At 32.7% G+C, this 72,089-nt stretch overlaps 1 pseudogene across 1 annotated transcript; it reads right to left on the bottom strand.

Moving 5' to 3' along the window:
* Positions 1-13,886: 13,886 nt before the first annotated feature.
* On the bottom strand, positions 13,887-16,165 carry LOC149539353 (1-aminocyclopropane-1-carboxylate synthase 7-like; annotated as a pseudogene). The gene is made up of 4 exons (XR_016355893.1): positions 15,876-16,165; positions 15,312-15,443; positions 14,878-15,038; positions 13,887-14,764 (listed from the first exon to the last, which is right to left on the bottom strand). The product of XR_016355893.1 is annotated as a 1-aminocyclopropane-1-carboxylate synthase 7-like (transcript).
* Between the last annotated feature and the right edge of the window lie 55,924 nt (positions 16,166-72,089).

Raw genomic sequence — 72,089 nt, forward strand, 5'->3', positions numbered from 1 at the left:
ATACATTGTTTATGTTTTCTTATTGATTGTCAATGCTATTATGTATTTATGTGTATATAATTTTTTTGTTCTTATATGTATTAATTTTTATTAATTAAATGTTGTAACATGCATTCTTTAGGTCATACAGTTCTTTATATGTTCTCAAGTACATGTATATGTTATATTCTTACTTGTGCATTAATCTAGCATTCTTATAACATATTTAATTTAGGATCTCCCCTTAAGACATGTCATTAAATATAGTTAATTATACTTGAATTAAGGCATTAAAAATAGTAACATATACATAAACATGAATATTGAAAACATACATGTCTACATTTAACATGAACATATTTACATACATCTATAAAATAAAATATACATTCATTATGCTTGTATAAAATCTAAGTTATTTCTTATATGTATCAACTTTTATTAATTAAATGTTGTAACATTCATTCTTTAGGTCATAGTCTTTATGTGTTCTCATGTACATGTATATGTTATATTCTTACTTGTGCATTAATCTACATTCTTATAACATATTAAGTTTAGGATCTCCCCTTAAGACATGTCATTAAATATAGTTAATTACACTTAGATTAAGGCATTAAAAATAATAACATATACATAAACATGATTATGGAAAACATATGTGTCTACATTTAACATGAACATATTTACATACATCTATGAAATAAAATATATGTCGAGAATAATCTACCCATATCAAATGTATAAAAATATCATATATCAAATGTCTCCAAAATAACATGTGTATAAAATGAAAGGCCATGATCTAATCAGCTACATCCCCCTCCTAATCTTGGATGTCCCCAAAAGGGTCTATTAGCTACATTTGAACCCTATGTCAAATGATAGTGCCAAATTATATACAGAAAAATTATATCATACATATAAATCAAATATATATTTAAATTGTAACATACTTGAGACTCAGGACATGTAGTATCTACACACACACACACACACACACACACACACACACAAATTTAAACATATACACATATTTACCATAATTAAAATAAATTTAGACATATAGAGATATTTACCACAGTATCATGTAATGCTCTACTGATCCGACTGATATATGAACCATGCAATGATAAAATACTATCAGCATCCAAGTTGATAGTGCCCTGCTATGAAAGCATAAAGATAACTAGACCAAGTTGTCTAGAAATGAAATCCTAAGTTGGGGGGGGGGGGGGGTTGTTGTACGGTCTTGAATAGCTAGGGTTGGTGTTGTAGGGGCTTGTGTAGTAGCAGGAGAAGTAGAAGGTGCAGAAATGTCCTCCTACCTCTGTGAACCCTCTGATCCTACTATACATGACAAAATATGACTAATTTGAGAGATGATGTCATGAAATGGAATCCTTGTAACTATAGATAATGCTCAATATGAATCCAAAAGATCAGATGCTAAACATGATCCCAAATGCTATAATGCATCCACATCTGAGACTGCAAAAACCTCTAGTGGAGAAGGTATGTCTACTACTCCATATGCATCATCAACACATGCACTAGATGATGCAGCTGTGGGAAAAATACCTTGAGACTATAACATATATCTACCACACTGATTAGAAGAAATCTCATGCAACTGTGTGGCAATGGTGACGATGCTCAAATAAATTTGTGTCCTAATTGTGTCATCGGGAACACTTTGGCCTACAACAACTGTCCGTGGACCTCTCGGCATAATCAAAAGGTTTGGACCCACCATTTCCCATCTGTTAACGGGTGCAGGAGTGTCTATGGGTCTAGATCTATTGAAAAGTCTCCCCAAACCCTACCCAACATGACCTAGATAATCTATGTAATCAACATCATTGTGTAAATAGAATTCTACAAACAATTATTTTTAGAAATACAAAGGGAACTCATCCTTCTATGGCTATCTATGATGAGTAGCCAACTAGTGAGTATATATAAATGGTGCGATGAGATCATCAATACACTTCGTTGCAGAGTAGCCTCTAAATCTAGCTATATCTGTATAAAATGGAAACACAGTCTTCACCATGGTAGTGGAGACCTCAGTGTCAACTTGTCTATACTTCATAGTGCCAATGACAGTATGAGATAGAGAAGAATAAAATGTCTCAATGCTAATATCATCAAAAGGGTTCTATGATTAAAAGGTCTAAATCATACAAAATAACTCCTCTCACATTGCTATGATCCTCTCCCTATTAGGGAGGGTGGTAGAAGAGGAAAGTGAGGAGTCTAGAACCTCTATAGCATGTGATAATCTAGAAAGTGTATATCTAAATAACCACTCTCTATCCTCAATGGAGGATATTGATCTACATGTTGTGTTAGACTCAGGACTTTGACCCCCTCTATGGACACTAGCTTCCAATGAGGATGCAGGACCATGATCCCCAAAACTAGATGCCATAATGTATATATGTATGAGGATATGATTGTGAAGCTACAAGATTGACTACATTCTTGCTTATGTTTTAAATAATTTACTAACAAAATTTAAAAAGTAATTTAAATATATTAAAAATTTAATAAATCTAAATATTTTACTCATAGAATATGTAAAAAATAATTAATTTGACTACCATTAACATTTATTAATAAAAAAACACATTAAAAAAATTTAAAAATGGAGAAAAGCCACTAACCCATTATAGCTGAAACACCTAGACCGCTCTTCGAGAAGTTGGGAACTACGATAGTGAAAATGATAGCCATAAAGTGTTTTTTGATGCTTTTATAAAACTTGGGGGGTTTGGTTAGAACCCTTTTAGTCAAAACCCTTTCGATTGAAATAGTACATGACACGTAGGTAGCTGAATTTGCCACATAAGTATGACCAAAATTGGTACAATAAAAAATGGTACAACTGTAACCCTCTGTAATATCACAAAAGGGAGACACAGCTGTGTACTTTCACCCTGTTATCATCTATAATATTTCTCCTCTTGATGTATCTTTGGACATTTCTTCTAGATATATGTAGTACATTAGAAATTGCACATACCTATTTTCTATGTGTCAATTTTCTACTAGATATAGTAGTCATCAATGCTCTACATGCATTACTCAAGTCACCTCCTTGAGTTGTGTTGTCAATTTTTTTATAAGCATTTTGGAAGTTATCAACTATTGTTTTATTAATATTATGTGCATGGATTTTCCTATTATCAATACTTAACAACTCTAAAATAGGTCTCATATCTTTTCTCCTAAATAACATGACGAATAATTGTGCCTGTCCAAATATACTTTTATCTTTGAAATATTCATCCCACATGTTCTAACAATGCTTTCTAATAGTGTTATCATTTACCATATCTTTAGATGGAATTTTCTTAAAAAGTAGTTCCTCATCCAAATCCAGCAAATTTGTTATGCCATTTAATTTGCTTTTATCAATAGAACTACCAATTTCTTCCTCTTCATTACTTTCATTCTCTACATGAATCTCAACCTATTTAGGAATTTCAGTAGGTTGGTTTTGGTTATGTTTTGTATGACCTTTCATTTTGTCATCTCTTACGCTATCATATTTCCTTGATCTTTTCCTTTTGCCGCCCATTGAATACTTTAATCTAGAGAAACAAAAATAATAATTTAGATTTCACTAAATACTAGCTAATGTTTCAATATAGAATACATAAAAATATAAATAAGTAGATGGGAGAAAACACCTTAAAAATATTTGATCCTTTGCAATTTTGATTAAATCTATGAAATAGTAGCTAAAAATGGCTTCAAAATTCATTGTCTTCAAAAAATTCTCTTCTATTTTTCACTATTTTGTATATTTATTAAAAAAATGAAAAAAAATAAAAATTATTTTATATAGAACAATGACATTAACTACTGGTAGTTTGATAAGCTAATAGGGGTTTCAACCGAACATAGTTCGGATGAAAGGGTTACAACTGAAACTCTTTTGGCTGTAACTACCTATGTGGCATCCTAGGTAGTAGCCACACCAGAAAAAATAAGAACTTTTGTAACCATCTTGCTTTGAAGGCCAATTTGACCTACTAAATTGAAGTTTTTAAAAAAACTAAAAATATACTTTTGTAGGTCTCAGATTCAAGATAATGGTCATATAAATTTTTTTTTATTTTGATTATGGATAATATGTTACAATTTGAAAATATTACAAGTACGTATTTTAAGATTCAAGAAGTTGTCCATTCAAAAACAGGGGAAAATATAGTAAATCATTCTAAAAAAAATTTAATTTTTAATTTTGCACTAGAGGGGAGAGTCTTCTTCAAGAATATGTAATTTTTTCTAAAAAATATGTAGATTTGATGGAAAAAGTTTGATGGGAAAATAAAATTGTCAATTTCTGATAACTTTGACTTTGACTAGTTATAACTTGAAAAATATTAGCCAACTTTCAATTTTCATTTTTTTGTGCACTAGGTATACATGTCAACTCTAACATATTCCAAAATCAAGCCAAAATATGAGCATTTGCATATATTTGTTTGACAGGGAAAAAACTCTATATTTTCAGCAATTTTTAAAAATTAAAAAGTAGACTTAAAAAATTTTAAAATAAATAAAATTTTCTCTCTATTTAAAAAAAAAATTACAATCATAAACTTCATCCAATTTTACACATTTCATTAGTTTACATCATCTTCAAATTCTAAAGACAAATGCCAATTTTATGTCGTTAAATTTGAAGAGTTTAAATTTTGATATCACTTTTCCTTCATAAAAGGTGACACGAGTTTTTTCTTTTACCTATTTAGAAATTTTGATGGTTGTGTAGTTAGAGTTGGAGATAATTCTCGATATCCTATTAAGCAAAAGTGATCTATTATATAGTTGATGACAGTAACACTAAGGATGTATTTTATTTTTGAGTGTTGGACAACTTTTTTATGAGGTCTATCATCTACAATTCACTAAGAAGGAAGGAGAAAATAAAGGAGTAGCATGGAAATTTATTGGGTACTAGTGCAAAAAGTAGAGATAATATTTTTTAGTTGAATCCTGCTAAGATAATTTTCTTTGTTTCTAAAGTTGACGATAGTTTGTTATGGTAGAAAATATTGAACATGTATGTAAACTTTGATCATATTATGAAAGTCTAATGTTGTAAGAGTTTTGTTAGGAAAATTTTATCAATTTTTAAAAAACTAAAATATATAATCAATATCTACGTAATAACTAAAAGATAATATCCATGCAAAGTGATACAAGATATGTTAAGTAGCGAAACCCTTGATCAAAGGGAAAACTCTAGTGGAAATGATGCCCATAAGATAATGTACTAATATAGAAGGTTCCTTGTATAAGGGTATGACCTTGTTCTAGGAGTCAAATTCATATAATTAGTGCATGTGAGTCCTTGTTACAAGACTTTATATCTCTTTTATGAGAATCCAAGCCTATTAGGAGTTGTTCCAAATACATTAGGAGTTGATAAGAAGATAAATGAACCCACTTTTAAAAAACAATTAGAACTATTTAGGCCAACACACATTGTTGGCCTCACAACAAAGAAAAAATCTCTACACAAGATGGATCATTGCGGTTTTGGGGCTCCCCAAACCATAAATCATAATGAAAATGGCTGCTCGAGGCATCAAAAGAAACTGCGAGAGTCTTCTACCAAGTATGTGACAAGAGGAGTAATAGACTCCCACCGGTGAGTGGACAAAAATAACTGTCTACCTGAGCATGCCCTTGAAAATTATCAACACCTCTCAAGTCAAAAGGATAGAAATAACTATAACGAGCCTAGAACTTGGGGGGAGGGAATATGGACCCCATGTACTTTGGAAGCTATTTTTTCTTGGCCTTATCTTTTGGGGCTCCTATTTGTTTGACTGTGTTGAGCTACTAGACCTTTGTCTTTTTATTTGGTGACTATTATTTCCTTTGTTAGGGGTCTAGATCCTTTTTAAAATCTATGTGTATGGGGTTTCGGGTCTCTTCAAAACCTACCTTAACCATTAATCAAATACTTTATATTTAAAAAATTAGGTTATAATTTTATAATAATATTTTTTAGTTGCATTATTTAATTTCCATTAATTTAAAATATACAAGTAGACTAATAAATAGTCAACTCAAAGCTTTACAAATTTTAACCTAAATCATAATCCAATCTCACTAAAACAAATGTGCAACTTTAATAGCATATAAATATTTAATTAACAATTAATATTCTTAATACATTGTAATATGCAAAGTTATAATTTATATATATATTGAATAAATTTAGTACAATATGATATGCAACATGAATTTTAAAATTAATGCATATTATTTGTGCAAATTTAATTTGAGTTTTTAATTTAATAGTTAATTATCTCTTTTATTTCAGCAATTAGACTTTTAACTAAGTTTTTAAAAATTAAATAAAGGTATTTGATTAATTTATCACACTTAAATGCTCTAATATTTAATACTCCAAAATTTGTAAGATTTCATCATTCCTAAGTTATAGTTAATGTTGTTAAATTCATTTCACTAAGTAAATGTATGACAAAACTCACATGACTAAACCACATAAAAACAACTCAAAGGATTATCATGCTCAAGATTAGGTTCACCAATTTACATCACCTCAACAAATTTGGATTTGTAGCCAGTTAGATACTTGTCCATATTTCAGGGCAATGATGGGTGAGCTCAAGATTGAGTTGGTAAATTGTATCCCCTCTTACCATTCAATACTACGATAGGAAACACTCATCTTGGCAATTCAATGAAGTTGATGCCCAGTACTTATATACTTACATAAAAGACAAGCATATATGTATACTGTATATAAATATAAATAGAGAATATAGAGATCGATACATCATATAGATTTTGTTGAGCAAGTGACTATGACTTCGTCCCTCAACCACATCAAACACATCAATCAAAAGATAAAACATACACACCAACCATACACATGCATTTATGAGATAAGAAAAACCATAAACATAAATAACATCATAATTTATGCATTATCCATATGAAAATAACTAAAACACACACACATAGAGTGGTTAAAAAGATTTTAACATCAACACTTAAAAGTAAACTACTAGAGGATATCTCAGTCGTATCCACACTTCTCTGGGCCAAATTTCAATCTACTATTGAGAAGGAAAACTGGTGGAGAACAAAAGGTGACATAGAATTTATGTTTTTTTAAAATTAAGATAAGAATAAAGACTAAATGACAACTTACACAAAATCTTGAATTTTCTGTATTATATTTATTTTGATATATTTTGAAATATAAATTTAGAAAGAAAACTTTACATAATTGATTCAAACAATCTAATGGGCACCCTAACATTTTGTTGATATCTCTATCTATATATAAATAAATTAGGTCAAATGTCTACATAGACATCACCTTACCTCTTCCCTTCAGATGTCAAACAACACTAACGTGGAAGGCACCATAACGTTTATTTGACACGAACGCTTTGACCGTGATTTTTAGTCATCTATCGGAATTACGTGAAATGGAGAAGAATAAATGGCAGTGAAACCACGTTGCATTTGCCTAAGTTATTCTTGCATGGCACGTATTTTAGGTTGAGATCATTACGGTGGTGTTCCTTGTTCTTCAAGTCGCAATAACAATGTAGTGGAGTTGGGTAGGTGTTGCCAATTGTTAATGCATTTATTTAGTCTGCTGCATCAGGCAATTGGAACCTGTTTTTAATGGATGCTAATGACAATCTGGACCGTAGATTTTGTTCCTATTCGCTGTCTATTATATTTCAGCACTTTGTTCAGCAACTTCCCATTCAATTCGACCGTTTCTCGTGTCTCATATTGTCGGTTTCATAAAATTAACCATTCTAGTCTAAGCTTAGAAAAACATTTAATAAAATAAGCATGCAGACAGTTGAAAGACCAACGGATCTAAACAATACACAGTTAAAATTAATAGAAATTTAGTCAACAAGAAAACAAGAATTAATTAATGCTTTGTGGTTGTATACAATGGTCAAGATGATTAGGGTGATCATTTTATTTTATTTTAGGAAAAGGAATCTTTTCTATTATAATTTTGTTTAAATATAAAATAATCTAGTCAACAAGATGATTGATCTCATCTTGTTGATTAAATTATAATATGACTAAATCAACAATCACAACTGAAATCTAATTATTTTGTTAATACAATTCAAAACTAATTACACAAAACTTAGATCAACAACCACAAGTGAAATCTAAATATTTTATATTTAAACAAAATTATAATAAGAAAGATTACTTTTTCTAAAATAAAAAAAAAGATCACCCTAATCATCTTGACCATTTTATACAATCACCAAGCATTAATTAATTCTTGTTTTCTTGTTGAAGTATAATATGACTAAATCAACAATCACAATTGAAATCTAAATATTTTGTTAATACAATTCAAAACTCATTACACAAAACTTAGATCAACAACCACAACTAAAATCTAAATATTTTATATTTAAACAAAATTATAATAAGAAAGATTACTTTTTCTAAAATAAAAAAAATGATCACCCTAATCATCTTGATCATTTTATACAACCACCAAGCATTAATTAATTCTTGTTTTCTTGTTGAAGTATAATATGACTAAATCAACAATCACAACTGAAATCTAAATATTTTGTTAATACAATTCAAAACTCATTACACAAAACTTAGATCAACAACCACAACTGAAATCTAAATATTTTATATTTAAACAAAATTATAATAAGAAAGATTACTTTTTCTAAAATAAAAAAAATGATCACCCTAATCATCTTGACTATTTTATACAACCACCAAGCATTTTATACATCAACAAGAAAACAAGAATTAATTAATGCTTGGTGGTTGTATAAAATGGTCAAGATGATTAGGGTGATCATTTTTTTAATTTTAGAAAAACTAATCTTTCTTATTATAATTTTGTTTAAATATAAAATATTTAGATTTCAGTTGTGGTTGTTGATCTAAGTTTTGTGTAATGAGTTTTGAATTGTATTAACAAAATATTTAGATTTCAGTTGTGGTTGTTGATTTAAGTTTTATATAATGAGTTTTGAATTGTATTTCTTAAACTTGGTTATTTGTTTGAGTCTCAATCGAATTAGTCTATTTTGAATATTCTTTTCTTTTCTAAATAAAAAGTGGCTTAAAAAATATTCTTATATCTCACATTAAAATATAAATGTTTAATCAAAAAATGAGAAAACATAAAATTTATATTTTTCATATATAATAAATTAATTAATTCAAAAAAAAGATAAAATTGTATTTGAATACATAAAATAACTCTAAGTCATCATATATGTCATGCCCAAAAAGTAAGGGCAAAAACACACACAACAATTTTTTTTTGAAACTAATTAAGATGATAGGGTCGACAAATGTTCATATGATTAACTAAGATTAAATAAGATAACATGGTCGTAAAAGTTTTGAAGGTTTAACTATAATGGAACTAATCATGATCAATTGCTACAACCTTAAGGATGATCTAATTAACTAGGCCCTTACTACTAAATTAATAACTTGAACGTCATTACAACTTTAATCATTTGCTCTAGGCCTAATGTCATTAATTAACTTCTTTCAACTTCATTCTAATTATGTTTTAAAATTTTAATCCAAAATCCAACTAACCTTTAATGTACATACCATAGAGATAACAATAGTATCGATTATACTATCTACGTTTTAATTTTCAAATTTATTTCCTTCGTTCTCATATCGATCTAATTTATATTACTCTATTGTTCATGATTGAAATTGGAGGCTGGAATTATTTCAACTAAATCCATAAGTAAGACTAAACTTTATTTGAACTATAATAAATTTAAGTCCATGCTAATAATGCCAATATTAAAGTCCACCTAACTGATCTTTATTAAAACACAATGATGCTGACAAAAAATATACTTGAATCTTGAATATATACTAATTAGATTTGCTACTGAGTTAAACTAATTTATAGATAATGCAAATTTCGAATCTGACAACTTCTATCTAAAATTTATACTCCTTCAATTAAATTCTAACATAAACTATACAATACACCATTTTTTAATAATAAATACCAAGACCTACAATATTCTATCACATATTGGGTCCTAGCTCCCTTACTATTACACACTTAAACAATACTGAAATCTAACATTTATCTTAACTTTGAATATGCTAATTTCAATTCAAACTTTTACATTTGAACTATTAAAATCATCTAACAACTAGTTACCATTCTAAACTAACAACATTTAAAACATTAGATTTAAAGTTTAACTAACCAAACTTAAGTGTTTAGGTTTAAAACAATATTACTACTCTAATCAAATACATAAAAGCATTATACCACCTTCTAAAAATCTCACATATGTATAAAACTACTTATTAATATAAGATAAATTACAATCAAAACAAAAGATACTAACTAAATTTAAGCTACCTAAATTAGTGCCATCCTATCTTACACTAACTCCCTTCTAATGATACACATAACAATTAACTACTAGTCTAATTAACAATCTAATGCTAAACTCATTTAAAACTATTAATAAAATTATCTATTAAAACAACCAAATCCTATACTAACCTAACTAATTTACTAATTAAACTTACTAATCAAACATGCATAAAAAAAAAAAAGGAAATATAACCTACACTACCCAACTATACCTACCCCACCCTAGGCCTGCCCCACGCTATCTCAAGCCTGCGCATGGCAGGCCTGTCCATTGTCTTGCATGGGGAAGATGTCACGCAGGCGGAGACTTGTGTTTGGAGGAGGTCATGGGGGGGACGAGAGAGTATGTACGTCCCTCCTATTTAATTAAAACATTACTTGCCCCGCCCTAAAAGAAGCAAGGTCAGCATTAAGTGGGGAGAAGACATGACGGTTTAGTTAATAAAAAAAGAGAGTTTTAAACATTTTCCTGCCCTCCCTCATGATGGATCGACCCCTGTACTTGCTGACAGGTGGGTGGAAGTTTTATAAATATATATTTTTTTGAAATTCCTATATGATTCGACTTGTATCATAAGTCCTATGGAATTAAATGCCAAAAGTTTTATAGTTGGGGCATTGAATTTAAAAGCATTGTATATATATATTTAGATGTTATATATTCAAATTTATATAAGTCATTTTATTTAGTGAATTAACAATGATTTTTGATTTGCAATTCAAAGAGAATATTTCATGGAATATTCTCTATGACATGGGGAAATTTAAGACTTACCAATACATTTTCCAGAGAGGGTTTTTAGACTTGGAGATGCATAATTTGAAAACCAATTTCTTTTGCCAAATTCTAGCATGTTTTCTTGCTGAGTTCATTGTTATGCAAGATGAGTTTAGATATTTCTAGCGTAATAGAGCTCCTATGAAGAAGCACACTAATGCAAAAAGATGCAAAGGATTAAAATTCTCTTTCTACTATAGTCCATGTTAATTCAATCATCTAAAGGCAAGGTTGTATGTTTTATATATAGTCATCATAACAAGGTATGTGTTATTTCTTCTTTATTTAAATTCAAAGAAATTCAGAACCTCTTAATCAAATTGCTCTTGTTCTTAATGAATCTTATCAAGGAATTATGAACCTATATTCAGAATTCAAAAAGGTGATGAATAATTCTTATCAAATTTAATTGCATCACTAATGTAACTTAATAATGAAAGTGCTAGCTTGGTGATCACAATGTAGGATTATTATTACATGTTAATGTCCAAAACATTGAATTGAAACTTCAACACATCCATTGCCCTTCATTCTCATAATTGAAACTCAGAATTTCCCAATTCAAGACATTAACTATCATTCTAATTTCTCACATACATATGCCAAAGTTTGGAACCACATGAGAGCATTGCAAGGAGAATTTCATAATCTTTTCTTTCCTCTATTATCCATCCTAGTTCAAGGCTCCATCGGGAAAGAACTAGTAAGAAAACCCGATGTCTTTGCCACTACATCAAATTCAATTACAACTTACATAATATTACAATTCATTGAGTTTTCTTCAAGGTTTTCACAAGAGAACTTTTATCAAATGTCTTCATTGCATCAAGGGAAAACATGGAAGAGGCAAGAACCAACATGGAGATAAACAACACAAGAAGATAAGCAAATTAACATGCATTCCCACCCGGTTGCACAATAGGTCCAACAATGAACCAATATAGGAGAAAGGTGGATTTTCTCAATAGGCAAAGTCAATCACCATACCATCACATAGCCCTTTCGGGGCTAAAACTTCAAGAACTTCCATTCTTTCACAAGGCCCTTTCGAGGCTATATCCACAAGGATTTTCATTCTTTTCCACATTCAAGAATTCTCAATAACAACAAGGTATGGGATGACAAGTAGGGGCCCATACACAATACCCTTTCTCCCTTCAATCTTCAAGACTTCCTCCAAAACTAGAGGATTGGGTGACAAAACCAAAACTCCTCCCAAAATGCCTCTAAGTATGGTCCTTAACTCCACTAGGCTTCAAGTAACTCAAGATGGGGGTTTGGTTTCACTAACCCAAGAAAAGAACAACCCATTTTCGAAGTCAACCTAAAATAGGGTTTTTGAGTGACCTTAAGAGTCAACCTAGGAGGCTAAAGGGTTGGAAAGTACCCCCACCCATACCCTTACCCATAGGGGTACTTAAATTTAATTTTTCTAAGCATTTAAAGACTTATTAAGAACAATTAAAAGTTAGGAGAATAGTAAGATCAAATTACAACCTTTAAAGAATTACAATACAAGGTTAGCACAAAATTAACAAGTAATTTAGCTTCGTTTTTCCATTGAGTTGTCTCGGCTAATTTTTTTGCACACTCATTGCACACATCAGTAGGTCCAAAAACCACATGCATAATGTGAATTACATATTAGAGGAATTATATAAATTAAAGCATCCATTTCTTAATAAATAGTTGTTTATTTAATTCTACTCATATTTCTAACCCTTCGACTTGCATAACCAAAAGTGTTAGTGTTGCATACGTTTTCTTCATCATTATACATATTTATAAGCATTAAATGAAAAAATCAAGTAACTGAAGTAAAGCATCACACATCGTAAAATAGCATAAAAATGTTCAGTGTATCCAATAATGTTCTGACATAACAAAGCATGAGTATCAAAATAATAATGTATCATCGGTGCTAGGATGGGTCGGGGCGAGGCCTTACAATATATTCATAATTTGATTAAAAAAGATATGTATACTAGTATAAATTTAAGTGTATAGATGTACATACAATATCTTACCAAATTCAATTGAATAGATTGAAACTATATAATAATTGAAACTAGTAATCAAAACTCACAAAGGAAAATATACATAAAGACAACATAGTGATTGAAGAAAACTTAATATAACAATAAATATTTTTTATATTGAAGATCATTTACAAATCTTGTGTTCGTTGGAGCAACAAAATGAGGCTTACAAGCTTCTCCTTACCAAAAACTTGAAGAACAAGATTCATCACTTTGAATCCACATTTTACAATGAGATAAATACAATCAATGGAAGACCAAGAATCACAACTTAGAATTCCACAAAAATTTCCCTCTGAAGATTTGAACCAGGGTTTCCCTAAAGAGAACTCACTGCTTTAAACATTCCAAGTGAGGCACAGTTTAATTGTGGCAGGGTTTAAGAGAGCTGGCATTAAAGTCTTAGAAGGGAATGCAGGGCTTTTCTGTTGGGTAAACATGAGTCATATGCTTCCATCAAATGACATAGAGGGAGAGATAGAATTATGGAAGGGTATTTTGTACGAGGCCAAACTGAATATTTCTCAGTTTGGCCTTGTCAAAGAATTTTTTAACAAAATTTCCAAGAGAAAGAAAATTTCCAAGTGAAAGAAGAGGCCTAGGAGGAACACTTAATTTCAACTTTGAAATCCCTCTTTATTGAGATCACAGAATTACCTAAGGTTAATGCATGGCTTGGTATGTCTCGGCAAATTTTTGAAGTCTCTCCAAAGCAACTTCCATGATGGAAATATTCATTTCAGCAAAGTAGACTCTAAACCAGCCAGGTTCCATGCATTTGAATGAGGATCCTGGAGAAATATTCGGTTTGACCTCGTACAAAATACCCTTCCATAATTCTATCTCTCCCTCTTTGTCATTTGATGGAAGCAGATGACTCATATTTACCCAACAGAAAAGCCTGCATTCCCTTCTAAGACTTTAATGCTAGCTCTCTTAAACCCTGCCACAATTAAACTGTGCCTTTCTTGCAGCCTCTTCTTATTCTCAGCTACGTAATAATTAACGAAATCTGGATCAGAAAGCATAGAGGACAATAAATGCTGAGTCTGAGTAGAAATCATGGTGAAACTTGACATTCTTCTAGCTGTTGTAACCACACTATCATTATATTAATAAATTGTCCCAACTCTGAAGCCTGGAAGACCCACATCCTTTGATAAATTTTACACAATGTGCACATTATCTGGGGTATAATTTTCCTCTGCAACAATCTCTGCAATGCTGTGAAATTCTGAAGAATTGAAGACAGAGCCAGCATAAATCTCATCACAGACAAGATGTATTTTCTTCTTGTTTGCAAAAGCAAACAGCATCTTCAATGTCTCAACACTTGATATTGTCCCCAGTGGGTTGCATGGATTTGTTATGAGAATTTCTTTCACCTTCTTGTTGAGATCTTTGGCTCTCTTGTATGCTGATTCCACTTCAGATTTGGTGATTTGAAAGTTGTTTGAGCTGTGACAATGGATTGGCTCAATCTCTACTCCTGTGCGCCACCTCAGATCTCTATCAAAACTACAGTAAAAAGAATAACTTTAGATAACAACAGTATGCAACTATTCATCATTATTGTAACACTAAAAGCCAATATAAGATTAAAAACCATCATTTCAGTGAAGCCAACTTACGCAGGGTAATAAGGAGATGGTACTAAGAAGACATCTCCTGGATCAGCAAGGCAAAACATTAGCACCTCATTAGCTGCAGCTGATCCAGCAGCATTTACTATTCTGTCAGGATCAAATTTCGCTTTGCATCCCCTCAATGCTTCCATGAAATATGCCATAGCCTGTAATGACAATTCACAAAAACCATAAAAAAAAATGCCCTAAAGTTTGGTATATACAATAGGAAGGATTATTCTAATCTTTGGTGTTCCACAAAATATTTGTTTGGCAGATTTTCATGAAGATGGTTTTCTTTTAGATTTATTCTTTAATTTTCTATTTTATTTTGAATCTTAAAACTTTTTCAATATACCGACAATCACATTCTAAGTCAACCCATTCAAACTTCAAACATAGACAATAAAGCCCATCCAGCCTTTGAAGCTTATTATTACCTTTATGTATTCTGATAATCCATGGTAATCTTGATTGAGTGCCAAGTCCATGAATGAATCCGAACACTGTTCAGAAGTAATTGTTGCCTCTGGGTGCTTTATCAACCACTTTTCCATCACATCGAATGAAAGCTGCAAAGAAAATAAAATAGTGGAATTCAGAAATCTAAACCAAAATAATTGAAAGTACGTCATTTATTTTCTTCATTTTTAGCATCATTCTCAATCTTCCTCATAAGATAGAAACAAGCACATCCAAAACTATCCAAAAAAGGTCCACACAAATGCCATAGGCTGTCAAAGCTAACACTTTCTAACTTAATATGGAAATATTCTCAATGTGTGCACAAAAAATCCAATGTGAGTGTGCAGGTAAGAATTTTTTTCTTGGCGATTCTATTATCAGAAATATGAAATATTAATCATGGACTATGGTATAGTTCCAAAAATACTCTAAATCTCAATACTATGAACTATAAAATTCAACGTCCTTAAAAGGAGAATAAATACTTTTGAGTTCCTACAAAATAAACAAAAACATGTTGTTGGGCTATTTTGCCCTACCGTATTCTCTGCTAAGCCCATCCGGATAACCCCATGGGGATTGAGCTTTTCATCATATGGATCATTTCTATACTTCTCCCACCCAGCAAAGTAAGGTGAATCCTCCCCATGTAGACTACCAGTTGCCATTTTAGACAGACTTGTTTCACTCTCAACATTATCGAAACTTGCACTAAGGCAGTTCATGTTTTCTTCGCATAAGATGGTCCTCATTGTAACCCAAAAACAATTGAAACACACAATCAGAAACTCTAGTGAAATATATCTTTCTCAAACACACAAAGCTCTTTTTAAAATACTTTGGTTTGCCTTCGTCTGCAAGAAAGCTCAAATCCAAGTGATATAAAATTTGTCGCACAATCCCTCTTATATGCTTGAATTCGTTACAGTAAGTCAAAAGCGTGTGGGCGCAATGTCACCTTCCCTGAACTTGCCCTAAGGGGACACAAGTACCAGGTGGCGGTCCCTTACTGACCAAACAAATAAATGTGAACGTGAGAATGTATTATAATTCTATGTACAGACAATTGAGCTGTAGGCAAATACGGTCTTTAATAATCACAAAAGACAAAAAAAAAATTAATTATTGATCATTTATTTAGCAGTTGGATACAGCTATTATAGTTTTTGACTATCCCTTAGTTATTGATCAGCTATTTAGCAGTTGAATACAGCTATTATAATTTTGGGTCGTCCGTTTGGTTCGTGGAATTTAAAAAATCTCGATTTGTACAAATCTTGATTTAGCCAAATCAAGGTTTTGTATATCTTCATTCCAATTTTTGAGATTTTCTTGAAACCGTTTGTTTCACTTGGAAGATGCGTGTGAAGACAGATTTTTATGCGTAAGCTTGGAGTTGAAAGCAAATTTCAAAAAATAGTCCAATCTATTGTTTTTACACTCCTTAAAAATCAAAACCAGGTTTTGATTTTCAATTCCTACTTTTTTTAGGAAGTCGGAAAACCTGGTTTTGAGACAAAATTGGAAGTCTCGTATGCTAATTCCATTTTGCAAATTTTGAAACAAATGCACAAATTTTCAAATTCGGATTTTGAAAAAACCAATTCCTATCATCTTCCAGAACCAAACGAACCCTTAAAGTTTTATCTGGCGCAAAGAGCTACTGCTTTATGCCATTGCAAATAGTAATATTGAAATTAGGATAAGAGTATAAATTATAGCGAAATCCACGGTTATAAAAATGAAAATACATTTCTCATGTTTATTCACTCTTGTCTGCTGTTTAGTCGTTTCAAAGTCGAATACTTGGTGGAACTATTTTGAATATACGAATCAAAAGTCCTGAATGTTGTGGAACTATTTTATCCGTCAAAGACGTTTAAAATGTCAAGAGGGCGTGGGGTTTGTTGTCTGTGAAAAGTCGGATTTGTCAAGCCCTAAAAAGGGTCATATTAAAATTACTACGTTCGGGTAAATACAGTTCAGTCATGGTCCAACCTTGAACAGTCGTTTGTATTGATTTTTTTCCAAGTCGTACTGCAGACAAATTGAAATTGGCTCTTAAAACAGTTTGTGGGTGTCTTCCATAATCTAATCAGATTTCACGGAGGATATATTAGTCCAAATTAAATCGACTTAAAATGCATCAAATTATTCATTTGGACTATAGTCTACTCTAGAAATAATAGTATTTAAATGAAGAGTTTCTTTCCTAATCAAACACTTCTTGTGTCTGTTACTTCCTTAAAACTCCTACAGACTATGCCGAAGAACACGTAGAAATTGAGCATGTTTTTGTAATGGCTAATTGAAGATTGAAAGGAATAATTCGAGATCCTTGTTTATAGGCAAATATTTTGTTGCTTAGATGGTTAATGTCCATCAACAACAAGGGTATGGTGTAATACTCAACTCATAGAATTGTTGTGGTCACTAAGGTTCAGACATTAGTTAGATCATTAGGTTTGTAAGTCTATTTTGGTTAACATCTTCATAAGATGTGTGCTTTTATTTATATTAATACGTGTGCATCAACAAGGGTATAGTTTAATGATCAAGTCATAATGCTATTATTGTAGAGTCATTAAGGTTTAACCACTCATTAAATCATTAGGTTTACAAGTCATGTATCTTTATTCAGTTAACATGTTGGTAAGATGTATGGTTTTGTACTTTGAATGTATAGTTCTTAATTAGAATTTTGAATATATCATGATATGTTGTGTTCCTAAAACTTGTTTCAATTCTACTAAGAAATGTGTACAAATAAGCATGCATCATATTAAGAATAATAGAAAATAATACAAAGAGATCTTGTTAGTCTTCACTTCTAGGGAAATACATTGTTTAGATTGTCTAATTAGTTATTATTTATAAGTGCATATGGGCAACATAATGATCAAGTAGTAATATTGGTGTAGCAATCATTAAGTTCACATTTTTGTTGGAAAAACATACTTACATGATGTGTGTCTTTGTTGAGTTATTGCAGTCATAAGTTGTGGGCCTTTATTGGATCATTGAGATCATGGCATTGAAGAAATGTGGTAGTGTCTTAGGGGTAGAACTTCCCTATTAAGGGTCCTAATGATAAAACCATTACGAACATATTGTGCTACATGTGATCTCTAAGTTTATATTAGGATTAAAAACCCATTTAACATCAATAAAAATTATTAGTAAGTGTACCTGTTGCAAATCAAATGTTAAAGGATTTTCCCAAAATAAATAGTTATCTTTTATCCAATTAAGGTGCAAATGTTATAACTAAATTTATATGAAAAATAAATTGTGAGAAATTTGATTAACTAAAAATATTTACCTATAATCTTTATCAACTAATACTTTCTATTCCATCCTTCACATGGATTCACAAAACTATAAATTTTGTTTACGTTCATGCTATAAACTATATGCTTTATTCATAGAGAATAAAGCTAGTAGTAAAATAACACATGTAACATTTAGCAAACAACTAAACTAGGGACATAAGCTTACTACATATATTTACCTCTTTCATTTTAACCTACATAAACATAAACACATGTATTTATGTACATATGTGCACATATGTGTAAGGAGGGGGGTTTTCAACCCTCAAGATGACAACACCACAAGGAGAAAATAGTCCAATGCTACCTCAAGTACTAGCATTCTAGTGAGTTAGGATGAATAAAATGAAAGAGAATAACTAACTATATAGATAACTCTACACATGTTAACAAGCTATTGGAGAATCCTTAACAAGACAACTTAATTAAATATTTCTAAGGGTATAAAGGAAAGATGTTTTCCTTGATTGGGATATAATTGTAGGAACAACGAAGAGAAGTGATTGTGTTAGATGATTGTGGTGAGCTTCAACAGAAGTGTGCTAGATCTTTTTATTAGTCCTTGTTTATAGGAAAATATTTTTTTTCTTAGATGGTTAATGTCCATCAACAACAAGGGTATGGTGTAATAATCAACTTATAGAATTATTGTGGTCACTAAGGTTTAGATATTAGTTAGATCATTAGGTTTGTAAGTCTATTTTGGTTAACATCTTCATAAGATGTGTGATTTTATTTATATTAGTACGTGTGCATCAACAAGGGTATAGTTTAATGCTCAAGTCATAATATTATTATTGTAGAGTCATTAAGGTTTAACCACTCATTAAATCATTAGGTTTGAAAGTCATGTATCTTTATTCAATTAACATGTTGGTAAGATGTCTGGTTTTGTACTTTGAATGTATAGTTCTTAATTAGAATGTTGAACATCTTGATTTTAACAAATGTGTTAATATGGCAGAATTTCTACCATGATATGTTGCTTTCTTAAAACTTGTTTAAATTCTGCTAAGAAATGTGTACAAATAAGCATGTATTGTATTAAGAGTAATAGAAAATAATACAAAGAGATATTTTTAGTCTTTACTTCTAGGGAAATACATTGTTTAGATTGCATAATTAGTTATTATTTATAAGTGCATAGGGGCAACATAATGATCAAGTAATAATATCGATGTGGCAATCTTTAAGTTCACATTTTTGTTGGAAAAACATACTTACATGATGTGTGTCTTGTTGAGTTATTGTGGCCATAAGTTGTGGGCCTTTATTGGATCATTGAGATCATGGAAATTGTTAGAATTCTTTAGAATAACTGAGGGGGGGGGGGGGGGGGGGTGAATTAGTTATTCAAGGTCCAAATGCCCTATTAATACCTTTTTACTACTTCTAATGAATCCATACCCTTTTTATCTGTTCAAACTTAAATCAATCATATAAACAAGTTACAGTAAATCAACATGCAAAGATAAAACATTCCAGATCAACACATGACACAATGATTTACGTGGAAACCCAATTTGGGAAAAACCACCAGTAACATGCTACTTGATTCTCACTCTTCTAAACTGATGCCCTATTAAAAGGCTACCCTGTTAAAGGCTTACAAAACACTGTTACATGTGACCTTGTTAGAGGATTTCACCAAAATGTTAGGAATGGGCCTGGTTAAAGGTCTTTAGTACATTCACTTGGAATGTAACCCTGTTAAAGAATTTTTCTAATGGTTGTTAAACCAACCTAAGTCTATATGATTTAGATTTACAATTACAATTGCTAGAAAGTAACAATAATGGTCTTTTGATCTGATATAACTTACAACATACTTTGCAGATTTCAAATCACACTTTCAGTTCAATCCTTATGCTTGGCTTTAATCTGTTTAGTTCCCGCTACTTGTCTTCCTCTCAAGCTTCATCTCCTTGAGTCTTCTAACTCATTCTATCAATGCAATCACCTTTGTGGTCATCTAAACAAATAGAATTTCTGTGCTATCTTCTCCTAGGCACACTCTTCAGCATTTCATGCTTTTATGCTTGACCACTGTCTCTTTTTCCTTCTATCCCCTCTCGCTCTCTACTTCTCTTATTAACTTATGTCTTCTTATATAGAAGTCTGATTTGCCTTTACCGCTCAATTCTCCCTCTTCAATTTTAGGGTTTCAAAATTGATTAGGTAGGATACAATGTATCTACCCCATATCTTGTTTTCTTCTTGAAACTTCGCCAGTTGTATCTTAAAAATGTTTTACATGGTGTTCTGTGCCACCAACTCATCATTCCTATCTTCCTTTTAATTCATAGATTTCTAGATAACAACCTTGTCAGCTTAGATCTGGTGAATCTTTGATTTCCTAAATAATGTAGCAACTCAGCATTATTGAATTACTGGTGCTCGACACCTCTATGTTACTCGGCACCTATACCAGCTCGACACTTGAACTTGCTCGGCACTTGGACTTACTTGGCACTTGAACTTACTCAGCACTTGATTCTACTCGGCACTTGAACTTAGTCAGCACTTGAACTTACTCGGCACTTGAACTTACTCGGCACTTGGTTCTACTCGACACCACTCGGCATCTGAAGTTTACTTGGCATTAACTAGAACTTGCTCGGCAACTTAGTTTGAGCTTTACAAAAGACTTAGTTAAAACCTTAAATCTTTAATATGTTTCAGTGTGCCCATTCTTTGTAGTATGTCATCAAATACATTCTTTCATCAATGGCTTAGCTGATCCTTGTACTTCATTCCAACATCATAACTTCAACCTTTCTTTAGGTATTTTAGTTCCATCTTATTAATTGTCTCCACCTTGACAATCAACTAATTGATAGTATTTGGATCACTAAAGCAATTGTCATCCCTGCAAGTAGCAAGTTTGACATCAATCACAAAACAATGATTGAGAACATTCTTTACTAGTTCCATATTTTATTCCAACAATCTCCCTCGACTTAATTCTTATAATTATTTCAATCATTTCCAACAATCTCCCTCTTTGGCATTGATGGCAAACCAAACTGATCAAGTAATCAATTCAATTACCACCAAGGTTGTATATGTTGTCTTGCTGTATTTCACTACTAATCTCATATATCTCCCTCTTTCATATATATATATATCTCCCTCTTTCTTTGCATTGATCAGTTTCCCTACATATTTCTCCCTCTTTGACATAAATGCCAAAGATGTAGCATTTTTATCATGTAAAATATAAGCTTTGGCTTCTTGTTGATTTTCTTCCTCTGTCACCATGCTTGTGGCTGATTTGGAGTTTCTGTACCTATTGTTATCCTTTGCATCAACCTATCAATATTTCACTGATTTATTCTTATTGATGCAAGGTAGCTTCCTTGTTGCCTTAAACTGCTTGGGTTAGGGGTATGACCCCCAATTTGCCTCTAAGATATTCATAGGCATCCTTGGGCAATAGTTTGGTGAAGATATCTGCAGTTTGTTCCTTTGTGTGAATGTATTTAAACTTCACTTATTTGTCTTCTACCAATTCTTTGACATAATGATACTTGATTGCGATATGCTTGGTTTTTGCATGCATCACTAGATTTTTGGATATGTTTATAGCACTTGTATTATCACAATACAATATCACCAGTTTTGTTACTTCTTCTTTCATTCCATTCAATAGATGTGTGAGCCATACAATGTTTGTACAATTAACTGCAGCTGCCACATATTCTAATTCTGTAGTGGATTGGTATATACATATTTGTTTCTTGCTAGTCCAATTAACCAGCCTTTTACCTAGAAATAATGCACCTCCACTTGTGCTTTTTATGTCATCAATGTTTCCTCCCCAGTCTGCATCTATATATGCATTGAGTTCAAATTTCCATTCTTTTTGTAGTATAGACCAAAATCATTAGTCCCTTTGAAATATCTCATTATTATTTTTACTGCTATGAGATGATTTTCTTTAGGATTAGCAGAAAACCTAGCCACTATTCCAACTGCTAATGCTATGTCTGGTCTACTATGCACAACATATTGTAGTTTTCCAATCATGGATCTGTACATTGTTTGATTGACTTTAGTTGACTCATCATTTTTGGATAGCTTATTTCCTGTGGCCATTGGTGTGCTTACTGGTTTGGATTCCTCCAATCCAAATGTTTTAAGAATTTCTTTGATGTACTTTGATTGTGTAACAAATATTCCATGTTTAAGTTGGTGTACTTGCAATCCAACAAAAAAATTGATTTCTCCAAACATAGACATTTCAAATTCATGTTTCATTCTGTTAGCAAAGCCTTTGCAAAGTACTTCCTTACCACCAAATACTATGTCATCCACAAAAATTTCAGATACAATAATGTCTTTACCTTCTTTAGCTTTGATGTACATGTTGTTGTTATCATCAGTTCTTTCAAATCCAATTTGCACTAGATACTTGTGAAGTCTCTCATACCATGCTCTAGGTGCTTGCTTCAAACCATAGAGTGCTTTATGTAGCTTACACACCATATCCCTGTTGTTCTCATCAACAAATCCTTTTAGTTGTTCAATGTAGACTTCTTCTTCTAGTAGACCATTTAAGAAGGCAAATTTTACATCCATCTAATAGACTTTGAAATCTTTGTAGGTAGCATATACAAGTAAAGTTCTTACTCCTTCCATTCAAGCAACAAGAGCGAATATTTCTTCATAATCTATTCCTTCTTCTTGAGCATAACCCTTGCATACTAATCTGGCTTTATTTATGGTAATCTCACTATTCTCATCTAGTTTGTTTCTAAATACCCATTTGGTACAAATCACATTCTTGTCAGTTGGTCTGGGAACCAAACTCTAGATTTTGTTTTTCCTTATTTGATTAATTTCTTCTTCCATAGCTTTATACCAGTCATCATCCTGTAATGCACCATATACTGTCTTGGGTTCATATTTTTTGATCAGACATGATTCATGTCTTAGTCTATTCCTTGTCATTGGTCTTGCATTTTTATCACCAATTATCTATTCAGCAGGGTGATGTCTTTTTACATATTTGGATAATCTTGGCTCTGTCCTTATTTCCAAGTTTGATCTTTTGGATTTAGGATCACTATGCACTTCATTGTTAGGTTGTTCTTCATTATGAGTACTGTCTTCGGAATCAGATTGTGCATTTTCTTTATTTTGTAACTCGACTTCTAAATGCAACTCGACATTCACTGGTTGTCAATCAACTGAAACTGATACTTTTTGTTGATTTTCAATTTGATTGCCATCATCTTCATCAGCAGTCATTCCTTCATAAGAGTATACAAAGGTTCTGTATTCTTCCATTTTCTTTGGTTCTTCAGCCTGGACTTATGTGTGCTCATCAAAATTTACATTTGCACTTTCCACAATTTTGTTAGTGTTAACATTCAAACACTTATATGCCTTACTTCTAGTGGAGTAACCAAGAAATATACCTTCATCACTTTTTGCATCAAAATTTCCATTTCTAGTATCCTTCAAGTTAAAACATTTGCAACCAAACACTTTGAAATGTTTTACATTGGGTGAGTAACCATACCATAATTCAAAAGGTGTTGTATTTGTACCTTTCTTGACTTGTACTCAGTTCAGTGTATGAACAGCTACACTTACAGCTTCTCTCTAGTATTTTAGAGCAACATTATTTTCCATCATTAATGTTCTGGCACAGTCAATCACAGATCTATTTCTTCTCTCAGCAATTCCATTTTGTGGGGGAGTTCTAGGGGCAGACATTTGTCTTTTGATTCCATTGTCATTACAAAATATCTCAAATTCATTTGATGTAAATTCACCACCTCTATCTGATCTTAGGCATTTTAGGCCTTTTCCAATTTCCTTTTCAACTTTGGCCACATACCATTTAAAAATTTGAAAAGCATCAGATTTTTGTTTTAAGAACATAATAGTCATCAACAAATAGCATTATGTATTTATCTCCTCTATAGCTTTGTATTTCCATTGGGCCACATAAGTCATTGTGAACTAACTCAAGTATCTCTTTAGATGTATAGTTCTTGCTTTTGAAACATGATTTTGTCATCTTTCCTAGCTGACATTATTTGCACATGATATTATCAGGCTTTTTCAGTTTTGGTAGACCTCTGACTTTCTTTATTTTACTGATGTTGACTAGATTATCAAAATTGACATGACATAATCTTCTATGCCATAACCATTCATCATCAAATTTTGCAAATAGACAAGAAGCATCATCCATATCAAGGTAAAAAAAATTACTCTTTGTTTGATCTCCTTTTCCTATTAATTTACCATCAGTATCATAGATTTTTGCAGTTTTGTTTCCAAATTCCACTTTGCAACCTATATTGCCTAACTGTGAGACACTCAGTAAATTGTAGTTTAATACTTCAACATAGTATGCATTATCACATGAAATCTATTCTGTGAGCTTAATGGAACCTTTTCCTTTGATTTGACATGGAGCATCATTACCAAATCTAACACTATTTCCATTATACTGAGTAAAGTTGACAAACTTACTTTTGTCTCCTGTCATGTGATGTGAGCATCCACTGTCTATGATACATCTGTCATTCTTGTTTATACATGTCACCAGTGATGTGGCTTCTTCTTCATTAGATTGGTCCTTCATGGCTACATAAACAACTTCATCATCATTGTCATCAGAATTTTCTTCAACAATATAACACTTCTTACCTTTTTCTTTGTAATCTCTTTTGTCATCATCTCTTCTGTTCTTGTATTTATTTCTTTCCTTGGAATCCTTTTTCTATGGACATCTTGCAGCAATATGACCTACTTCATTGCAATTCAAATAGATGATAGGCATCTTACCTTTGAATTTTCCTTTGCACCTGTGAAATCTTCTAGTGCGTAATGCTTCCAATTGTTCCACATCTTCCTCATCAGTGCTACTGTCACTAGATACATACTTCATTTTTCTTCCTTTCTTTGATTTTACCTGTTCGGCTTCTTTTAGTGATAACTTTTCCTTAAAAGTAGATTCAACATTTTCAGGTTTGTAGTTATCAAAGTTAGATAACTCAAATGCTATGAGTCTACCTATTATACCTTCAAAGCTTAGATTATTTCCTGGTATGCATCTTAGTTCTTGTATTGCTGATACTCTAATATCATAGATAGGGAGCAAGGTTCTTAAGAACTTACTATTAACAGTATCCTCATCCAGTTGACCATTCAAGCATCTTATTGCACTTACCACTTCCTTTATTCTTGCACCATACTGAGCAGCATTCTCATTTTCCTCCATTTTCATGTCGTCAAACTTTCCTCTGAGACTTTCTCTTTTTGCTCTTTGTACATTCTGATCTCCTCCATAAATGTCTGATAGTGCTTTCCACATTTTGAATGCAGTGTCACATCCTTTGATATCATCAAATTCAGCATAGCTGAGTGCATATGCAATTTTCAGCATTGTCTGATTGTGTTCTTGTTTGTTTTTCATGTCTTCTGCAGTAGGAGCACCTGTTGGATCTACATGTTTAGTGACAATTGAATTTTGGGCATAATCTCCTATGGATCAAAGATGTAGCTTCATCAAACTTTGCCATGCAACAAAGTTGTCTTTGTTGAGCTTGGGAACTTCTCTTTTTGGCATTTTGATCTCTTCTGCTAGTAGTCCTTTAAACTAAATCAGTAGTCAGGCTCTGATACCAATTGTTAGAATTCTTTAGAATAACTAAGAGGGGGGGAGGGGGGTAAATTAGTTATTCAAGGTCCAAATGCCCTATTAATACCTTTTTACTAATTTTTAATGAATCCATACCCTTTTCATCTGTTGAAACTTAAATCAATCATATAAGAAAGTTATAGTAAATCAACATGCAAAGATAAAAGATTCACAATCAACACATGACACAATGATTTATGTGGAAACCCAATTTGGAAAAAACCACCAGTAACATGCTACTTGATTCTCACTCTTCTGAAGTGATGCCCTGTTAAAGGCTTACAACACACTGTTAAATGTGACGTTGTTAGAGGATTTCACCAAACTGTTAGGAGTGGGCCTGGTTAAAGGTCTTTAGAACATTCACTTGGAATGTCACCCTGCTAAAGGATTTTTCTAATGGCTGTTAAACCAACCTAAGTCCATATGATTTAGACTTACAGTTACAATTGCTAGAAAGTAACAATAATGGTCTTTTGATCAGATATAACTTACAACATACTTTGCAGATTTCATATCACACTTTCAGTTCAATACTTATGTTTGGCTTTAATCTCTTTAGCTCTGATTTCTTGTCTTCCTCTCAAGCTTCGTCTCCTTGAGTCTTCTAACTCATTCTGTCAATGCAATCACCTTTGTGGTCGTCTATACAAATAGAATTTCCGTGCTATCTTTTCCTAGGCACAATCTTCAGCATTTCATGCTTTTATGCTTGACCACTATCTCTTTTTCCTTCTATCCCCTCTTGCTCTCTACTTCTTTTATTAACTTATGTCTTCTTATATAGAAGTCTGATTTTCCTTTAGCACTCAATTCTCCCTCTTCAATTTTAGGGTTTCAAAATTGATTAGGTAGGATACAATGTATCTACCCCATATCTTGTTTTCTTCTTAAAACTTCACCAATTGTATCTTAAAAACATTTTAGATGGTGTTTAGTGCCACCAATTCATCATTCTTATCTTTCTTTTAATTCAAAAATTTCTAGATAACAACCTTATCGGCTTAGATCTGGCGAATCTTTGATTTCCTAAATAATGTAGTAACTCGGCATTATTGAATTACTGGTGCTCAGCACCTCTGTGTTACTTGGCACCTATACCAGCTCGACACTTGAACTTGCTCGGCACTTGAACTTACTCGGCACTAGAACTTACTTGGCACTTGATTCGACTTGGCACCACTCGGCATCTGAACTTTACTCGAAATTAACTAGAACTTGCTCGGCTCTTACTAGCTAATGAACTTAGTTTGAGCTTTACAAAAAAATTAGTTAAAACCTTAAATCTTTAATATGTTTCAGTGTGCCCATTCTTTGTAGTATGTCATCAAATACATTCTTTCATCAATGGCTTAGCTGATCCTTGTACTTCATTCCAACATCACAACTTCAACCTTTCTTTAGGTATTTTAGTTCCATCTTATTAATTGCCTCCACCTTGACAATCAACTAATTGATAGTATTTGGATCACTAAAGCAATTGTCATCCCTGCAAGTAGCAAGTTTGACATCAATGACAAAACAATGATTGAGGACATTCTTTACTAGTTCCATATTTTATTCCAACAATCTCCCTCAACTTTTCTTATAATTATTTCAATCATTTCCAATAGAAATGAAGAAATGTGCTAGTGTCTTAGGGGTAGAACTTTCCTATTAATGGTCCCAATGGTAAAACCATTATAAACATATTGTGTTACATGTGATCTCTAAGTTTATATCAGGATTAAAAACCCATTTAACATCAATAAAAATTATTACTAAGTGTAACTTTTGCAAATCAAATGTTAAAGGATTTTCCCAAAATAAATAGTTATCTTTTATCAAGTTAAGGTGCAAATGTTATAACTAAATTAACATGAAGAATAAATTGAGAGCAATTTGATTAACTAAAAATATTTATCTATAATCTTTATTGGCTAATACTTTCTATTCCATCCTTCACATGGATTCACAAAACTATAATTTTTGTTTACATTCATGCTATAAACTATATGCTTTATCCATAGAGATGAATATCTAGTAGTAAAGTAACAACACATGTAACATTTAGCAAACAACTAAACCAGGGACATAAGATTACTACATATATTAACCTCTTTCATTTTAACCTGCATGCACATAAACACATGTATATATGTACATATGTGTACATATGTGTAAGGAGGGGGGTTTTCGATCCTCAAGATGACAACACCATAAGGAGAAAATAGTCCAATATTACCTCAAGTACTAGCATTCTAGTGAGCTAGGATGAATAAAATGAAAGAGAATAACTAACTATATATATAACTTTACATGCCTTAACAAGCTATTGGAGAATAATTAATAAGATAGCCTAATTAATTATTTCTAAGGGTATAATGGAAAGATGTTTTCCTTGATTGGGATATAATTGTATGATCAAAGAAGAGAAGTGATTTTGTTAGATGATTGTGGTGAGCTTCAATGGAAGTGTGCTAGAAAGTAAGTTGTAGATAATCGGTTCATTGTTTTAGATATGTTATCTTGAAGGTTTATTCTTCACACATATTAGAGAATTTAGGCAATGATTCTATTAGTTTTCTATCATCCTTTAACAAGGTTAGAACCTTCTAACAAGGGTTCAAAGTCTCCTAATAGGGATTTATCCTTTAATAGGGACTATTGTACTAGATGAATTGAAATTGAATCCTGACAGGGTCATATCATCTAATAAGGAACTTATATTTTAGTCCATTATCTTTTGGGTGTCATCCCCATCGATTTTTCCCTTTTGATCAAGGATTTCCCTATGCAATGAAATCCTTGTGTTATGGTATATGGTTTCTTACTGGAGTGTGTCATTTCTTATTGGTAACCATCAACATAGCATAATTTTAGTAATAGAAAATAAAAGTTTTAACATGTAAACATGTCTAAAAATTAATGCAACACTTAACATATATATTTTGATCTTTTGACAATCCAACTTATGTGAAAAAAAAAAAGGGAATTAGTACCCACAAATTGTTCTCTCTTTTGAAGTGTGCCCTATTATGAGTTTACAAAGACATTGTTAATTACAATCTAATTAAGGGATTTACCTCTAGACATGTTAAGAGATTTACCATATAAAGAGTAGCCTTATTAGAATAATTAGAATAGTAATTAAAATGCCACCAAGTTTTGAAAGAAATTTACAATAAAGGACTTGTTAAGATCCACTTGGTTAAGGGATTTTACAATACTGCAACTATTAGGGAATAATAGGTAGAATGTTCTTCTAATTAGGACATCCTCTACTTGATCAGTTCTATTATAGCACACACAAAATCTTCACTTCGACAACCTATTGTCCAATCACACCTTTAAAGTTAAACCACACCACTGTTAACATAATAATTCTTTGCCTTCATTAATTATATAACATTTTTTAAAACCCTAAGTGCTCCACTACCTTAAAATTTTCATAACATATTTTCCTTTGATCTTCAATTGCATCAATCACACACCACACTTAAAAAAACACATTACAATACACAAAGTAAATTTCTAATACTGTTGCATCCCATAATTAATCTTATATTTGAATTCATAAAATGAAGTCAAACAAATTTTGAACAAATAACTCCTAGAATCTTCATGACACACATACATCCATCCTTGGAATGCCAGGTTATCATGCCCAATTATTTACACAAGCTACCACATCATGTTCACATCGACCAAATTTGCTAACTCATCCATGCCATCATCAAGCTTTAATCTAATGTTTACCACTCAAGAACACAAACAATTTATCCAAAAATTATGTTAATCTTTACAATACCTGCACACAGATCATCCAAATGAGTTGCACTCATGAACACATCATCTATAATCTATGTTTTTCTTACTCCCATGATTGATCAATTTAACTCTTCATATATTTAATGAAATAATCAAATTGTGTATTATTTACCACAAACTATTCTATTAGTTTTACTTTTTACCTTCAACCAATTGCAACTTTCTCAATATTACACATTAAGAGTAGTGGTCATACATTTGACTAGATGAGACTCCCCTAAGTCTCTCATGAGTATAAAAACCACTAACACTAACTCCAATACCTCATTCATATGTGGAAACCTACTAAGAACATGAGTTCAATACTTGACATCAATGACAACATAATAATTGATCATCGTGCAACCAAATCTATGGCATGATAGCTCCAATAATCTTCTACCATCAATGCATCATTTATGAAAACAATTATATCATCCACAAATACTTCAACAGTCAAGATATTATTACTATCAATCTTGAAGCACAAATTACTATCTATAGTTCCTTTACTAAAACCTAGTTTCATTAAATATTTATCTAACCTTCCTCATGGGGATTATTTTAATCTATACAAATATTTTTTCAACTAAAAATATATATCAATCTAGTCATATAAAGGAAAACCATCATGTTACTCAACATATACTTCCTCTTCTAGATCACTACTCAAGAATTTTGACTTGGAATCCATGTGATATACCTTAAAATATTTCTAAGTAGTATATGTAAGGAACAATCTAATTGGTTCAATTCTAGCACTATGCAAAAAGTTACCCTCAAAATACATACCTCCCATCCATGAACATCCTTTAAAGGCCAATATGACTTTTTTCCTTATCTCCATACCATCTTCATTCAATTTATTTTGAAAAATCCATTTAGGCCCAATTGAATTCTTATCTTTAGGTTTGGGAAACAAAATCCATGTCCTTATATTCTCAATTTTATCTAACTTCTCTTCTATGTCTAGTATGAAACTTCCTCTTTGTTTTCTTCACAAACATTACTAGGTTCAACCTAAGAAATTAAACAAAAATTATTCCTTCAAATCCTTCCTCTATTCATAAGTCCATCAAATTTTTATCGCTAGTAATCTATTTTTTTGCATGATTCAACTTTACATAAATTGGGATCTTCTAAATTTCCTTTGTAGAGAACTCTTGTGTATCAACCTTATTCTCATTAGCATATTCCTAAACATGTTCATCTAATCTTTAAAAATCTAGTTTAGATTTTGTACAACTATAATTTGATAATCACTTATTCATAATTGTAGGATATTTTGTGTATCTCATATCTTTCATCCATTTCAACATTATCACTTTCAATAAATTTCCTTGGAGAAACCTATTGTTGTAACATTTTTAAAGCATTTGTCTTGGTTTAATATCCAAAAAAAGATCTCTTCATCTTTTTTAATGTATAATTTACTTCCAAATATTCTATAATATTTCACAATAAACATGCGTTCATATCATAGCTCATAAGTGGAATAACTAGCTCCATGGTTTACCTAAACTCTATTCAATGTATAAATTAATATACTAAATACCCTTGTCCACTATAATTGAGGTACTTTTCCATCCAACATAGTAGTTCATGTTGTATCAAAAATAGTTTTATTATTTTCTCTATAGTTCCATTTTGTTGAGGGGTCCATGGACGTGACATCTTTCTCTTTGTTCTATGTTCTTTACAATAAGTAGTAAACTCTCCTGATTTAAATTATCCACCTCTATTTGATCTTGGACATTTAAACATTGATCATGTTTTAGTCTCAACCATATCTTTGAAAAATTTAATTTGTCAAATTATTATGATTTCTCTTTCAAAACTGTATCCCATATCAGTCTAGAATAATCATAAATGAAAATAATAAAATATCTATCTCCATAGTATCTCTTTATTCTTGTACAACCACATAAATATATATGCATCAAATATAATAATTCATTTGAAGAAATTGTCTTTCTTTTAAAAGAAGAATCTTGTTATCTTTCGCAATTTTCATTTTGTACGTGTTGTATTAGTTTACTTCAATAATGTAGGAAATTATCTGATAAAATTCATAGTAATTATCCTCACAATATTATCAAAATTTGAATGATAAAGTTTTTTTGTGTCACAACCAACTATCATCAATTTTTAAAATCAAACTTTTACTATTTACAATATTTAACTATAAACCATTACCTCTATTTTTCATTCCTAATGCAATCTCAATTCCATATTCATTGACATTATGCACATTCCATATTTGACTTGTAATTTTTAACGTTTATCAAATAGTTGTCCATTACTCAAGAGATTGTGCTTCTATCCTTCAATATATAGAACATCATCATTGGTATTCTTACCATAGATAGTAATAGAACCTCTTCATTTTATTAAACACTATGTGTTATCACCAAATGTAATAATAAAACCATCATAACTTTCCAGCTTCACACACTTGTTCTTATATCTTGTCATGTGATGTGAACATCCTCTATCTATCACCAATTCATACCTATTTTCAACGTGTATAATTTTAGGGTTTTTCCCTTTTTGATAAAATGAGGCCTCCCATATTTATTATTAATGTTCACATAATATCTACACTCTTCTCAGATTCATCATGACTCACACCTTCACTAGCATTGTAAGATTTCTTATGATATTTAGGCTGAAACTTTATGATCTTATTCTTTGGCACTGTCTTTGGAAATCTAGAAGTAAAATGACCATTCTCATTACATAAAAAGTCTTTCAAAGTAAATTTCTCTTCATACTTACCAACACTTTTAGATACTCTTTTAGCAATCAATGTTTCCATCTCTTCCAAATTCCTCTCCTCTTCCTCAACCCTTTATAGATGTAGATCCATACTTAGAATAACTTGAAGAACTCTCCCCATATTCATATTATTTCTTATCATTACAAATGGCATATTTAAACAAAATTTAAACTTTAGGAAAACTATCACCAAATATAATCATTTCAAAAGAAGGTAACTTACTAACCAATGAACCATTGTTTAACTTATATGTAGTTATGATTTCTTTAAGTACAAAAAATTAATTATCATAATTAGGTAGCAAGGATCCTATAATCTTCAATAAAAATTCAACTTTTTCCATGGTTCCACTATCACATCTAATTCCAAAAACAAGCTCTTTTACTTTCTACACATGACCACTATTGTTCTCATCTTTTCCCATCCTCAAAGATCAAAGATTCTCTTTCAAACTTTGTAGCTTTTCTTGCTTCACATAAGCATCTCCTTTATGCAATAATTCCAATTTCACCCATATCTCATGCAAAGTCTCAAATTTCATGACATTGGTGCACTCAACATCTGATGAGATAGTGAATAATGCTTCCTTTAATCTCATGTTATTTTCATATTTTTCTTTATCATTACCAATGAAAATATATAGATTAAGATGTTTGTAATCTATATTTGTAACTTCCCAAAAATCCATTACCATGCATATAAAATGGGTCAAAAAACTTCCTTTCCATAGCACATAGTTGGTTCCATTGAACTTCATAATATCCCTATTATAAGCTTTCATCATAGACCTCCTCAAGAGATCAAGCTTCAAAAGAGGGCCAAAATCTAATACCAATTGTTATGAACAAAAATAAAACTATTAGAAACAATAGTCCACCAAGATAACTAAGAGAGGAGAGTGAATCAATTATCTAATAATTACAATATTTATCTTATTTAAACAAATGTAACCATTAAACCAAAGTGACAACAAACATAATAAAATGAACATAGAAAATTACACCAGATATGTTGACTAGGGAAAAACTTGATCAGAGGGAAAACCCTAGTGGGAATGATGCCCACAAGATGATGTACTAATATAAATATTCCTTGTTAGAGGATGGACCTTGTTAGGAGAATATTACAACATTTAGTACTTAGAGTCCTTATTAGGGGACTTTGAATCCTTATTAGGAGATTCCAACCATGTTAGGAGTTGTGGTACAATGTATTCAAGATGAGCCCACAACCCAAACATGCAATTTCAACTAGAAGAATCGCTCACTGCTCAAACATGTAATTTACTGTTATATTCTTCTTTAATTTGTTCTATCAACCAAACCAATCACTATTATACCTTTTAGACCAGGTGACAAACATTGGATCCAAATATAAAACATTGGATCACTCAGAAAAACCTTGGCAATGAAGTTTCCTTCACTTTTGCACTACTATGCTAAACTTCACATATCACTTTCTCCCTGCTTACAATTTTTTCATTAATAAAATTATGTCATACTTGATAAAGAAAAATTTCCTTCCTTTATACTAATTCCTCAAAAAAATTCCCTGAGTCAGCTGTTAGACCTTTTCAAATAATCATTATAGGACCACATTAAGAACACATTACACTTAGTGATAACATAATTCTTTCGCATTGAAACTTGAATACCTTTCCGTACATGCAATATTATGATGAGAAAACTTAGCCATGTCATTATCAACATGTCTTCTTCATGTCCTCAATTTCGATTCTCATAATTTAAACTCTACTAAGAGATATAAAAATTTTACCAGAACATGCCTCTATAAACTTTATCTTAGAACAAATATCACCAAAACTTACATAAGTTCCCCTAGAATTATCCTTTCTTCATCTAACATTAATTGCACATACTAGACACTCTGAAGTTGGATATTGGTTAGAACTAGTTTGGAGTGGGTCCTTCTCCCTACTTTCCCTATTGAGGTAGGTCTCTCTTTTTTGAAGTTGGGAAGGAGCTCCTCTATTGTTTTGGTTTTTTTTGGTGGTTAAGTTTGGATCATAATTTGATCTCCGAGTCTAAAGATTATATTTTCTATTGGGTAGCATTCTATTTAAAGTTGGTTTTATTATTATTATTGTATGGATTCAAATTTAATTTCTATGGATTCTGGGTTGAGGGATTTGTGCCCCAACCATCATGGTTGATGTTGGTAGTGTTTTCATGTTTCATATTTTTCAAGATCCCCTTCAGATGATTTCAAGTTCTCTAATTTTTTTAGTTCAAAAGGATTTTGCTAATTTTCAAGGGTCCTTTTTGGTGGTAGGATATTTTTTAGTTTCTTTAGTTTGTAGGTTTTGGCTTATCAAATCCATGGGTGGATTTCATCTCTTCTTATGACATATACTTTTAGGGATTATGTTGGTTTTGTCTAATGGATCAAGGAGCCATGTATTCTCTATCTTATGGTTTGTAGAGCCTCAAAATCTCTTTGATTTCTACTCTATAGAGTTTTCCTATGTGTTTCCACATGATTTTTTGGTTCTCTTTGGTTATCTAGTTCCTATTTTGTCAATATGTTTATGGTTGCAACTTTCATTTGTCTCTCTTTAGCTGCTAAGCATTGTTTTGTAATGTATGTGGAAAAGTTTTGTTTTGATGGGTTTCTAGATTCCCAATATAATCTATTGTAAGGGGATATAAGCCCCCTCAAAAAATTTCTTTTCTCTAATTTAAAATAGCAACATAATACATAAAACTAGAATTTTTTATCTGAGAGCCCTATTAGGGGGAAAACCCACATTGGGGATCAAACCCACTAGATAATATACTAGAACAAATACACTCTTAAAGGTAGAAGGGGAATGAAAATTCATTCATGAAAACTATTTAGAGATCACTACTCAAATATTATATAAAAGGAAAACAACCCAAAATAGAAATAGCCCCTTGTAGAAAATAATCTATATAATCATGAACAAAGTGGTAGTACATATAATATATCAATATGGTTATATAGAGTAAAACAATACTTTGTCTCAACAACATATTCCAAACAATACTTTTTCTCAACAACATATTCCACTTATGCCTCTTTAGTTGATCAATCATACAACATGCTTGCACATTTTCCTTCCCTCACAAACTTTTACACACAAATGATTTCATCTATATAAAAAATATAACAATACAAAAAATATATCAATTTAAGAATGAAAAATAAACCATACTTACTATTTTCATATTAATGTAATATAATATCTAAGTTTCACTTAAGTAAGGGTGTTGGTATATAGAAGGTTTTCTACCTAATATTTTTGCTAGTTCCCAATAGGGGGATTATTCAAATGTTAAGTTTACTTAGATCATGTGTATCCTTATATAACACTTATTAGTTGTGAAATGATCTTATCTTATCTTTTGATAAATAATTGTAGTTACCTGGGTTATTTAGTATGTGTCAATTTAGTTGTGTTCTTGTAGAGTACTAAGATATACGTTGAAACATTTAGTCTAATCCTACCAATCACCTTTCCTTTATAAGAAAGGTGTCTCATATATATTTTGTGTCCATTCTTGAAATCTTAATTAAGCAAGATATTCTTGTCACTTTCTCTATTATGGGAGCTATTTTGGTAGTGATGTTTTCATAAGGGACTTGGAAAATCATCAAAAAACCTACAAATAAAATCTCAATTTAAGAAAGAAAAAGGAACCATGTATTTAATGTAATCAATACATGATCTATCTAATTCATTCATTTGGGTGAGATAATTTACTAGCAATTTATCTTATTTATATAAAATGTGTTGATGCATTATCTATGGATGCATTCATATATCATCCAAAAACTAGTATTTATGATATTTTGAGGCATGTATTTCAACCCAAAAAATTGATGCTTGCATTTATAAGAAGTTGATAGATGAAAAATCCTTTGGTTTCAATGATCAAAAGAAAATCTCATCCATATGTTATGAAACTGTCTATGATAAAATGTAGGTTTCTAGGTTCAAATGTATGTTTCAACTACTACAATCTACAACTATTTGTAGTGGTATTCATTTTAGAAATTATAGTTTATGTCTATTGGTTCTACTAGTAGTGGATATGCTAGTATATATATAATATTCTTATGTACTTAAGAAGTTATTATAGACTAAAGGATTTTTTAGTATATTCTATGCATTCATTGTATTTGTAAATCTAGGTTAACATTATAATAGGAAAATCTATGAAGATATTTATTTTACAAGTGTTGGTAAAATTTATAGAGCTAAGAGTTACTTAGAACTGATAATTTATTGGGGGATTTCACACTTTATGATACTGAAGCTATTTGATACAAGGGAAATTAATTTTTGTGTACATTCTTGCATCCTATTGTAGTAGATTCCTTAGAATTTGAGTATATAAATAACATTCATTTACCTTTTTCTTCACATATATCAATTTTTTATTTATCTTATATGCTACATATATTATATAATAGTATAGTTTTATGTTCCTTAAATTTCTTTTTGAGGGTGTTCAGAGTAATAGGAAACATATTTTTTTTGTCATAAGACTCGTATGTAATCATGGTTTCTCTCATTTAGGAGAAAGTTGGAACATCTTCCACACAAATTAATCAAGAATGGACTTAAGTATATCCAAAATATAAATTTTATAATCAGTTTTTGAATAAAAGAAATATTGATTCAAAATCATACTACAATCATAGTGATTGTTGCATTTTTTATTTTTCTCCTCTTTAATTTGTGGGAAAATATTTCATTGTACACACTATTTTAGGGGTATATTACCGAATGATTATCTTTTCATATTATGTGGGTTTTCACACATTGTCACTTTTCCTTTGATAATATGGACTTCATTGAAAATGAAGGAGAAAGGGAACATGGGCTTAATTAGCCTACTTAGAACTTTGAAGCAAAAATAATTTAAATTGTTATGTCAGATTATTTTAATAATATATGTGTGTTGGATGCAATATCAACAATCTTTTATTACTCCACACATAAGAAAGTATTGAGAAAATCTAGAAAAGGTAAAAATATATATTACACTTTCTTCAAATAAAAATTAAACATGTCACTTTGTGTATATATTTTTATAATGTCCACTATTAGGGTTACCTTGGGACATGTAATACCTACAAAATAAATGTTACAATTTAAAAGATAATAAATCTAACTATATTATTTTACCCTCGATCCTAACTCTAACCTTGAAGATGTCTCTACATGAAGATCCATAGCCCTCTCAAGGATCTCCAAATCCTAAATGATATATATCATCAATTCTAGTACCATCTTCAGTCCTTCAATTATAATTGATGATATATCATCAATTACGGAGTACTCCCTCTAAGGTCCTTGAAGAGATATCCTCTATCCATGGCCCTTATGACATATGTATACATGTTACTTTGAATTGTATATTCTGGCCTTAAAGAACCATATTAAGATCATTATCTTCCCTAAAGGGACTCTCTTAATCTTGAACCATTAACCATATTAGGATCACTCTCTTCCTTTGAAAGGGACTCTCTTAATCTTAAACCTTTAACCATTAAGTCATGTAGGCTATTTATTTAGAATTTCACCCTTTCATTTACATGTTTATATCTACACATTATCCATAAGCATAATTTATGGGAAAAAAATAGATTCATAATTACAAATATAATTCATAAATTTAGGACATACAAGAAGAAATAATGGAAATGATACAAATGAGATGCTTCTCCTATGTGTGTAAAGGATTAGGAAGATGTATGGTGGCCCAAAAACCTACGCAATAGTCCTTGTGTTGATTCTGATGGTCACCCCTTCCAACAATGTTGAAAGGAACAAGTGTAGATCTAGAAAGGATGTCTATAGAGCCTACCCCAAGGAATCATTTGTCTCCTCAAATGACAAAGACACCTCATGCAACTACTATACATAAGGATCCACAATCACATCAACCTATGAAGATCAATCGTCTAGAGAAGGGACATGAGGTCAGATTGAGCCCTCGCAACAACTATAGAAGGATCATCTTCAAGAAATAGAAGATGTAAATCATCAAGGATATCTCCCAAATCTATGGTGCATGACTCCATGAAAAAACCTAAAATGTCTTCCAAGAAGTCATCTACTGATGCTAGAGCTGGAAGAGAAGGTGTACCTTGTTGTGCTAGACCTATCACTATGGAAATGTATGCATGTGGACTATGTTGATGTCATAATTGCTTGCTATAACTATCGATAGAACCCCACATATTTGAATCTATTGAAGCACTATCATTGGTGTCACTATCAGTTTCCACAATGTATGAAGTGTGGAAAGGATTAGAGTATAAGATAGGTGAACTTTCCTCAAATTGTACATCCTTCTCCACAAAGATATCATGAGTCTTGGGACATATAAGTCTATATGCCTTAACACTGTCTTCATATCCAATGAAAGTAAAAGGCTTGGATGGTGGTGCCTGGCTTCCCTAGGGAAATTTTGCCACACCATACCTCAAAAGTAGTCCGTATGAGGGAAATTTTGTTGTTTGAAGATCACCACTATAATTATTTTTCCTAAATCATTGTTGTTGCACCTCCAAAAATTAGATGACTAGATTTCACCTCTGATGTCTAATTTTGATGAAACAAAAGTCAATTTGGGGGTTTTTTGACCATCTAAATGTGATGCAATATCTAATTTGCACCAGCAAGCACCAATCTTCACCTACAAAAAATCTCTCCTATGGCTCGATGGCCAAAAAAAGTCCAAAAAAAATGCATATTCAAAAAATTGTAGAGATGCAGATGAGGAAAATGTAGATCTACAAATTAAATGTATAGATCCGAAATGATCATACCAATTTCGAAAATCGGGCTTTTGGGTGCTAGTTTGTAAAAAGAAATTGCCTCAAATTTGACTATGGCCTAGGGTAGGCAATTTTTTAGTCAAATTTCACCAAATCAATGTTCAGGATGTAATGGCAAGGTTTTCTTTGGCTCTAGATGCTCCCAATGTCTACGATATTCTGGATCTTGGTCGAGGTGCAGAAGCAATAAGATGGTCTCGAATAGCTATATGTGAAGAGAAATTCCCCAAGAGATCTGATACCATATAAGAATTTGGTATAGATATGATACCAAATAAGAATTTTCCTTGGGAAAAGATTCACCCAAGATCAAGGAACTCAAGCACAAGCATAACAGTAGACCAAAGGTATGATCAGAATAACAATATGTAAAATTGATTTATTGTCATTCAATGTACTAATGTATGTACATACACACTAGGAGTGCCTATATATAAAAGCTTCTCAAGATGCATCTAGAATGGTTCTCGAAAGAGCTAGGAGATAGGATAAGCATCATGACAATGAAACACATGTCTTATCCTTCATTATAGATGAGAGGATAAGTATGACAAGGTGTCCCGTGTGTAGAGATTTTGTAGATACCATGTGCTTAATATGAGTGCTAACACCTACGTTGTAGGCACCATGTGCATAATTAGAGTTGGTAACTCTTGTGTTGTCAATATGAAAACTCACAAGAGTATGCATACTCCTAAGTGACTAACTAATAAATAATAAAATAATGCATTAACCTGAGTAAACTTAAGTAAGTGTAAATAGTGAATACTTATTTACACCAACAAAATTAGAAGAAACTTCACAAACTCATTTATAAGCTTCTTGACAGCTCTAATTAACTCATTTATCATCACCAAATTCCACCCATAACACTTTTCTCAACTTTATAACAAGGCCCTCTACAATGCCCAAAAATTGACTTCTTTTCCCAACATGGTTTCTCTATCTTGAATTTCTTGAACTTGATACTTTTTTTTGGGGCCTTAGACGAAGATCAATAAGGTCTAATAAACTTGGTTTTGATCTAGAATGAACAATCAAAATATCCCCAGAATCCCTTTCTCTACCGATTTCTAAACTCATTGGTTACTTCCTAGTAGCCCTTTGTAATTAGCCCTCCAAACAAGGTTTTTGGGCTTTAATTTGCAAAAATTCTTAACAACCTACCAACCTATTTAGTATTTTAGATACCCATTTTAAAATTTCATAGGAATTTCGTGATTTGACTTCCCAACTCTGTTTGTACAACACAAATTGCAAAATGGAGAGTTTTTAAGGGTTTTGAAGCCTTTCTTGGCTATTTACATCAAGTTCTATATTTGTGACACCCTTAAATGGGTTGGTGGAACCTTCCCCTTATGATATAATTATCTAATTCCATTCTCTTTCATCTTCAAAAGAAACAATGCAATTATCTTTCTTCCTATACATTTAACAAACATGATTCTTCATTCATCTCTGGCTGAATTCACCATCAACCCACCTAGGGCTTCCTAGGAAAATTCGCAAACTAAATTTCAATAACTCAAACCTTTTGAATATTAAAGTAAACTAATTCTACCTCCTTTATCCAAGGTTTCATGAGTTTTCAACCATGGTGATAAGAGTTCAACTACATTTTGCAAAAACTTTCCATATACAATAAAAAACTAGCAACACTTAGTAAATTGAATGAAACATATACAAAACCCAATGGAGAGAAAAAAAATACCTATACCAGAACAATGATAAAAACAATATATAACTCCTATTTAAAATAAAATTTCCCATTCAATCACAAAAAACATGAACAGTGGGCAAACACAATATTTTTACTATCAAAAACTCAATTTGGTATTCATGTTGAGCAAATTCTTGTCTCCGACCTATACAACTACCTTTGAAAATTATTATATGTGAATTAAAGATGATTACCAACTCAACGAAGTTCAAAACTAACTATTATTTCAAAAATTATACCTATTTTTCAAGGTTTCACAAAGTTGCAAAATTGCAACCTTTCAATTTTTACAATTTTTCCAAAGTTGACAATTGCATGACAACTTGTAGCTTCCTTTCCACCACTAGAGAAAAAATGAATATCTTATGGTTTTGGAAACCTTATTAGACCTTAATTGAATTTTTTTCATGCTTGTAACCATATTTTGGTTGCTTGACCATCTTTTCCCACCTAGGAAGATCTTTGAGAGTTTGACAAAGAAAATGAATGCAATGAATTCACAATGAAATATAAACAAAGAATTGAGGTAAGACAACACATGCGGGTTCTTGAGAAATCCTTATTCCATTTCTATGATCCAAAATTAAGTCTTAAAAATAGAAAAAAAGGGGTGATCTTGCACCATTCTACCCCACAAAGAAAGAAACTATCATGGGACAGAAGGGGTAAGTAGTTGAGGATTGATTCCTTATTGGAATTAGGATATATTTTTCATTAGTGCAAACACTTATTCAATTCTAAATTCTTACCAAGCTCATCAATTAGTCTATAGTGTATACCAAGAATTTAGTGGTTACCTTATAAGTTTAGCAGGTAAATAGTTCTCACCGAGCATTCTAGAGGATACCGAGTCAATGGGCAATTTAGTAGTGTTCACCGAGCAAAGCAAGGTAAATGAAGAACTCAGTGTTCACCGAGAAAAGAAAGGTAAATGAAGAACTCATTGTCCACCAACCAAAGCAAGGTAAATGAAGAACTCAGTGTTCACTGAGCAAAGGAAGGTAAATGAAGGACTCAGTGTTCACCGAGCACAGCAAGGTAAATGAAGAAGTTAGCTTCTACCGAGTGACACTATATCTACCAAGTCACCACTGGTTACCGAGTTCCAAGTAGTATTGTGTGGCTAGTGTGAATCGAGCCTCTACTTCTACCAAGTGCATGATGATGCAAAGTAATGTAGTAGATGATGAGTATCAGAAGGTCACTGAGTCAGCTTGAGGAACCCGAGTTTTCTACTATTTGGCCAACTCAGTAATGTTTTGTTCACTTATGTTTTGGCCGACCTTGTAGTTGTAAATACTAGAATGGTATATATGTAATGTATAATATCATTTGTAGGAAGGTATGGTTAAAAAAAAAAAAAAAGGGAGTGATGTTCGCATATGAATAAGGTATTGATATATTTTGAGAAAAGTAAAAGTGAATCAGCAGTAGAATAAAAGGAACACAACAAGGTCAACATAGGAGTAGAAAAATTATATCTATCACATTAGGTGATCAATGCAACAAGGATCTTATCAGCAAATAGTTGTAAGCAGATCCACTGCTTCATCCTAACAGGTGAATCAGTTTATAAATCCTTTAACAGGGTGGACCTAACAGTCTTTTTGTAAATCTCCTAATAGAGTGCATACTTCACTGTATGTTTGTAAATCCTCTAACAAGGTGGATCTAGTAGTCCTACTTGCTCCTAACAGGGAAGATCACCATAAGTGAGCATTGTAAGCCTTAACAAGCCAAATTTATACTGTAGTATTGAATTTTTGTGGGTATCATCCCCAACCTAGTTTTACTTTCTATTTGGAAGGTTTCTGGGTCACCAAATATCTATGTACATGTGCAATGAATGTTTGTTCTTTAAGCTATGCAGTAGTTTAGATGAATGAATGGTGAATAGTTAAAATGTTGAATTGTTTAAAGATTTTATAAGTTATTGATTCACCCCTCCCCTCTTAGTAACCTATCTTATCTTGAATATTTCCAAAAATTGGTATCAAAGCCTTGTGGTTCTCAGGATAAAGTTTGATAGCTTGAGAAAAGATCAAGGACAATGGAGATATTCAGACTTGACAAATCAATTGAAAATGAAAAGCTAGATCTGGAAATGGCCATGGCTCAACTCAAGGAAGCAAAGGAGCATCTTTCTCAATCCCTAAAAAGAAGGAAGGAACTTGCAAGACAAATGAATGATCATCAGTATGTTGAAGAAAAGTTTGAAGACCTTTTACAATCAAGCAGTTCAAATGAAGCTAATGAAGCAGTCAAGGAACTCCTAGCTAAAATGGTTCTCTATAGGAAGAAGTAAGGAATCTTAAAAGAGAACAAGAAATCCAATCAATCAGGCTATGTGAAGTTTTGGAACAGAGAAATGAGGCAAATGAAGACCTAGAGGTAAGAAATAATCAATTCCTTCAGCATGAAAATCTTGTAGGTCAATTATCTAATGCAAATGAAGAAGTTATGAATCTAAGATCTGAGAATGAAAGTTTAAGAAATGATTTTATCACTAAAAGAAAAATCAATGCAAGCTTACAAAGTGATTTGAGATCTGAGAGACAAATCAATGAAAGTTTGGAAAATGACTTGATAATTGAAAGGCAAATCAATGAAAGAATGATGAAATCTCAAACAGACATGAACCAATTGAATCAACAACATGAGCAGAATCTTCATAGACAAAAAGGTAAAGCCGGTCTTGGATACAAGGAAGAAGGTGAATCCTCCAAACAAGGTGCCTAAGGGAATCAAAGACCCACTTGCAATCACTGTGGAAAGATAGGTCATACATCAAAAAAATGTTGGAGTAATGGAAAAGGAAAATTCAATGAAAAATGCTTCAACTACAATCAGCATGGTCACAAAGCTAATGAATGCAAAGAAAAACCAAAATTTGAGGGCAAACGTCACAAATGCAAGAAACATGGTCACAAGGCATTCCAATGCAGATCCAAATCATTCAATCTAGCTAAAAAAATTGTCAAAGCAATCTTTGGACGGGACTACAATACTTGGTGCAGATGTCATTATTGTGGAGAATATGGACATGTTGGCAAAGACTGTTCAAGGCATCACTTGAGGAAAAGAGAGACAACAGGAAGATGTTATACATGTACAGAACTTGGTCATATAGCCAAGAATTGCATGAATATTGAAAGAATTGAAGATGAAAAGAAAGCTAAAGCTGATAACATTTGGAAGCAGATGAGACAACAATGGATTCCTAAATCTACTGAGCAAGACAGTTCAAATGATGCTCATGTCACTTAAGAAATGGGTGACTCCACCATTTCCAATTAGATTTAAGAAGAAACAAGAACTGCATCATCAAGCCATATCTCAAGTAGTTCTAGAGTGAAAGAGTGCAAATGATCAAATCAATATTTTAGGTTCAAAGACCAAAGAAAAGTTATTATTCACTATGTTGCATCTACTGAGAAAGGTTGGTTAAAGACCTTACCGAGCTAGGTTGGGAGTATCAAATATTTTGTTTGATCACCAAGTTGCAAAACTTTTACCTAGTAGATTGATGACAGACTGGGAAGCACTATGTCATCTCATCTACCTTCGTACCGAGCATTAATGACAGTATTTCCATCAAAAGGGCAGAATTCAATTTCATTTTTTACAGTGACTTAAGAATACTTAGAGCTAAAAGATTTCCAATGAATCCAGAGCAAATCCCAAGCGATTCCAAGTGAATTTCAAGTGCAGAATTTGTTCAAGATTTTCTTATATTTACCAAGCAGCTATGGCATTCGCAAGCACCAGCAGCACCAAGGAAAAAAGAGGTTCAAAAATGTTGATAAAAGGTACAGAATGGAAAGCGCCCAACTTCAAGATTGCTCCAACCATTGCTGAATCACTCGACCCAACTAGAGCTCAATCACAAATACCTCCTAAGGTACTTCTTATCAATGATATTTGTACTCATTTCAAATGTTCTATCCAAGAAATCAAAAACCTAGAAATGGACAATGCCCTAGGTGAAATGAGTGTAGATGTCTCTCTAAAACTTGAGTTCAAGCATCTTGAAACCAAAGGATTGACTCATATCTCGCATATGCCTAAAAACTTCCAAACCAAATGGATTCGGTATATCTTGAGTTGGGTACACAATGGACAAATATGGTTAGAGGAGCCAGTGCTAATCACAAAGAAAATGATTCACAAAATCACGGGTCTCCCTATGCTCAGCAAAGCCAAAACCACCAAAACCCTAAGTCGGGAGGAGTTACAAAGGTAAACCCTAGCCAAATGGGATGTTAGAGGTTTAGAGGTCAACATTGTATCTGATGTCAAACTAAGATTTGGCATACATGTAATTGCATATAAATTATACAGTTCTAGTAGATTGAATAGTGTACCTTGTGAAGCTATCAATTTGGCCCTCAAGGTTGTAAAGAAAAACCTTGAACTTGATCTGTCTGAAGTATTGCTGAAATAACTGAATAAAAATATGGATAGTATAAGGACTTCCAAGAATAACCCTTGTAAATTTGGTTCTTTTTTGATCTATTTATTTTTCTACATTCAAAAATTCTTTCCATCTAAAGGAACTGTCCTATGGAGAAAAGACATTCTAATTTTGTATCAAATAAATGAGTTTGTGGCAGAGATGGGTGAAAATTTTGATAGCATCATGGACAATTATCTTGAAGATTTCAAGGACAGAATGAATAACAGGTTCCAAATTCCACCAAAAAGAGTTGAAGATTACAGAGATGATGTATGCTTCATGGTTGACTGTGATAAGGTGCACATCCAGGCAGTCAGACCCCGAGTTGCATGGGTAAAAACTCTTCCTTATGAGGTAAATATTGATGAAGCTAGAGACATAATAGAAGCACTAGTAAATGAGCTAGTAGAACCAAGGCAAAACTTTTTTGGAACCTATGATGAAGCAAAGGCCAAAATTGAGCTTGAAATCAAGCTACCACATGCCATAAACAAAGGCAAGAGAAAGATAGAAAAATTAAAAACTACATCTGGCCCTCTCATGCTAATAGAAGGAAAAGGTGAGGACAAAGGAGATGATGAAGAAGAAGGAGGAGAAGAAGAAAAAGGAGAACAAGGAATTGAAGAAGAATCTCTAAAGATGAGAGGTAAGGTAATAATTACCAAACCTAAGAAGAAGCCTACTGTAGTATTCACAAGAAGAACCAGAAAGGGTAAGAAGGAACCTATACTAGTCAGGCCTGCACCTACATTTGAGGAAAGGCTTAAACAATTGGAAGAAGGAGCAGGCATCACAAATTTCAAGGCATTGAAATTTGAAACTAGAATAGATGTTGAGAAAATGCAGATAGAGGAACTCGTACTTAGCAAGATGGGTAAATGGAAATACTCCTTGGACCAGCTTGTCTCCCAAATCTCAAAAGAACTATTGGAGAGATTGCAACCAAGATGAGAATCAACAACCCAAATAGTAAAAGACATCTATGAGCAATCCTTGAAGAATCTTCAACCAAGTCTCACTAGAGTAGAAGTAAAAAATGCAGTAAAAAACTATGAAGGTAAAATGATGATCAAATTTCACACATGTTTAATTTTGATCAAAGACACTGAGCATGTTGTAAATGATGCTACAAACATGTGGAAAAACATCTATCATCTACATAAGCCTAGTGAAGACCTAGTGGAAATCAAGGATGATGACAGTAGTGATAGTGATGATATTGATGGCACTCCATCCATCACAATCTCACCAGGAGAGTTGTATGCATTAATGGAAGAAGACAAGGAGGAAGAAGCTGAAGGGGAAGATAAGGAGGAAGATGATCGAGTAAAAATTGTAGCAGCAGTGATTGCACCCCTTCCTCACTCTCCACCAAAAATTGTTTCATCCACCAAGGAGATAGCTTCTACAAGTGAGATTGTGAGCACAATTGCCACATCAATTGTTCAATCTTCAGCGGCCTCCTCCCAGCTCCAAGTATCTGAGATAGATGTTCCAAGCACTTCATCTACCGAGTTGACTATTACTTCTTCAGCTACCAAGCCAGTCTCCTCAGATCCATCATCCCCAGTAAGAAAAATAGTAAGTTCCACAATTTTGTTAGCATTATCTGCATCTACTTCAAATCCAGTTAGTTTAGATATTGCATTATCGAGTGTACCATCATTTTTGGGAAGTATTCCAATTTTTGATCTAGTAAATACTCCTATTGGCACTCAATCCTCAAGTATCCTAGTTTTCACTACTATTCCTTCCATATCCACTATTGTGTCTATTACCAAGGTCAAACTAGTCATCATAGAAGCCAAACAAAAGCAACCATTAAGACTTCTGATCACTGGAAAATAAATTCTTGAAGATATTGACTTAGACACAAAGATAGTGATTCCAAAAATTGACTATGAAAAATGATACCATTGAAGAGATGAGGTATGCTAGTCAACTAATAGAGACGAAGGCTACACAGAAGTAGTTAAGGTCTAAAAGAGATAAGGAGTACATAATAATTGAGAATGCTAGGAATATAATTACAGAAGCTATGGGTGTTGAAGTAGATTCTACTCAATATATTTTGATTTAGTTAGAAGAGGTTGTAAATAAATTCAATGAGGACACTTCTAGTCAAGAAAAATTGATTGAAAAGGCTGAAAGAAAATTTGATAATAAGGTGCTTGAGCACATTGCAATAAAATAGGTAGAATTGTCCACAATTTTCGTCAATCTTGAAAATTATTTTAATAATTTAACTTCACTTTTTGCCAAACTTTGCGATGTTACTGAGTACACCAAGGAAATCAAAGAAAAATTGAATAAAATTGATGAGGATATGAAGGTCAGTTCCCAAAGGTTGCAACTTGACCCCAATTCAAGTTCATACCATCATTTTTGAATCAGATTTTTGTTAGAAAAGCAGGGAAAATTGTTGAGAGAGGAAGCAAGGATCAGATCTACCTTGATTGACATCCAAAATATGATTCTTCCTATCATGGACACAATGTAGAAACACATTGCCTACTCCAAAACATTGATCCATGACAGCAATTTTTCAGTTGCAGATCATGTGATTGAACTTTCGGCTGAAGTTCAGATAGCACTCTCCAACTGCAAAATTTTGCAAGAAAATTGGGATAAGACTTTGGCTCTTATTCTAAAGGTACATTCTAAGTTTATCTCTCATTTTGGTGTTTCTGTGTAAATACATATTGTTTACTTTGGCATTATTGTCAAAAAGGGGGAGATAGAGTACCAAAGAAAAGATAGAGATATTTGTAAATACTATGTGTATATTGTATGGGGGAGATATATGTAAATCAAGACGTCAAATCTTGCACATAAAGTTTGGCTCATAAGTGTTTTTGTCACTAATGCCAAAGGGGGAGATTGTTGGAATTATGATATATTTGTCATTAGTGCAAACACTTATTCCATTCTAAATGGTTACCGAGCTCATCAATTAATCTACAGTGTATACCAAGCATTCAATGGTTACCTTATAAGTTCAGTAGGTAAATAGTTCTCACCGAGCATTCCAGAGGATACCGAGTGAATGGGCAATTCAGCAATGTTCACCGAGCAAAGCAAGGTAAATGAAGAACTCAGTGTTCACCGAGCAAAGCAAGATAAATGAAGAACTCAGTGTTCACCGAGCAAAGCAAGGTAAATGAGGAACTCAATGTTCATTGAGAAAAGCAAGGTAAATGAAGAACTCAATTTTCATCGAGCAAAGCAAGGTAAATGAAGAACTCAGTGTTCACCGAGCAAGGAAAGGTAAATGAAGAACTCAGTGTTCATCGAGCAAAGAAAGGTAAATGAAGAACTCAGTGTTCACCGAGAAAAAGAAGGTAAATGAAGGACTCAATGTTCACCAAGCACAGCAAGGTAAACAAAGATGTTAGCTTCTACCGATTGAAACTATATCTACCGAGTCACCAATGGTTACCAAGTTCCAAGTAGTATTGTGTGGCTAGTATGAACTGAGCCTCTACTTCTACCAAGTGCATGATGATGCCGAGTAACGTAGTAGATGCCAAGTATCAAAAGGTCACCGAGTCAGCTTGAGGAACTCGAGTTTTCTACTATCTGGCCGACTCAGTAATGTTTTGTTCACTTATATTTTGGCCAACTTGTAGTTGTAAATACTGGAATGGTATATATGTAATGTAAGATATCATTTTTAGGAAGGTATGGTAAAAAAAAAAAAAAAAGGGAGTGATGTTCACATATGAAGAAGGTATTGATATATTTTGAGAAAAGTAAAAGCGAATCAGCAGTAGAATAAAAGGAACACAACAAGGTCAACATAGGAGTAGAAAAGTTATATCTATCACATCAGGTGATCAATGCAACAAGGATCTTATCAGAAAATAGTTGTAAGTAGATCCATTGCTTCATCCTAACAGGTGAATCAGTTTATAAATCCTTTAATAGGGTAGACCTAATAGTCTTTTTGTAAATCTCCTAACAGAGTGCATACTTCATTGTATGTTTGTAAATCCTCTAACAAGGTGGATCTAGCAGTCCTACTTGCTCCTAACAAGGCAGATCACTAGAAGTGATCATTGTAAGCCTTAACAAGCCAACTTTATACTGCAGTATTGAAGTTTTGTGGGTATCATCCCCACCCCAGTTTTATTTTCTATTTGGAAGGTTTCTGGGTCACCAAATCTCTATGTACATGTGCAATGAATGTTTGTTCTTTAAGCTATGCAGTAGTTTTGATGAATGAATGGTGAATAGTTAAAATATTGAATTGTTTAAAGATTTTATAAGTTACTGATTCAATCCTCCCCTCTTAGTAACCTATCTTATCCTGAATATTTCCAACATTCCTCTCTTCTTGAAGTTAATTTTTGGGATCCAAGTAGCCTTAGTATCAGGTATGTCCTTCCAGTTGACAAGGTAATCCATGTATGTCTTGTATCTTGTTTGCTTCCCAATTCTTGAACAAAAAATATTTTAAGATCCAAGGGGTTTATCCCTTTTCTTTGGAAACTTGGAAATGATTTGAGAGAGGTCTAAATATAATTGAGATGGATGGAATGGGCCCTTTATACATTGTTAAATCTTCTACATTGAAATTAATTGTTCTTATTTTTCTTTATTGAAAATTAAGATGTCATCAAGATAGACTACAACAAATTTACCTATAAATCCATGCAAGTCTTCAATTAATAACCTCATGAAGATTGAAGGTGGTTTTCCATTTACCCCATTTCTTCATCCTAATTTGATGATATCCACTTTTGAGATAAATATTTGTACGTAGTACCTTTTGCCTCCTACAAAATCCATGAGGTCTTTTATCCTTGCTATAGGAAATCTATATCTGATAGTGATCTTGTTTATGGCCTGAGAATTAGTACATAAGTTCCATTTTCCACCCTTTTTATGAGGTAAAAAAATAGGAACAACAAGCTCTTATATTCTTCCTAATCAGTACATGGTCAAGTAACTCTTGAATTTGTTTAGTAATCTCCTCATTTTTTGACAATTTCATCTTATAGACTGCTTGATTACATAAAGAATCTCATGGGATAAATTTTATTTTATGGATTATGGACATCTTTTTTGGTAAATTATATAGTTGACCATCACTCACTATGTCTTGAAACTGATTTAGGATATCTTGCACTTCCTTGGGTATATCTGTTTTGGCCTCTTTCTTATCCTCACTAGGTTTGACCACTATGGCATATTGTATTCCTCTTCCTTCCTTTAAGGTATCAAGAAACTCCTTCTCTCCAACAAGTAACACATTAAGACCTATGGTTTGGTTTTCCCCTTCTTCTAATAAGAACAAAATTTTAAAAGTAACCCCATCTTTCTTGAAGGTATATGCATTTTTCTTGCCATCATCTATAGCTTCCCTATGAAATTTTCATGGTCTACGAAATAGGAGATGACATGCATCCATTGGTAACACATCACACAATACCCTATCCTTATACCTTCTAATGCTAAAATCGACCCAAGCTTGTTCATTGACAATTACATGTTAACCCTTCTTTAACCAAGTGACTTTATAAGGGTTATTATGGGGTATTTTTTCAAGATTTATCTTAGTTGCTACTTCATTAGAGAATATATTATCAATAGAACCATAATACATGAAAACTTTACATACCTTTTTGAGAATCATTCATTTAATATTGATAATTTTTTTTTCTTCTATTTCTATTTTGTAGCTATCTAAAGTAACTGAAGCAACACTTAAACTCTTCATTACATCTACATTAGACACTTTGTTTTCTATCTATTAGTTGATCCTACTAGTGAACATATTCAAAATAAATTGGTAATTAATATGTTGTATATCATTTACTATTTACATTTTTAAGAAACATTCAAATATTATGCTTGACTTGACCAAATTAATGGAGATAGTATTAGATCTTAACTATGTCAATCTCTTAGTTTCAGGTAACATAGAAGGAAGCCCTAGTTCAATATGAAATCTTAATTGATATGCATAGAGAATCAAATGGAGATGAAAAACAAAACATGTTTGTATTTTTTATACATGTTGTAAATGTAAATGCGGTACATTTTTTCAGCTCCAGCTACTATCCATGTATATGGAATGTTGTTGTACATGCATTCTCAATTCAAAGTGGTTGGATATTACTTTGGATAGGAGGGAGAGTAAAAAAAAATATATGGATTCTTTAGTGGCTAGAGACAATGTTTCTTCACTATTTACATTGTATATCTATCGCTAATTTCCTTATTTTGACTATTGCTACATTCTACATTTTGATGTTATTAAAAGTAATGTTTTGTTTCCTATTTTGAAACATGTCATGCCTTTAGTCATTGAAATTGGTCTCTGCTAATTGTAACCATATTCATAACATGCTGATCTTAGTCTTCTTAAATTTGTTTTTATAACACTATAGATTCTAATATGCATATAGCACACAAAACTGAAATATATCTTGAAACTTTTTAACATCATTTGTAATGCTAATTGATCATGATTTCATTGTATTTGGTTGCATGGTATTGAGTAGCACAATACAATAAGAAATTGAGGTTGTAGGGTAAGGAAAGCATCTCTCCATCATTTGAGGGTAATTCCAGGTAAGGACCCAATCTATTTATCATTTAAATCTAGAAGGAAAGTATCAATGACAATATTTTTTTATGATTCCTACATAATGTTTTTTAATATAAAAAGTAGCAACAGGGTGCTCCCTCATAGTACAAACAAAAGACACTAGAAAATGTTAGAAATAAAAGAACCTAGTGCCAATCAACTAGCATAGAGAAGCTCAACTTAAGTCTACCTCTATCAAAATTAAATGTCTGAATGTGGAAAACCAACCAACCACAATCTGCATTGCTAAGGATCAACATGGGACAATCTACCATACTAGTAGCATTCTTCAACCAAAACAAGAACAAAGACCACAATAGAGTCCTTTAAAGCAAAAAAAACTCATTTGTCATAGTAAGAAAAAAAAAAAGAGGGCGAGACTATCCTGTCCTTAAAAGACCTAGTAACCAATCTCAAGCAATAGGTAGTTTATTTTTCTTTCACCAACATAGCCAAGCAATGGACAACCCATTCTTCTTTCCCCATCACGCATAGGGAAAAATGGTATATTCTTCTACCAACATTGTGGCCAAAGGTCCATAACCACAAGAACCACTAGTTTTGATTAGTATTGCAAAACATCTTCCATCCCCTAGCATGCTCCCTAACCAACTCAATAGGAAAGAGATCCCGTTCTATAGAAGTGTTGGAGGAAAGATCAAAAAACCATTTTTGGGGTAGACAGATTGCACAACAATGGCTACCCCACTACCGTCCCCATCAACATAGGTTATCTCAACTAGAAAAATCACAAGAATGAACTCCAACTTGATTGGAGTCAAAAGAAACTTGAGAAAAAGTATAGAGGAAGAACCCAATAAATTACAAGTCCCCTGCTTATGAGGAATATTCCTTATTAGTATAAGACTAGCAGTAATAATCCATCTGCCATATATCCCTTCTACCTCAAAATAAAGGGATCCCACCTCCATAGGGATAATGTAGAGGAAGTGACTCCCCAAAGAAGCCTTATTCAAAGACCACTCCATCATCCAAACATTGATATTATCAGAAGGATTTCCCCACCCAATATAAAACACATCCAAAAAATATATCACCACCTCAATAGATGATCTCTCCACCTCAATAAGAGTTTTGTGGTAGATATACAATAGTAGGAGCCAACCCTCAAACAAAAAATTCCATCTCAAGGTGCCTTTGAAACTCAATGTGAGATTTTCCCTCAATGGAACACTCTAGGGGATAATGTAGGTGCTAGTATAGACTCCTCTAAACAATCCTAAGAAGGAAGACTTTGCAACTAGGAAGCACTGCAAGAAATAAATTTGCACTCAACCAAGAGTAAGGGGCCCTAATAATAATTGCTAGATAGCCAAAAGGAGGGCCAAATAATAGATCCCACTCAAGGATCTAAGCAATATGCACCTTTGAAATCATAAAAAAGAGCACCAAAGTTTACTAAAAAGATGGAATCGATAGATCCATCACTAGCACTTCTACATTTGGGTCTGAATTACAATGGTAGGCTATCACAATTATGATACGTGCATGTTGCCCAATTGATAGTACCAAAAATTAGCTCCCATCATATAGGTGTCCAACTTTTACTATAAAAAATTATGATGGAAAGCTCATATGTCAAAATTGTGCCACCTAAAGCTGTTCCAATTTGACAAAAAGAAAGAGGAAAAATCCATCTTCACTCCATGACAATTGTGATAGTAAACTATCACAAAAATGAAAGACTACGATTTAAGTATTTTGTTGCTACGTTGACACCTATGTTGGAGATCCAATGACCATCCATCAGAATGGGACATCACAAAATTGACAAATTGATACTTTAGTGCTATACGAGTGACAACCATCCATCAAAAATATTCATTGTAATGATGATGACATGTGATGGAAATTATGTTTGAACAATAGTTTCTCATCGCATAGACCATCACAATTGTGGCGACCTGGTGAATTAAAAAAAATTGTTGTGCGCATGTTGCACACATGCCTATGGATCCCTACAAACACTATACAATGGGAATAATATGACAATAGGGCATTGGATGAGCATGTGACACATTCTTACCTCATATCCACTAGCCTCCCTACTATTCTAAAGGATTGTTTGTTTCAAGTTGGAGTCGTTTATCTACTCCTAACCATTTATCATTCATGAATCATCATATGTAATCACATTCCATAAACCAAAAAAACATACACAACTAGACAAAAGTGTTCATATTGTATTATGATACAATAGTATAATTGCAATTATATTCTAGATGATTATTTTATGTGAGTACTACTAATGTGTAGCATCTTGTTTTTCTTCCTATACAACCAAATCACCCAATCCTTGAGCATTGTATCCTTGGGTTAAACATCTAAACAAAAGACTAAAATGTATTTCGTAGGAAGAGGACACTTGATTTTTTTTTAAATTTATAAAAATATGGTGTAGGTCTTAACAAAATACTAAATTGTATTTTGATCATGGAAACTTAGGTTCTATTTTACATCATTCTCTATATATAACATAAAAGACACTAAATTTGTTTCATCACATTTTCATTATTAAGCATATGGTGTAGGTCTAATCAACATACTAAAATGTATTTCTCAAAAAAGGAGATAGTATTTTTCCTTCATTATTGTCCTTATAAAACTTGAGGTGTAGGTTTGAACAACATACTAAAATGTATAGGAAACCTAGTAGTTTTTTTCATCATTTTCTTTATAAAACATATGTTTTAATTGGCATCTTAGCCAAGGTTGTATCCTTAAGAGTTGAATGAATCATTTGTAGTGTGAGAAATTCTTCACATGTTTTCCTTGTGGTATCATTTAGTATTTATTATATCTCATGTCTTGACACAAGATGAGATATTGTATTGTATTTACTTATCTACACATCTCCCAAGGGAGTTATCACACCTTTTTATTGCTTAACATTACATTTATAAGATCCTTTCAATGTGGTGCAGCTTCGTTCATGTAGTGAAAATTTCCTCCTTCGAAAAAGCACTCCATTTTCTCTCCTAGAGATCTACCTAATATTCCTCTTTTATGACACATTAAAACTTTATCTTGCATGAAAACTTTAAAATAGATGTTAAAATTGTTCCATGTCTATATAACTCCAATGTTTTCTGAAGAAACTATAGTCTATGAATTAGATAGTCACACCATTTTTCTAATATAAGACTAAAGATATTTGAGGTACTAAAAAATCAATGTACTAATAATCTGATTCAATCACATTAATAGAAATCACTAAAATAATGTTAATAAAAATTATTTTTCTATCATTATATTTTCCTTTTGACATAAGGTGTACTACATTATTCATCATACATGTTTTAATTGAGAAGAGATTAATCCAATTTTAAGAACTCTTTTTATAATAGTTAATTTCAATATAAAATATTTAATACATAGAATTATATAAGTATCCCATAAAATTAATGAGAAATGAACATGATTTTGTGGAATGTTTGCCAAGAATCACATGCCTCTAAATAATGTATATTGCCAACAATAACTTGCCTCTAAATAATGCATACTAATATATTATGAGTATGATCTTGAAATCATGCTTAATAACTCACAACATTATGTAGAAGATCACATGATTCAATAACTTGTTGTGATGGTTCAAGTTTCTTCCATTGTGGTTTGAGTTTCTCTTGTTGTTTTTGATGGTGTCACCAAAGGTCCCTCCCTTGGTCGTTGCAATATTGCATCTACTTTTCCTATTAGAGTTTTAATGGAGGATGTGTGTCTTCCTTGTTTGTCTCTTGCTTGGAGCTTCATCTTTCTCATATGGTTTTGGTTGCAACATCTGTTAGTGTGGTTGTCCCTATGGTTGCTAAGATTTGAACTCTATAAGCATGAATATTCCATCTCTGAATTAGTATGTTGTGACAACAAAAACACATATCAAACTAATATTAAATAGAAGTTAATTAAAATCATATCACAAAAATTAATCAAAATACATAACTCTAATTTCAATACTTCACCAGTAGAAAAAGTGGTATCCTAAGCATTGAAAAATTCCTAAATTGTCATATAAAATGGCATAAGAACAATGTTGTGCATCTCTTCTTCAAGAGTATACATATATGTTGTACTAAAGTTACAAGTAAAATATGTTGTACTAAAGTTACAAGTAAATAAATGCACAATATAATTAGACAACAAACTGTAAAGGAAAATATGAGCATTTTAACTAAGTGATATTCCTCAAACAAAGAACTGATGCGATTAAAGAGGAAGTTAGGCATATAACTTAAAAGTTAAAACATAGATTACCTTGACACGAGAGAATAGTAATTCAAGACTACAAGTATTGGCAATTGCATCAAAATTTGTTGGTGTATTTTTAGGGTATATTTCTTGAGTAAATAGTGAGGAAAGAAAAAGTGCCATTTGATTTCCACTCAACCTTAGAGCTCTTGTTTCTTTTCTTAGTTTCTCAAATAATTGAAAGATGAAACAAGGAAAATTAAAAGAAATTGGTGGGCTCCAACCCCTATTTTATTATCTAGATGTACCATAGCTTGCAATAACTAATGAAATAGAGACTCTAGAAAATCCTAGACAAGAGAGATCCTATGTGTTGAGAACCAACCTCAAATGCTTAAAAAAAAAACCCCAAAAATTTGAGTAATTATCTAGTGATGCTAGAAATAACTAGGAATATAAGGAACAAAGACATTTCTTATTATAACATGAAAAATTTGGTATAGATGATATGATGTGCGCAATAAGATATGTTGATGTCATTGTTGTTCTAGCTACAACAGTGATTGTAGAAAGACTATCCAATGAGACAACCATCATGTCAAGAATTGAACTAGCATCACCAACCTAAAAATATAAAATTTAGTCAAAGATGTCATGGTAGGTTACTTTAGAAAAAAATTGCAAGAAATTATCATGATGAACTCCTTTAATATCTAACATCTATGTTTTTCTAGGAAAATCTATACTTTCCTTGTTTATAGGCATGTCTTATTCTTTCAAACAATTTCTTGGTACCTTTTTAGGATTGCATCTAAACAAGTCAAACTTTGAATTATATTGACCAACTCTATATATTAGTGGATATTTAATACTAATTTCATATGTGTCATATAAGAAAATGTGCATTCAAGAAAGGAAAAGAGCTATTAAATTTATCATCTTTTATGCAAATTGTGCCAGACAAACTTCAATTGTAGCCTGAAAAGACTTATTCCAGTTGTTCATATCATCACTAATATTGAGAGCTTGGTAAGTACAATGCATGCTCTTGTGAAAATTCCTTTCTTGACTAGACATGGCACCAACCATTGCTATGCAAGCTTGTGATTTTGACTATTGTGCAAGGATAGCAAAAATTTTAGAGATATTAATCTATATTTGAGGTTGTTGCACTACATTCTCTTGATCAAGATGTTTAAGGATTATGGACAATAGAAAATGAGTAGAATGGCTTACAAATTGATAAACAAAAAAGCATGAAATATCATAAAATAATAAAATGAAAAGGTGAAATTGGCATTTGGAAATAGTACCTAACATATTCACGTATAAATTATAATTTAACCGAACTATTTTGAAAGTGAAATTAAAAATTCAAATCAATAGATATCATATATAAACCTAGCTAGAGATGTAGACAATGAAGTCTGACTTTTGCATATTGTAATTTGCAACAAGGATTATAAATTGTAAAATTATAAATCTGACCTACTTTCTCCATTAAGCATTGCATTCCATAAAGAAAAAATAATATGAGATCATTCTGAAGGGTCTAATATTTCCCACTATCACATAAATGAAACATAGGTTCAAGTACACAACCTATTGTGGTAGCTTCCTTTGCTAATTTAGCCATGTTTTCAAGACAAATCTTTGGTCGGACTTTAGGACACTTTGCTTCCTCCCTGTAATATTATTCAATATATCATGACACTCAAAATAAATAATGAGAATAGTTCACAAATAAATGTATACTTTAGAATCATCTAATATCATTTGTTTCAATTATTCAAATTTTTCTTCATGTCTCCCAATTCACAACTAAAGTTATCAAATTCAATCATTCAATCAGAAAATAGGAAATATTAGACTAACTAGTTGAAAATTCATAATCCAGTGCTTTAGTCTCTTCCTCCCATGATTTCTTCATTTGCAAAGGAATTATAATACTTAACCATGACCACAAATTTATTTTTCATATAATGATAAGAGGAGGAAAGATTGGTGACTCATATCTTCGCCCATTCGAGTCTATAATGCAACATAAGACATGAGAAACTGTAAATAAAAACATTAAGACATGTACTTGATGGAGTCCATCTTGTGATATAAGAGGAACCTTCCCCTACATAAAAATAAAAAAGAACATGATCATTTAATTTTCTTTCCATTAGAAAAATAGCTACATTCAATATGAATATACAAGAACAATGTTCTACCTTTGAAGAGCAATGACGAGTTGCAACATCATTTGTTGCCAAGATTTGCCTTAATGGTGTTTCATGAGAAGCTATGACCATGATCTTTCTATGTATTGCAAAATTTTCAGTCTCCTCAACACTATTATCTTCTTCTTCTAAGGAAAAAATAACAATACAATCAAACATGATTGCAGATAAGTACAAAAAATAGAATACCTTAGAGATAAATAATTTGAGCTAATCCCATAGAAAGCCATTCTTTAAAAAACTTTACACAATGCAACTAAATTTCATAAATAAATGTGTTTGACTATGGAATCCTTTGACATTGCCTAAAACCAAGAGATTCATATAGTTAGTTGTCATGCAATCATAGGTTAATATTGAGCTTCACTTGGTTTCAATAATAGTTTAATATTATCTACTAATCAGGGCTAACCACGTGAAGGTGGAAGCTCATTCCCCCCAACCCCCACCCCCTCCCCAACATCTAAATTCCCCATTAACATATAGAATTCATTCATTCTATTAATAAAATGTAAAATTCATGAATTCTTACATTATAACATTCATTAAAACATAAGTTTCATTAGAACATTCACATTAACATTGAAACATAAGATTCATTAGAATATTCACATGAATATTCAATAGAACATAAATAAAACATCTATACATAAACATCAGTCATTATCAAATAAGTTACATAAGTTCACATGAATAATTACTTCTTCTTTTCTCTTTTTTTCCCTTCTCTATATTGTTGCAAAGGCATATCCATGTCATCTGTTGGCATTGTGATACATTTTTGTCATTAGTTACAACACTTATTGGATTCTGAATGCTTACTGAGCTCTCACCGGACATTCCTTTGTAAGCCAAGCTTTACCTAGTTCTCAGTGTTTACTGAGTAATCGAGGTGAACAAAGAAGTCAGTGTTTACCAAGTAATCGAGGTAAAACAAAGCAGTCAGTGTTTATCGAGTAATCGAGGTAAAACAAAGTAGCCAGTGTTTACCGAGTGTTCGAGGTAAAGAAAGGAATCAGTTTTGACCGAGTAAAGATGTACTTAGTATTAACCGAGAACTTCGTGATAACCGAGCTCCTGAGGTTATCAAGGAAATTAATTTTACTGAGCTCAGATGGTTATCAAGGAAATAACTATCACCGAGTCACAAGGTTCTATCGAGTGTTTCCTTTGATCACCGAGCTACAGTTCAGATAGAAGTGTTCATCGAGTGACATCTCTTCTACCGAGTCTCAAGTGGTTACCGAGTTCAGAACTACTCAAAGTGTTTAGTATGGACCGTGCCTTCACTTCTACTGAGTGCATGACGATGCCGAGTAACGTAGTGGACGTCGAGTATCAGAAGGACACCGAGTCAGTTCAGTGAACCCGAGTTTTTACCTTGTGCCAACTTTGTATAGAGATTTGCACTTGTTGTTTTGGCCAACTTTGTATAGAGATTTGTACTTGTTGTTTTGGCCGACTTTGTATAGAGATTTGCACTTGTTGTTTTGGTCGACCTTGCATGTATTATTTATTTGGATGGTATATATATGCAATGTATTGTGTCATTCAAATATAATGGTAATGGAAATGAATCAAAAGTGCGAAAGAAATACATGCGTGCGAAAGTATGTGTGCTGAGTTGTGAAGGTATTCAGCAAGGTCAAGTTTTGGAGCAAAAAAGTTTTATCTATCACATCAAGGTGAATCAGAGCATAGCGGATCTTATTAGCAATCAGTTGTAATCAGATCCACTGTTTCATTCTAACAGGTGAATCAGTTTTTGTAAATCCTTTAACAAGGTAGACTTAACAGTCTTTTGTAAATCTCCTAACAAAGTGCATATTTTGTTGTATGTTTGTAAATCCTCTAACAAGGTGGATCTAGCAATCCTTTGTGCTCCTAACAGGGCAGATCACCAGAAGTGGTCATTGTAAGCCTTAACCGGCCAACTTCATACTGCAGTAACGAAGCTTTGTGGGTTTCATCCCCACCCTAGTTTTACTTTCTATTTGGAAGGTTTCTGGGTCACCAAATCTGTGTGTTCAAGTATTGCAAATGATTTTGTTTCATGCTTACAATAGGTTACTTGGATGAATGGTGAATATATCAGTATGCAGTTTTATTGTTTGAAATTTTAGAAGTTACTGATTCACCCCTCCCCTCTCAGTAACTTGTCATATCTTGAATATTTCCAACAATTGGTATCAGAGCTATAAGGTTCTCAAGATAAAAGTTTCACAGCTTGAGCAAAGATCAAGGACAATGGAGATATTCAGACTTGACAAAACTATTGAGAATGAAAAGCTAGATCTGGAAATGGCCATGGCTCAACTCAATGAAGCAAAAGAGCATCTTTCACAATCCTTGAAAAGAAGAAAAGAACTTGCAAGGAAAATGAATGACCATCAGTATGTTGAAGAAAAGATTGAAGATCTCTCACCATTAAGTAGTTCAGATGAAGCTAACAAAGCAATCAAAGAACTTTTAGAAAAGAATGGATCTCTGCAGGAAGAATTAAGAAAGCTCAAAAGGGAACAAGAAATCCAGTCCATCAGGCTATGCGAAATCTTGGAGCAAAGGAACAAGGTAGCTGAAGACTTAGAGGTAAGGAATAATCAATCCTCTTAGCTTGAAAATCTTGTAACTCAATTATCTAATGCAAATGAAGAAATTATGAATCTAAGATCTGAGAATGAGAATTTGAGAAATGACTTAATTACTGAAAGGCAAATCAATGCAAGCTTACAAAGTGATCTAATCTCTGAAAAACAAGTCAATGAGAGAATGGTAAAATCTCAAAAGGACATGGATCAATTGAATCTGCAAAATGAAGAAAACTTTCATAAACAAAATGGTAAAGCAGGCCTTGGATACAAGGAAGAAGGTGAATCCTCCAAACAGGGTACTCAAAAGAATCAAAGACCTACTTGCAGCCACTGTGGTAAGTTAGGTCATACATCTAACAGATGTTGGAGCAATAGAAAATGAAAATTTAATGGAAAGTGCTACAATTGCAATCAGCATGGACACAAAGCCAATGAATGCAAAGAGAAACCAAAATTTGAAGGTAAATGTCACAAATGCCAAAAGCAAGGTCATAAGGCATCACAATGCAAATCCAAATCATTTAATCTAGTAGAACAACTTGTCAAAGCAATATTTGGTTGGGACTAAAACACTTGGTGCAGATGTCATTATTGTGGAGAATATGGTCATACTGGCATAAACTGTGCAAGGCATCACCTAAGAAAAAGGGATACCACTGTAAGATGTTATACATGTACAGAACTTGGTCATATAATTAAAAACTGCATGAACATAAAGAAAGTTGAGGATGAGAAGAAAATCAAAGTAGACAATATTCGGAAGCAAATGAAGCAGCAATGGATTCCTAAGTCTATCGAGCCAGATAATTCAAGAGATGGAATGGTCACTCAAGAAGTGAGTGACTCTACCATTTCCAATTAAGACTCATCAGGATAAGACTAGGACTGTATCTACAAAGCAATATCCTAAGCAATCCTAGAATGAAAATATGATCAAATCAGTATTTCAGATACATCAGGATCATGGTCGGTACATGACCTTACTGAGCTCAGTCGGGTGCAATAAGGCTTCTTTCACCAAGTTGCACTTACCAAGCATGGTTGGTTCTTCTCTTACCGAGTTATGGTCGGTTTAACCTATTTTCTTTTGGTCACCGAGTTGCAAAGTTTAAGCCGAGCTAGTGGATGACAGTCTGTCGATCGCAACTACCTCCATACTGAACATTAATGGCGAATTTTTCATCAAAAGGGCAGATTTTGACCTCATTTTTCACCGCAAATTTGAGATTTACACAAAAAAGGGCTTTCAAGCAAGTTCAAGTGATTTGAAGAGATTTTCCAGCGAAGTATTCTTACGAAACCTTTTCACTCACCGAGCAGCAATGGCATCCGCAAGCACCAGTAGCAGCAAGGCGAAGAAGGGTTTTGAAATGCTTGTGAAGGGAACGGAATGGAAGGCACCTACGTTCAAGCTCGTTCCTGCCATCGCTGAATCGCTCGATCCCAATAGAGCTCAATCATAGATTCCACCCAAGGTACTCCTCATGAATGACATTCACACTCATTTTAAGTGTGCTATTCAAGAAATAGGGACATTGGACATGGATAATGCCCTAGCAGAGTTATGTGTAAATGGTTCTCTCAAAATCGAGCACAAACATTTGGAAACTAAAGGTTTGACTCACATCGCGCATATGCCTAGAAACTTCCAAACCAAATGGATTAGGTATATCTTGAGTCAAGTGCATAATGGTCAGTTGTGGTTGGAACAATCCATTTTGATAACCAAGAAGATGATTCACAAAATCACGGGTCTCCCGATGCTCAGCAAAGCCAAAACCACTAAAACCCTAGGACAGGATGAGTTACAGAGGCAAACCCTAGCCGAGTGGGATGGTAGAGGTTTGAAGGTTAACACTGTAACAGATCCAGAACTAAGATTTGGCATACATATTATTGCATATAAGTTATATAGTTCCAGCAGGTTAAATAGTGTACCGTGTGAAGCTGTGGATTTGGCCCTGAAAATTGTAAAGAAGAATCTTGAGTTTGATCTGTCAGAAGTAATGTTGAAGCAGTTAAACAAGAACATGGACACTATAAGGACATCAAAGAATAACCCCTGTAAATTTGGATCTCTGTTAATATGTTGACTATTTTATGTACAAAAATTCTTTCCATCAAAGGGAACCGTAGAATGGAGAAAAGATATCCCAATTTTGTATCAGATTAAAGAGTTTATAGCAGAGATGGGAGAAAATTTTGATAGTATCATGGATAAATATTTTGAAGACTTTAAGGAGAGGATGAATAATTGATTCAGAATTCCTCCTAGGCTTGTTGAAGAATATAAAGATGACGTATGTTTTATGGTTGACTGTGACAAGGTGTACATACAGGCAGTTAGACCCCGAGTTGCATGGGTGAAACCTCTTCCATATGAGGTAAATATTGATGAAACAAGGGATATCATTGAAGCACTGGTAAATGAGCCAGTAGACCCAAGGCAATGGATTTTTGGTACTTATGATGAAGCAAAGGCCAGAATTGAACTGGAAATCAAAATTCCACAGGCCATCAGCAAAGGTAAGAGGAAAGTGGCCAAACTAAAAACTGCAATGGGTCCTCTTATGCTCACCGAGGGAAAAGGTGAAGATAAAGAAAGTGAAGAAGGCAAAGAAGGAGAAAAAGAATCAGAAGAAGAGCAACCGGCAAAGAAGAAAGGCAAGGTAATCATTACCAAGCCCAAGAAGCAGCCTACTGCAGTATTTACTCGGAGGACAAGAAGAGGTATTCAGGAACCTGTGTTGGTCAAGCCTGCACCTACATTCGAGCAAAGGCTCAAATCATTGGAAGAAGGAGCTGGCATCACAAATTTCAAGGCATTGAAATTTGAGACAAGGACTGATGCAGAGAAAATGCAGATTGAGGAACTGGTACTTAACAAAATGGGAAAATGGAAATACTCCCCGGACCAAATTGCTCCTCATATCTCTAAAGAACTACTGGAGAGAGTACAACCAAGATGGGAGTTAGCCACCAAGAATCTTTGGCCTAGTCTCACTGGAGCAGAGGTAAAATCTGAATTGAAAATCCATGTAGGTAAAATGATGATCAGATTCCACACTTGTTTGATTTTGATCAAAGATATAGAGCATGTTGTAAATGATGCTACAAACATGTGGAAAAATATCTATCATCTACATAAGCCCAGTGTAGACCCAGTAGAAATAAAGGATGATGACAGCAGCAGCAGCAGTGATGAATTAGATAGCGCTCCATCCATCACAGTTACACCAGGAGAGTTGCATGCAATGATGGAAGAGAAAGAGGAAGAAGACAAAGAGGAAGAAGCTGAAAAGGAAGATAAGGAGGATGATCCGGTAAACATTGCAGCAGCAGTTATTGCATCCCTTCCTCACTCCCCAGCTAAACCTGTGACATCATCAAGGTTGGAGTCAGCTTCAGCAGGTTCATCTACACCAGATTTACCATCTACACCTGCCATATCTTAGCTCCAGGTATCATCAGTGGAAGTGACTACCACTTCATCTACCGAGCTGCATCCCTCTTCGTCTACCGAGCTGCACCTCTCTTCATCTACCGAGTTGGCCTCCTTGACTCCATCATCATTAGTTGGTATTGCTGTGAGTTCTCCAATTTTGACTACTCCAATTTGTTCTACAATTTTGTCACCATCTACTTCAGGCACAGTGAGCTTAGATACTATATTACCAAGTGTATCACTATTTTTGGCCAGTACTCAAATTTTTGACCCTATACATACTCCTATTGGCACTCAACCCTCAAGCATCCCAGTTTTTATTGCTAGTCCTTCTGTCTCTACTGTTGTGTCTATTCCAAAGGTCAAAACAGTCATCTCAAAAGTCAAACAAAAGTAACCATTAAGACTTATGATCACTGGAAAGGAAATTCTTGAAGACATTGACTTGGACACAGAGATAGTAATTCCAAAGATTGACTTTGATAATGCTACCATTGAAGAAATGAGGTATGCTAGTTAACTTATTGAGAAAAAGGCTACTCAGATGCAGTTAAGATCGGAAAGGGATAAGGAATACAGGATAATTGAGGATGCCCGGAACATAATTACTGAGGCTATAGGTGTTGATGTTGATACTTCTCAACACATTTTGATTCAATTGGAAGAGGCAGTTAATAAATTCAATGAAGATGCCTCCGGACAAGAAAAGTTGATTGAGTGTGCAGCAAAGAAATTTGATAATAAGGTATTGGGGCACATTGCCCAGAACATTGCAATAAATCAGGTTGCATTAACCTCAGTTTTTGCAGATATGGAAAATTCTTTTAATAATGTAACATCTCTTTTTGCTAAGCTTTGTGATGTTACCGAGTACACTAAGGGAATAAGAGAGAAACTAAATAAAATTGATGAGGATCTGAAGGTGAGCACACAGAACTTGAAACTTGACCCTAGTTCAAGCTCATCTCATCACCTCAGGATCAAATTTTTGTCAGAGAAGAAGGTAGAGCTGTTGAGAGAAGAGGCAAGGATCCGATCTACATTGATAGATATCCAAAACATGATCCTTCCCATCATGGATTCAATGTAGAAGCACATTGCACATTCAAAGACATTAATCCATGATAATAACTTCTCCATTGCAGACCATGTGATTGAACTTTCAGCTGAAGTTCAAGTAGCTCTTTCCACCTGCAAAATTTTGCAAGAAAATTGGGATAAGACTCTCTAGCTTATTCTTCAGATACATTCAGAGTTCATCTCTCATTTTGGTGTTTCTATATAAGTATATATATTCTTTTATTCTTTGGCATTATTATCAAAAAGGGGGAGATTATTGTTGGATATGTATACTATGGGTGAATAAGTGTTTTTGAAAAATTGTACAAAGGAAGAGATATACAGATCATGTAAATACTGTATGTACATTCTATGGGGGAGTTGTATATAACAAAGCTATGTATATTCAGAATCATTCATCAGCATGTCAGATAAATTTTGTCTCATAAGTGTTTTTGTCACTAATGCCAAAGGGGGAGATTGTTGGCATTATGATACATTTTTGTCATTAGTTACAACACTTATTGGATTCTGAATGCTTACCGAGCTCTCACCGGACATTCCTTTGTAAGCCAAGCTTTACCTAGTTCTCAGTGTTTATCGAGTGATCGAGGTGAACAAAGAAGTCAGTGTTTACCGAGTAATCAAGGTAAAACAAAGCAGTCAGTGTTTACCGAGTAATCGAGGTAAAAGAAAGCAGCCAGTGTTTACCGAGTGTTCGAGGTAAAGAAAGGAATCAGTTTTGACCGAGTAAAGATGTACTTAGTATTAACCGAGAACTTCATGATAACCGAGATCCTGAGGTTATCAAGGAAATTAATTTTATTGAGCTCAGACGATTATCAAGGAAACTAACTATCACCGAGTCACAAGGTTCTATCGAGTGTTTCCTTTGATCACCGAGCTACAGTTCAGATAGAAGTGTTCACTGAGTGACATCTCTTCTACCGAGTCTCCAGTGGTTACCGAGTTCAGAACTACTCAAAGTGTTTAGTATGGACCGTGCCTTCACTTCTACCGAGTGCATGACGATGCCGAGTAACGCAGTGGACGCCGAGTATCAGAAGGACACCGAGTCAGTTCAGTGAACCCGAGTTTTTACCTTGGGCCGACTTTGTATAGAGATTTGCACTTGTTGTTTTGGCCGACTTTGTATAGAGATTTGCACTTGTTGTTTTGGCCGACCTTGCATGTATTATTTATTTGGATGGTATATATATGCAATGTATTGTGTCATTCAAATATAATGGTAATGGAAATGAATGAAAAGTGTGAAAGAAATACATGCGTGCGAAAGTATGTGTGCTGAGTTGTGAAGGTATTCAGCAAGGTCAAGTTTTGGAGCAAAAAAGTTTTATCTATCACATCAAGGTGAATCAGAGCATAGCAGATCTTATCAGCAATCAGTTGTAATCAGATCCATTGTTTCATTCTAACAAGTGAATCAGCTTTTGTAAATCCTTTAACAAGGTAGACTTAACAGTCTTTTGTAAATCTCCTAACAGAGTGCATACTTTATTGTATGTTTGTAAATCCTCTAACAAGGTGGATCTAGCAATCCTTTGTGCTCCTAACAGGGCAGATCACCAGAAGTCGTCATTGTAAGCCTTAACCAGCCAACTCCATACTGCAGTAATGAAGCTTTGTGGGTTTCATCTCCACCCTAGTTTTACTTTCTATTTGGAAGGTTTCTGGGTCACCAAATCTGTGTGTTCAAGTATTGCAAATGATTTTGTTTCATGCTTACAGTAGGTTACTTGGATGAATGGTGAATATATCAGTATGCAATTTTATTGTTTGAAATTTTAGAAGTTACTAATTCACCCCTCCCCTCTCAGTAACTTGTCATATCTTGAATATTTCCAACAGTCATCATCAATATTTCTTCTCACTTGTAGATGTACACTTGTTATCCTTTGCAAAGGAAAGTCCTCTACAATAAAAAATAAAAGGGTTAAATTTAAAAAACTTTGACTTTAAAGATTTTAAATAACATTGTAGGTGTCTTTACCTTGTCCAACCACATCATCTTGCCCGCTAGCTTGGACCTCAACGAGGTTTTTTCTTAATCCCAACAGATATTATAGTTAAATTTGTATTACTATGCCAAATTCAATTTAAAATGTTTAGTCATATTAATAATTTAGAAATCAAAAAATAAATAAAAATTATATACCTTGAGTACTAGGATCCACATTCAAATCACTACCTCCATGGTGCTCGGCTAATGTAATAGGATTGGTAAGCTGCAATTCAATGTAAATAATTAGTGCATTTATCAATAATATATACATGTAAATACACTTGAAAATTATTGATAAATATTAATCATTCATTTTAATACATATAAGTATATTTAGTTTAAATTTTTAAACAAATATATAATCATTTTTTCCTTACTTTAATAAAATAAAATGACTTATATTTTTGGAACTTAATATCAAATACAGTAATTGTTAAAGCATTCAATTTAACATAAAAATCAATTGAATTATTTACCTCATCGATAGATCTAGTAGAAGAACCTTACATACTCAATGTTGGGAATCATTTAGCCATGACTACATATCCTTTTGTGTATGCTAATTTCTTGTCATCTTCAAAATTTGTTCTTTCAAACTCCATGGGCTACATTTTTATTTGGTACCATGAACTTGTTTTGTAAGCAGTTTCATCAAAGACCAATTTTTTTACAATTCATAAATATTTGTATATAATTTTTTATTTACTTATACTTACAATTTGTGTAGCAATTTTTAAATATCCACCCTAGGTCAGGCTTGTGTTGCATGTGCTTCTAGTTTCTTGCTTCGATTGTCTTTTATGTGTCAAGCAACATATGTGAAGTTTGAAATATGTTAGATCACATAAGTATTAAGATTAATTATTACATAATTTTATTGTTATTCTTAATGTTATGACATCCCTTCTTTCTTTGGGTGGTACCATTTCTCCATCGTCTCTTAATTTTATCAAAATGATGTCTTTTTAAAGATTCTTCCACTCAATAATAAGAATATGGGGGGCCTCTCATAACAAGGGTTTTTTTTTTCGTTTGTGTCATGTAGTTGTACTTAATATACTATAAAGCTTGGCCCACTTTCTCAAGAAGCCTAGGTCTTTAAAAGATTTTTGGTCCACAAAGTGTTATCATAGCATCAATGAGTTGGTCCTTTAACTCTTTTGCTTGCAAATTCTACCTTTTAAGAAAAGAAAATAAAATGTTAGATTCATAAATGAATTTAAGCTACCTTTTAATTTACTTGAAGAAATTGATGAAATTAAGGAAACATGATCTAGAAATGAAATCAAAATATGATACCATCTGTGTATGGTCGGCTCAAATACACACAAATATTCATCATTAAGTAAACATATATTATTCCCTCCAAAATAATAATGTGATCAATAGTTATAGCAAGGGACTGCATGGGAAGCTAGTTCATTTAATAATGAGTATAAGATTGTATAGTAAAAGAAATGATCAATATTCAAAGTACCATAAAGTTGGGGTACATTAAGGGGAAGACCATCTTCATTGCTAATGAGAAATTGATCATAATTATTTTTTGTTCTTGTATATCTAACACAAGAACACCTAGGATGGTCCTCATCATCTATTACATAAAATGAATCCAACATCAAAAAATGCCCCCTAAGAAATAATAGATCAAGTGAAATAAACACATGAAATTGAGAGAGAAAAGGAGGAATCTACTTCCCAATATGTGGTGCTACCGCATCTGTCACCTATCTACATGTTGCCAAATTTACAATTGGTAGTGCCTCTTCGGTTATGTTCCTTGTAGCATTTAGTCTACTAAATAGAGGATCAATGGTAGGAGCTGTAAATAAGATTACTAGAGCACAATAAAATAATATTGTTAGAGCTATTAAAATATTATTTTTTATAGCAAAATACAAGTGTAGGATAGAACATGCAATGTACTTGAACCATCTAAAGTATCATCCTTTGGGAGATCAACCATGTATGTCCTCAACATCCTGTAAAAAAAAACACATATTCATTTTATTTAATGACATAAATAAAAGAGTATACTATAAAAATTGTTATTGAACTTCTTTTACAATTAAAAACTACATTAATACTTATTGAATATGTGTGAACTAGGTTCATCAACCTATCCTCCATCTTTTGTAATGCAAGAGTATGAGATTGAGTTGTTTCCAATTGTTATATCCTTTTCCTATATCCACAAATTAAATTTTGCAATGAAAACACCGAAACATGGGTTGAACCAAAATAAATAATGAATTCATCCAGCTCATTGTGTGGCTTCTCATCCCCATGGACTACTTTTTCTTTTCCCTTTTCCTGATCAACACTCATTTGTGAGAAAAATATTATTAGCTCTATGTTTAAAATAAATCCAAAATAGTAGTGAAGAATAAAACATAATAAAAAACATGCATTGACATTTTTTTTTGTATCTAATTCATACAACAAAAATAAGTCTTACCTATTAGGAAGAAGAACCATCAACATTGTGCATATCTTGTTGTTGTTGATCCATACTGTAGCCTTGCACTCCAAGAAAAAATCATTGAGACATGTTTAAAAACATGCATTATTACTCTAAGTTAGCAAGAAAAATAGAAGTTTAATGGTGTGTTGGATTTAATTTTAAATGTGAATAGTACATACCACCTCTCCCATGATAGTGGATTTTTTTGCATCTATGCGATTCAAATTGTTATCAATAAGAATCTCTTCACCTCCATGTATTTATTTTATCGCACATACAAATACATGATTTCCCTCACATGCCTCAAATATGATTTTGGATCATTTCTAAGTTGACATGGGTCATGTACTATTTATAAAAATTGAAATATTCTCTTATGCTTTTGGCCTTCCATCAATGTATATAGCTACTCTTTTACTTTTTTCACTAACTTTTTATTGTATATAATTTTCCACGAGTGCACACCTACACATACTTTTTTATTATCTAATATTCAGCATCCAACTATTTTAATCATAGCAAGGTCTGACGCGCTCCACCAATTCAACAACCTATTTGTAAGAGATCTTTATGCCATCTAGGGAAAATAGGTCCTACACTATGTAATAAGGATGCTGCTATGCAATATATCCTCTCTCCAACACAGATATTAGTGTTTATTAGAGGAAGTTCATCAGGGACTAAGTATTTCTATAGATGTTTGTACCTAAAGGGCACATTAGAATTTCCTTCACTCTCATCATCATAAGAACATGATGCCCATTGAGAAAGTAAAACTTTCATGCACTTATTGAATTTTTTTCCGATATTTTGACTTATAGAATTGTTTTAGAATAACTGGGGGGGGTGGTGAATCAGTTATTCAAGCTCCAAAATTGACTATTTAAACTTTTTCACTAATTATTGTGAACCCATACAAACTATGATACATCCAAGCTTAAACCTTCATCCTAGCAAGTTACTATAAATCAATATGCAGAAATGAAACACATGACATAGTGATTTATGTGGAAACCCAATTTTCGGAAAAACCACCAGTAACATGCTACCTTCTTTCTCACCCTTCTGAAGTGATACCTTGTTAAAGGCCTACCTTATTAAAGGCTAACACACATTGTTAGATGTGACCCTGTTAAAGGATTTCAACACCCTATTAGGAGTGTGCCTAGATAAAGGACTTTAGAACATTCAACTTGGAATGTCACCCTATTAAAGGATTTTTTAATGGTTGTTAGACAAAACTAAGTCCATAGGATTTTTCCTCAACATATACAATTGTAAGAGAGTATCAATTAAGGGCTTTTGACTTGATACAACTTAAAACTTAACCTTGTAGATCTTAGATCACTATTCAACTCACAAATTTGCTTGGCTTTCTATCCCTGTAGCTCTAACAGCTTGTCATCCCTTCAAGCTTTGTCTCCTTGAGTCTTCTACTCATTATGCAAATACAATCTCCTTTTTGTGGTCACTTGATCGAATTAGAGTCTATGTGCTCTGTTCTTGCTCACTTCACACTTTAGCAGCATCACACACTTGCCACACATTGCTCTACACTGATTCTTT

Source organism: Cupressus sempervirens, chromosome 9, assembly GCF_028749045.1.
Source record: "Cupressus sempervirens isolate cs-2001-9-10 chromosome 9, ASM2874904v1, whole genome shotgun sequence".
Lineage (NCBI taxonomy): Eukaryota > Viridiplantae > Streptophyta > Pinopsida > Cupressales > Cupressaceae > Cupressus > Cupressus sempervirens.